The sequence below is a fragment of the Vicugna pacos genome, chromosome 15, assembly GCF_048564905.1.
Source record: "Vicugna pacos chromosome 15, VicPac4, whole genome shotgun sequence".
Classification (NCBI taxonomy): Eukaryota; Metazoa; Chordata; class Mammalia; order Artiodactyla; family Camelidae; genus Vicugna; species Vicugna pacos.
The window spans coordinates 39235531-39296478 of record NC_133001.1 but is presented as its reverse complement, the minus strand read 5'-3'; the positions used below and the strand labels follow the sequence as shown (position 1 = coordinate 39296478).

General features: G+C 37.4%; 1 protein-coding gene across 1 annotated transcript; it reads right to left on the bottom strand.

Annotated features, from left to right (window-relative positions):
- Positions 1-976: 976 nt before the first annotated feature.
- SRD5A2 (steroid 5 alpha-reductase 2) lies at positions 977-38397 on the bottom strand. The gene is made up of 5 exons (XM_006197250.4): positions 38117-38397; positions 11625-11788; positions 7712-7813; positions 5170-5320; positions 977-2669 (listed from the first exon to the last, which is right to left on the bottom strand). Exons 1-5 carry the CDS (start codon positions 38395-38397, stop codon positions 2603-2605), a joined length of 765 nt encoding a protein of 254 aa, XP_006197312.1. The 3' UTR covers positions 977-2602.
- Between the last annotated feature and the right edge of the window lie 22551 nt (positions 38398-60948).

The following is a 60948-nucleotide window of genomic DNA, read 5'->3' as shown; positions in this document are numbered from 1 at the left end:
TTCTGAAAACAAACAAAGCATTACAAAACCTCCTACAAGGGCAGCGGGAAAACATTTCCTCCATGAAAGTTTTGGCAGGAGTCAGGCATAGTATCTAGTTAGCTAAGCCAGTCAAATTTCAGCACCTCGTTTCAAAAACCACTCCACAGAAACCTAAATTAACCATATTTTTGTTGCACTCTAGCTTTAGGAGAAGAGAGAAGTATGTCTGGGAACAAGCAAGACTTCAGACCTTTATTGTATTCCATCTGCAAACGCATTGTAGCCCTAAAAGAGAAACTGGGTTGAAAACTGTACACTGCAGTCATCGAGAGAATATTTAAGATTACGTGAAGCTTATTCTACACTATATTAAATTAAGAAGGTTCATGATCATGATAACTTGAAAGGACGATAAAGTTCCTTACATTTCCAAACGTGTAAGTTACCTTAGTAAATCAGGGTTGGTCTAAATAAAATTCTGGAGAGAACCCTCTAGTGGCAAAAACATGCAATTGCTGAAGAGCAGTTTCGTTGAGATTTCACACACCAGGCAAATAAATAGTTGCTACCCTTTATTGAGCACTTACTACATTTCAAGGACCAACCCAATGTTTCATATGGAAATAAGATAAAGGATTTCATAAAGGCAGTTTTCAATGTCATGGAGAGAATGGGAAATCTTTTATTTCACAGAACCCACGCTACCCCTTAAACTTTATTTCACTGAATGTGTTTTCCCCACTCTCCTGTGTGCTCCTGAACACTGGGGGTGGCATCCAGTCTTAGCATGTTCTCCTGCATCTTTACTGCACCTGCCTGGAGATCTGAGCTGTGGCTGACAAGCTCTATAAGTTATATTTCTCTTTTATTTTCAGCTCAGAGTCTTGAATGTCAAATTGGCAAAATGAAAAGAAGAGAAAAAGGAAGCAACACAAGCAAAAAAAACAGAAAAAAGGGTGAACAAACACAGATTAACACCTTATGAAAATCTTCATGAGTTTCGGGATCTTTTAATTAAAAAAGGTTACTTAACATACATGATTCGAGAGGCATTTAATAAACAGTAAAACACGTATTTATATGATGACAATTTGTATTCTTCAGTAATCTACATACTCTTCAGATCTTCTGAGTGCCTTGTGTGTTTTATCTAGTAAATTTCAGTTCTTAGCACTGCATCTGACAAAACTGGTTCTCACTTCTCCAAGGGGTCTGCTACATATTACCAACACTTGCCACAAACCTAGACCTGAGGAGGCAAATATCACCATTATGTTCTGAAGACGAATGTTCAGCCCCTTCCTTAGAGAGCCCAGCCTCAGCACCCACGTGATGGTGACCCCTCCACAGAGGTCACAAATTCTAATGTGTACCAGCTGATCATCCCAGTTCTTAGCAGGCTCTTCTGGCCAAGATCCTGTGACGTTTTAAAGGAAGCTAAAAAAATGTAGAAATCTAATTTTTAAAGTTTGGAAATTTTGAATATATAAAAAAAAAAGAAAAGAAAACCAAACTATGAGTGAAACACTGCTGGAGCCAAAAGACAGGTTTTCTTCCCAGAGATGTCCCTCCGGTTACAGTTTTCAGGCTCTGTCCCCAGGACTTTCGAGGAATGATGTTCAAGGTACCCCCAAGACATGCCTTCTTGATTAGATCCGGAGGACTGTGATGCAGAAAGTCCAGAAGAGAAGAGTTGCTGGGTGCTTCTGTGATGCTTCATTTTCACTGTACATGTCTCCGCAAGGCAAGTGGCATATGCTCTTACTCGGTAATTTTCCTCATCTAACACTTTCATTATTTGGATATTTCCACCAGTTTCCAACAATATGAGAGCTTACAGTGTGTTGTGAAACACTAATCCTCTCTGCAGTCAACCAGAGTCACGTACTCTTCTTTGTGTTCACTAAAACCTTACCTTCAAAAAAACCCACCCGAGTTCTCTGGGTTAGGCTATGATATCTCTAAAAGAAACCACGGACTCTTCAGGAAGACAGAGGTACTGGGACAATGCACAACTTTGAAATCGGGTCAATGCCTCGTTGCATTTCAGCACTGCGAAGAGAGAGCTCCTCTATTAAAAGTCTACAATCATTTCACATCTTTCATAATTAACTAAGGAAAAGGAAGATGTGACTGGGTTTTCATTTGGGATAAGATTTGCTCTGGGTCTGTGCAGCTTCAGAATTTCAATCTCTGCTGATTTGTACAGGGCTCAAATGCACCCGTTTAACAAATTCTACAGGCACTATCCTCAACTCAAAACCTTCTCGACGACAGGGGTACTTTACATTGACACAGAAAAGATACAAAGCCACATGTACTCGGGTCATTCAAAGAAAAAGACATACAGGGAAGTTCGCACTTTCTAGGAGGAATAGCTAAGCAGCAGGTGTCTGTACGTGGTAAAGGGTCTTGCTGAAGCTTCAGTAGGAGATTAGGATAGAGATCCCCAGGAAGGGAGGAAGGAAACTCTAAAGGGACCAAGGCAGACCTTTAGGCTGGCTGCCAGAACACGAGAGACCTACTATTACATATACACAGCGGGAAGTTACATGTTCAGCAGCTTGATGGTTTTTGACAGGATTGTTGAACAGCCTGATCCCTTTTCCATTTGGTTTCTTTAAAAGATGAATGGAATGAGAGCTTTCCGAGACTTGGGGTAGTCCTCAAACATCTTGAGGTAGAACCTAAAAGACAAGAAAGGAATAATTATAAATATAACCAAACTGTGGTCAACAACTGAGGTTTCATCTGTCTGAAATCCCTGACATAAATCAGCCCCCAGTTATTCAGAGCCTGACTTTTCCAGATGGCCATCTGTCATCTTCCTCTGTCCTGTCTCCAATCTGTTTTAAGTGCTGAAGTGTCTTGTGTTGAGAAATAAAAAGTAACAGCCAGAGGACAGCAGTGATGGCTGTACAACATGGTGCATGTACTTGATGCCAATGAATGGTAAATTTATTGTCTTAAAATGGTAAATTTTATGTCGTGTATATTTCGCCCAGTAAAACAAATGTCACGGCCAGAAAGAAGTACCCAATGGATTCAGTTGAGAAATACAAGGAACCAGAGACCCAAAAGAGCATGGGCAAGGTTAACCCTAGACAACTAGTCATGTTCCCAGGAAAATAGCCCTTCATGAGGCCTGAGAATGCCAGGAAAATGTTACCTTCTTATGGGTTAAATTGTATCCCCCTAAAAATATATGCTGAAGTCCTAACCCCTCAGTATATGAGAACGTGACCTTATTTTGGAAATAGGGTCATTGCAGATATAATTTATCAAGTTAAGATGAGGTCATACTGGAGCAATGTGGGCCTTTAAGCCACTATGACTGGCCTTCTCATGAGAAGGGGAGGAAACGACACAGAGACAGACACACGGGGAGAAGACAGAGGCAGGGATTAGAGTGATGCAGCTATAAACCGTGAACACCAAGGATTACTGCCACTGCCAGAAGCTAGGAAGAGGCAAGGGAGGATTCCTCCCTCGAGCCTTCAGAGAGGATGGCTCTGCCCACATCCTGATTTCAGACTTCTGCCTCCAGAACTATGAAAGAATAAATTTCTGTTCTTTTAAGCCACTCATTTTGTGGTCATCTGTTTCAGCAGCCCCAGGAGACTAATACATCTCATAAAAAGGCTTTCTCTTTAAGTGACCAGGTTTTTCTCTGAACTAACACTCTGCACAAGTACCTTAGTTTGAAATGGGGTACAAATAGTAATAATACATCACAGGAGGTGGCTGGCTTTCCATGCTGTGATTTGAGGTCTGCAGAGCTGCCTCTCACAAACCCCAGTTAGCCCTATAAAAAAAAGAGGCCCTCTGATCTTCCCTCTGAAGCTGCCTGACATAACAGGACAGGACCTCAGTTTGGATTTTGCTGTTGCACCAGCTGGAATCCTCTGGTGAAAATGCTGTCCCTCCCCTGACCAGGGCCCCTCCAAATGCTGGCAATGCCCTGTCCTCTCCCTCACCACTCTGAGTCTGGTGGGCCACAGGCCCTACCTGAAAGGGAGACAACTGTTACGCTGACTCTCCTACAGGCTGGGGACCCTCTGGCCCCCTTCCCCACCAAGCCCAGGAGAGCTGCTGTTTCATTCACTTCCGACAGCTCCCTGCATAAACTGCACTCAAGGAAAAGAATTCATTCTCAGCTTAACCTTCAAAACTATGAAATTAATCATTAGTTGAACATTAGTCGAACATAACAGCAACTTAGTATGTAACCTTCTTAGTTAACTTTTAGTTAGCTCTTCTGTCCCCACCCCATCCCAGGTGCAGGGGATGGGAGGGAAGTAGGAGTTAGTAAAGCTTCAGGCTATACCTGCAGGGGAGTCTAAACCCCTGCAATTTCCAGAATTCATCAGTAGACGGCATAGTCCTGAGACTGCACAACACAAGTACACAACTGTTGATCCTACCTTCCCAGAAAGCCAGCAATGCCCCTGATTAGAATTTATGGAGGATCTGGATAGGGGAAGGAGGAGAGTTCCAAAATAAGCCCTGGTATTATACAGATCCTGGGAAGATAATCCTGGAGTTTCCAGGGCTCTGTGATGACCTGAACTGTTAGCATCAAACTTAGAATCAAAACAGCAGCCACACTAGACACAGGGCTAGTGCTTTTTCCTGGTGGTTCTCAACCCTGGCTGCACCTGAGAATTACCTCTGAAGTTCTGGAAAGTGCCACCCATGGTCCCACCCATGGAACACACTTGGACAGGTGTGGTGGAGGTGAACTGAACTGAAGCATGGGAATGGAAGCTATGTCTTGTACCTCCTGACTCTTACCTACAGCCCACTGCCAAACAGTAGCCACTGCCAGGTAAGCCTGACAGGAGCACACAGAGCACAGGTGAACTAACTCACGTGGACACAAAGTGCTTCTCTCCGGGAAGCCTTCTTCAACAAGGTGGCACATGGCTTCCCAAGTCACCTTGAGTGCCCTGTGTATGTAGGTTTGATTTTGCTCATAGAAAAAAAAGTTACCGCTACTGCCACCCAGCTAAATTGAAAATTCAGTGAAAACCTAAGAAGTCAGAGTTTACTAGTCTGGACTATTGTATCAACCTTACCTTGTAAAAAATAAATCTCTTAGGTTTCTAAATCTGACTCTTGTGTTAATAAAAGCCTGTTCAGAGAAGAAAGCCGCGTGGATGCTGCCACCTTGATTGAAAAGTTTACCTATGGTGGTGAAAAGCTCGCTGCCCAAGGAAACAAAGTGAGAAGAATGCAAACGCAAGTCCTGGGAGGGACCAAGTGGCCAGGGCGTAGCCGATCCATTCAATGATCTCACCAAGGAAATTGGCTCCAGAAACATACGTGAACAAGCCACCTGCGTGCAGAAGAATGAACAAGTCAATCACCAGAACTGGATCACTGCCCTGTTAAAACCCCTCTGCTTTGTTCCAAAATACATGAGGGCATCCAGACCTGATGCGGGGCTGGAGACTGCCTTCACAGCCATGGGAGTTTGGTGGAATCCTCCCGGGGAGAAAGGAAAACAAAGCCTTGGCAGCCAGTAGCCCTCAGAACAGCCTAGAGTCATGAGGAGTGGCCCCAACTGCCGAATGGGCTCCATCCACTCTCTAACAACTGCTGGACCACTGGCTCCGAACAGGTCTGCGGTTTGTTCCGTTCTATCAAGTAACATTTCCAACCGCCTTTCACCTTCTCACTCCTTCCCTGGACACCCGCACTGCCCGTCAGACCACATCACTGTTCACAGTCACAAAAGTGAAACAACACACGCCGTGAAAATAATAAAAATCTGAACTGATGTGGGAAGTAACCAGACTCCCCTCTGGCCATTGCCCTCCCCTCGCGCAAAGCAGTTCCCTCTGTTTAAGCTTCAGGTGCGGAGTGGGAGCTGCACGGGTTTGCCCTCCTCGAGGCTCGGGCATCTGTACTGATTTTAAAGGTTTCCTTTTCTCTCCAACCACTATTTCTGATCTCAAAACTATGTCTAGAAACCAACACATTCTAATGACAGTAAATATTTCTACACTTAGAATTTCTGTCCCACACTAGACTGGGAAAGTTTTAACCAGAACAATTCTTTTTCTTTCCATGTTATATAAAGAATATCTTGTTTTTAAACCATTCTCTAACCTAACTTAATAGCTGGAAACTAAGCTTGGCAATCGAGCTTTTAAGAAGTTCCTCTGCTCTTCTCTATTTGTCTAGTTACTGAGTGAAGACTTAAAAAAATCAAAGCCCCTTAAAGTTATCTTCCTTAAGGGTGGCATTGCATCAGCAGTTCTTGACCTGCAATTCCCCAGATCCCAGAAGGAACCACTGGCCTATTGCGAAGGGTCTATAAACAGTCTATGAATATAGCAAACAGTATAGATCTCAACCTACAGTTATTTTTGCTTGTTATAGATACTGTTAGGGTGTTAGCAACATGCAAATTTATTTAAATGTGTTATTGAATCCAAAGTAGCTTTGTCATTGTTTTTGTAATCAGTAGATACTAATCTGTGTTAACCCCATGTCATAATTCATTTATTTTTAATGTAAATAAAGGATTATATTTACATCAAAAAAGGTGAGGAGTCACTGACCTACACTAAAACCCCCTAAAAATATTGAAGGATGACTTAGACTAATTCACTCCCACCTGCTTGTATTTGTCAACTTCACATCCTGGTTACTTAGGAATCATTAGGATTTCAAATATTCTGCACCTTTACCTCTGAAAATGCATTTGTGAGATTTCCCATGCTAATTTTTGACTAGAAAACTATGGCTCCTCTGAAGCTTTAAGAACATACAAGTGGCAGGAAATGCACAAACACTACCCCTGGCGACGCACTAGAAAGTCTAATGAGACTTGCTGAAGAGGACAGATCTGTCGGTCGTGCATGATTTACCTTTATTTGCTAACCCAGGAAGGATCGACACTCTGTACGTAGGATGGTTAATTTTTTGTATCAGCTTGACTGGGCCATTAGTGTGCCCAGACATTTGGTTAATCATTATTTCTGGGTGTGTCTGTGAAGCTTTTTCTGGGGAGATGATTCCTGAATCCAGACTGAGTAAAGCAGATTGTCCTCCCCAGTGCTGATGGGCATCCAGGCCGCCAGAGGCCTGAACAGAACAACAGGCAGGGTAAGGGAGAGTCTGCTCTGTTTCTGAGCTGGGATATCAGTCCCCTGCACTCAGACTGGAACTTGCATGGTGAGCTCTCCTAGTTCTCAGGCTTTGGGACTCAAGCTAGAAATTACACCACCTACTCTCCGGGGTCTCCACCTTGCAGACGGCTGATCATGGGATTTCTCAGCCTCCATAACCATGTGAGCCAATCCCTTATAATAAATAACTTCATCAATATCTACATCGATAGCTATGCTACATCTATTCCTACTGGTTCTATGTTTCTGGAGAACCCTAATGCGGCACAGTAATCTCAGCTACTCCAACGAAGTGGCAGCCTTCCTCCATCCTATTCCAAACCTCACACTCCCCTCCCCTCAAGGGTCCTGTGGTCATGAACCTTCCTGAGGTTCTTGTACTACTTGTACTACTCTTGATCTTTAAAAGTTCAGATCAGAAATGCAAATGTATGGTGGAGTAGAATAGGATATGGAGGAGAGGTCGGGGGGAATTGGGATACAGGGTTGTTTGTGCCCTGTCTGTCCCCTCTCCACTTGTCACTCACAGCATAATTCCTGGTGCAGTCTCCCAAGGAAGAGTGGGAACCTGGAGGGCAGGGGGACATTACCTTGTGGGATCCTATAGGTGGTTTCTCCAGGCTTCCTGAGCCGGCGCAGGATATAGTCACTATGAATGTTGATTCCCATTCCCAAAATAAATAAGAAGACACCTTGGCAAAGAAGAGAGGGAAGACGTTAAAAAGTTGTTCTGATTTTGGCGTTTTTCTCCCAAGCTAAGTTTTTTTTCCCTAAAAATAAAGGGAAAGGCACTTAACTTTGAATTCTAAGAATCATACAGAGATGGGGGGAAAAAAAGAGGGAGTAGGCAATTAACCCTGGCCCCAGGTTTGAATGGAGGGGCTGTGCTGTTTCATAGACCAAGACTAAAAATGCACAGCGGCACGTGATGACGGCAAGTGGGAGAGGGGCGAGGGAGGCACCACCATCACCCAATACTTACATAAATAAGTAAATAAAATAAATAAATGAATAGACAGCAAGCCTTCAGCTCATTCACAAATAACCAAACCATGGTCAGCAAACTCAACAGCCAATTCCAACCCCTTCTTCTTTGCCACCTTCCACTATAGAGGCCGGAGGGCTGGAAGCTAGTCTTGTGACCTAGTTCTGCAAAGAGGATGTAAAGAGAAGTCTTCTGGGGGCTTCCTTGGAAATATTTTGCTTTTCCAATAAAGGGGGCAGATGGAATCTGCTTCTACAGCCTCCCTCTTCCTTTGTTGCCAGATGCAATGTCTTGAGCCACAGGAACTGTCTTGCAAAACCATGAAGTGGCTATCATGAGGACTAGACGTAAATATGCTGAGAACAGTGGAATGGAAAGAAAGTTCCTGGGACCTTAATGACACCAATAAACAACTGAAGGAATGCAGACACCACCTACCTTTGGACATTCTTGTTATGTAAAAAATGTAAAATCGTAGTTATTTAAGTCACTTAGAGCTGGTTTTCTGTCACTTATTGCTGAGAGCATTACTGATTGACATATCCATTCTCATGGAATTAACTGGAGAGCCTGGCACCTAGCAAACTGGTTTCCACTGCTGCTGGTTCATACATACACTCCCCTTCTCCATTTGCTGGTACAGAAAGGACCCTGGTCTGAGGTGAGGAGAGCTAGGATCAGGCATGCTTGGTCTTATATCCCAATAGGCCCAGAAACACTCACTGTTCCACAAGGATGCCCAACCCCATCTCTCAGCCAAGTGTATTTGTGCTGATCAAAATACTTCAGGCAAAAAGCAAGAACAACTGAATTAGAAACAGATCTACTCTCACCACATTTGCTGTTATATGAAACAACAATTTTCAATCTTGTCTAATCAAAAGATCATTAGCCTGGAAGAAAGGGAACCTGGGAGGGGACGTCAGTGGAGGGAGGGAAAGGGGTGGAGAGATAGCACATATAGCAGTGGAAAAGCAAGCACCTTAGCTTCAATGTCTGTGTGTTCTTGGACAGTTCATTTAACCTCTCTCAGCCTCAGTTTTCTCCTCTGTAAAATACAGATTTTAACAGTACCTGCCTTACAAGGATGGTATGAGACTTCATTCACGTGTTGATTCTTTCATTCATTTATTCAAATAGTATTTATTGAGGTCTTACTATGTATACCAAGCACTGTACTAAACACCAAGGATACAGTAGTGAGAAAAACAGCCAAGGTGTCTGTTCTCACAGAGCTGACATTTCAGTGGAGAAACACAGAAATGAATTAAAATAACAAAAAAATTAAAAATCACATAATATCACTACAAAGCAGAAAATCAAAATAGGATAATGAGAGAGTGGATTGGGGTGGGAAGGAAATACCTCTACTGTAGATGAGGTCAATAAGGAAAGCTTTTCTGAAGATTTGGCATCTTTCCTATGATTTGAATAATGAGAATACAAAGGTCTGAGGGAGAGCGTTCTGGTAGCAGGACTAACAGGTGCAAAGGTCCTGAGGCTAGTATAGGTTTAGAATGTCTAAAAAAACAAAAGTGTCACAGCTAATGCTTTAACTAGATGGGGGAAATTAAGGAGATGTGAACAGGATGATAACTTTAAAAAATCACATCAAACTTTATGGGCCATTGTGAGGAGTTTGGATTTTTAAGTGCAATAGTAAACGATCGGCAGGTTTTAAGCAGAGAAGAAGTAGGATCTGATGTCAGTTTATTATTACTACAAAAGAAGTATGTATGTTTTGTGTGAGACGAAACACTAATTAGCAAAAGTAAGAAAACCTGGACACTTTATTCCTACCACCCAAGAACTGCCACCATCAAACACCTAGGGCATTTCCTTCCAGATCTTCATCTTACATGATATCTAGGCATATTCCAATTTCCCAGAATTCCTCTTCTAGATGGTTCATGTAAACCGAAGTCTAATACAGGACCATACCTGACACCTGGTGATTATATCCTTTAAGGCCATTTTAATCTAAACTAGACTCCTTACTTTTTTTTTTTCCAGGACACTGACTTCTTGAAAAGACCAGACAGTGGTCCTTCAGAATGCCCTCCCCTTTTTATATAAGACTGGCTTACTTCCACATGGTGGCATTTGACTTATTTTTTTATTCTCTATAATTCCTATAAACTGACAAAAATCATTTTCCTGTATGGCTATGTTACCAGTTTACTGTGAAGTTAGGTACATTTTTCGTTTGTTCTCAATGTTAAGGGACTTTCTTCCATTTAGATCTTTTTAAAGTGCATTGTAAAGTTCCATGATTCAAAGGACAAAACTATACTTAAAAAACAGTTCTGCCTACCATTCTTTTTATCCCAAACCCTAGAGATAACCTTTTTTACATTAGTTTCTTTTCTATCAATCCAATATTTCCTTTTCCAATTTTATACACACATACAGCCATTGTCCTTCTATCCCATTTTTACATAAAAAGCAGCATACTATATACACCATGCACACTTTATTTTTATTTAACCACATGTTCTGGAGATGTCTCCACAGGAGCACAGAGATGTTCCTTGCTTTTGTTTTTCATTATCTGGTTGTTTCTGTGGCTCCAGAATACTCCATTGTGTGCCTGTATTAGCATTCGCACAACTAGTCTTCTGGCTGTTCTTGTTTTCAAATGTTCACTCTGACTGTTGTGTGGAGAAGGGGCTACTGAAGGCCAGGACCAGAGGTAGGAAGGTTAGTCTGAAGGTCACTGTGGCAGTCCAGGCAAGAGGTCATCGTGGCTCAGACCAGGATACAGTTAGTGCGGTCAGGGAGAACTGAGCCCCGTTGGCACCTATTTTGGAGCTAGAGGCAGCTGTATTAAGCTTTTGTAGAGAATGAGGTGTGTGATGTAAAGAAAATTAAGGATAATCTCTGTCTTTTTAGTTTGAGCCAAAATAATGTACAAACACTTGAACCTTTACTTTAGTAAAGAACTTTAGTTCCTCCTGCAGATAATGAAAAAAACTCAATGATCAGTGTTTTCTACTTACTATTTTAGGTAAGTGGTCAGGAAAAATCTTTCTGAGACAGTATGAATTAACAGAGACTTAAATAAAGTGAAGGACCAAGCTCCATCAAAACACAGGGCTAGGAATTCTAGGCAACAGGTGTAGACTGTACAAAAGCTCTGGGCAGGACAGGCTTTGACCGCTGCAGGTCCAGAAAGGCCAATGAGGCTACAGCACAGAAGATGAGGTGAATGGACACAGGAGATTAAGTCAGGAAAGGGGGCAGGACCAAGAGCATTTGGGTTTCAAAGGCAGTTGTAAGGAATTTGTGTTTTATCCTGAGATTAACAGAAATGTGTTGGAAGGTTTTGAGATGGGGAATGAAATGATGTTTTGCAAAGATCTCTGAGGCTGTATACAGAGAAAAGACAAAGGTGAGAGGAGGGCAGGATGGAATCCTTGGGAGGTTACTGCAGTAGGACAGGGAGAGGTGATGGTGATTTAGCCTGTGGGAAGGGATGTTTACTGGGGCGTGGGTGAGACGTGGTCAGATTTACTTACCCAGGCTAAACCGTATGTCTGTGTACCACTCAGCAGGGTATTCAGCACAGTAAACCAGATAGTAGCTTTGGAGGAGTCCATTTCCCACGCAGAAGACAAAGCCTCTGAAAAGGAAGACAACTGGAAAAGGCCTCCCTCTAGTGAGCAGTGAGTAAACAAATGTCCTGGGATATATACAGGAGAAAGGTCAGGATCCATTGTTTAAAAAAAAAAAAATCAAACAACAAGATGAAACAACAGGAAATCGCATCAAATCCATTTTTAAAAACTATTTCCCTTAAATGTATGCAGAGAAAAAACATTATTCCCTGGTCCTAGAACAATCATTTATGCTATTATTTGTCTTGTTTCATTAAAATGCATAGTAGCCACTATTACCACAGCCTTGAAAAGTAAATTTCATCCTTATAAATAAATTCAATCCTATAAACAGAGGATTGGATCAGCTTTATATAGATCTAGAAGTGAAATCCAGATTACAGTAGAAGAAAAGTAAAGCCTGGTTACCCCCACGCAGCACTGGAATGGCATTTGACAGCAGCCACTCAATCGTATGGCTTTCCATATGTCTCTCTAATACGATTTAATTATGGACACTAACATTCCCTAGAAAGTGGAATGCAGAACTCTTTGAGAAAAGAGAGAGACTCCTCTAAACGTTAGGAACTATGAATCTAGAGGAATCTAGGAAGATGTTAAAAAATATAAATAACCTCAAAACAAAAATACACCCATGATATAATGCCAAATACTAGACATCGAACTACATCCTATTTATAATTTTTCTTCTTTTTTGGAGCAATGTAACCATCATACAGGAAAGTTCATAAACCTATGTGAATAGTTTAATGAATTACCATCAAATAAACACCTATAAAGTCACTAACCAAGTCAAGAAATGGAACATTGCCATCACCCCAGAAGTAACCACCATCCTGATTTTTGTAATAATCATTTCCTTTTGCCTCTTTACAACTTTCCCACATTTGTATGCATCCCTAAAATATAGTTTATTTTGCTCATTTTTAATTCCATATAGAAGGAAACTCACCATTATGCTTCTGAAACTCAAGCGTGTTGTGAATAGCTACAGTTCATTTACTTTCATTGTTGTATATTATTGTCATGTATGAATATACCACATGTGTTTATCTATTTTACTTTGATGGATATTTGGGTTGCTTCCATAATGTACCTACTCAAAGATTATTTTCTCATTATTTTAATGATTTTTTCATTTTATGTTTATATCTTTGATATATCTGGAACTTACTTTGCGGTAAGAAGTTAGATAATAATCCAAGTTAATCTTTTTCCTAATGCTAGTAAAGTTACTAAACCTCTCTTTCTAATTGACATGCATTGCCATTGGTATTACACACTAAATTATCATTTATATTGGTTCCTCTTCTGGACTTCCGTTTCTGTTTCATTGATCTAACTACTGCCAGTACTACACTATTTTAATAATTGTATTTTTAAAAGCTGTCTTAATACTAGGTGGAGCTATTTTTATATCATTACTATTTTTAAGGATTTTCAAGGATTTATTTCTTCATGTGAACTTTAAAAGCAACTTGTGAAACACTCCCTCCCAAAAGTTAGAAATACAGTTGACCCTTAAACAATACAAGTTTGAACTGCTTAAGTCCCCTTATACGTGGATTTTTAAAAATACTACAATACTACACTATACAGGGTTGGTTGAATTCACACATGCAGAACCTTGAATATGGAGGAATGGAGGTTGCTGAGGAACCACGATCCGGAGGGCTGACTGTGAGTTATGTGTGGATTTTCAGCTGCTCGAAGGACCAGTGCCCCTAACACGCACGTTGTTCAAGGGTCAAGTGTACTTTTAAATTAAAAAATTTATTAAAAGTGTGAAGTGGTAGAAGGAGGACCTCCAAGAGCACCACTCCATAAAAGCTAAAAAAAAAAAAAAAAAAAAGTCAGAAATCTGGATATTAACCAAAGGCTTGCAGCAACCTGGGGAGCATTTAGGCGAGACAATGGCTGGCTCTCAGGAAGAGCAACAAGCTTTGTGGCATTTTAACTCACCCTAGTCTCATCTCCCACTTTCCATCTCTGCACAGGTTTGAAAAGTAATAACCTCCATTTCTGGGATTAGGGGGGAGCAAAACAGGATTGGAGCTCTTTCAAAATCTCATTCCCAAAGAAGTCACCTGTCTGGGTGGTTCCTGGAAGACTCCACTCAAAAGGCTTGTCTTTATTTCACCTCACTGAAACCCACCCAGTGGTAAAAGTTTCTGGAGATGGGAATGTGTTTTTGGATACTTTAGCAACACATTAACCAGAGGCAACGGATAACAGGTGGGGCAAATACTGGACTAATCAAAATTTCAAAAGGAAAGACTGAGGAATGAGATGCCCAGAAGGGCTTTGAAAATCTCACATATATTTCTGGGAATCTAGACAGCCATCCACATGCTCAAAAGATGACCTGGAAATGTCCTAAGCCCTCACCTCTCACTGACCTTGAAGTCTGGGCAAGGAGCAAGTAAAGCTAAAGCAGAGCTGTTAACTGCGTGGGTGGTTGTAAAGGACTTCTCTAACACGCACACCGAGGCCTTGAAAGCAGCATGTGTTACTCCCACCTTCATTGCTTTGGTGCCAGCCAACCACAAGGGTGACTGGGAAATTGGGAAATGCAACCTAGCTGTACAGGCAAAAGGCTTTGGAAAACCAAGTGTCTTGGAGAACAAATAAAATGATTCTAATTTGAAGGACTTTGCTGACTTTGCTACTGGAAAGTTGGAAGTAGTTTAAAACAAACGTTTCAGTGTAGAAAGCAATTTTAAAAAAAAAAATGAAAAGGAAGGGGAGGAGGGTCGGCCAAGAGGCTAACCATCAGTCCTGTGGAGGGTTGCATGTGAATGTCACCTTCAGGTCCCAGTATGGCCCAAGACTCAGTTACCCTGGGGTTTGGGACCACTTTACTTTCATTCCTTTCTATACCTCTAATGTACATTCTCATTCTTTTGTGTTTATTCTGATAGAGCCTGATAAGTACTCTGTAAAGATAAAGTTTTCTATCACTGCTAGGTAAATATTCATTTGGGGGGACTCTTACTGGAAAGGGTTAACTGAAATTGCAAATCCAAATTAAACTAAAGAAACAACCTTTAAAATTATACATCTTGCATAGACCATCTCATATTTAACTAAATCTTCTTCAAATATAAATGCTATTGCTAAGATTATCAAGCCTATTGAAGACTTCTCACTATATGAAATTTTAGACCTCACTGTCAATCAAAATAAATTCAGATTCTCTATCTAAATACAAGGCTTCCATATATATATTTACTTGTTACATACAGTTGTAACTCCTTGCTCAACCTCATCTCCCCCTTTATCCACTACCCCATTTTTCTGCTTTCCTTTACACTAAAACTCCTCCAAATAGTTGTCTATGCTTGCCATCATTGTCTTCTCTTCCTTTTTTCCTCCCTCCTCCCCTTCCAACAAACTGATCTTAGCGAGATCACCAGAAACCTCCACGTTTCCAAATCCAAGAGCCAATTTTCAGCTCTATTCTTACTTGACAAGTTAATCACTCCATCCTTCTGGAAACACTGTCTCACTCAGCTTTCAGCCAGCACACCACTTTCTCTTGGTTCTCCTGCTTCACTGATTCTTCTAATTTTCCTTTGCTGGTTTCTCTTCAACCCCTTGACCTCTAAATATTGGTGTGCCCCAGGGCTCAGGACTCTTTTCTTCTTTATTTATACCCACTGTAGATGTAATCGCATCTAGTCCTGTATCTTTTAATATCATCTATAGAATGACAACTCCCAAATTTTATGCCTCCAGGCAGGACGCCTGCAGCTCTTGAACTCAGGCTTATATAGCCAACTTCCTACTAGACATCTAGTTTAAAGGGTGTCTCAAATTTAATACATCCAAACCCAAAGCCCTGATTCCCCACACTTCCCCAAACCTGCACTTCCCTGAACCTGTGCCATCTCAATAAATGGCAAATTCATTCTTCCACTTGCTTGGACTGAGGACATTAAACTACCACTGACTTCTCCTATTCTCTCTCTCCCTTTTCTGCCTTTCTTTCTCTCTCTTTCTCTCTCTCCCATACAGTACACAAAATCTATTAGTAAATCCTGTCAGCTCTACCTTCAAAAATGTTTCCAGAATCTGGTCACACACATCTCACCATCTCTATAAAACAGGAAAATGACAAGAAAATCTCCAAAACCTGGCAACTTAGCAACACAATTCCACATAATTTATGGTTCACAGATGAAGCCTCAAGGGAAATAAAAAACTATACTGAACTCAATGAAAATGAAAAATATAATGTATCAAAATTTGCAGGACGTAGCTAAATCAGTGCTCTGGGAAAAATGTGTAGCACTAAACACATACAACAGAAAATAGAAAAGGTCTCAAAACCTCCACCTTAAGACTCTAAGGGAAAAAAGAGGATAATAAACCCAAAGGTTGCAGAAGGCAATAAAAAAGAGCAAAAATCAACAAAATTCAAAATAGTAAAACAGTAAGAAAATGAATAAAACAAAAAACTATTCTTTGAAAAGATGAATAAAATATACCTTTAATAAGAATAATTAAGAAAAAGAGAAAATATAATTGGGAAAGAAACAGGATTACATTACAGAACCTACAAACATCAAAAAGATACTAAAGAAATACTATGAACAACTCTACATACATAAATTTGAAAGTTTAGATGAAATGGACTAAATCCTTGAAAAACACAAGCTATCACAACTCAACCTAATGAAATAAATCATTTGATTAGCCCTACAACTATTAAGGAGACTTAACTCATAATTTTAAAACTTCTCGAAAAAGAAATCTCCAGGCCCAAATAGCTTTACTGGAGAATTCTACCAGTTTAAGGAAAAATTAACACTAATTCTTCAAAATCTCTTTATTTTATAAAGCTAATTATTACTCTGATACAGAAACCAGCAAAACGCAGTACAAAGATTAAAAAAAAAAACAAGCCACTAAAGCCCATGAATATAGATACAAAAATCTTTAACAAACTATTAACAAACATGGTTCAGCAATAGGTAAAAAGAATCACACAGCATGACCGGGTATAGGTTTATTCCAGGGATGCAAGATTGGTTCTATACTTTAAAAACAATCAATGCAATTCAACATTTTAACAGAATAAAAAGACAAATATTCTGATCATATCAATCATTGTAAAAAAATTTGATGAAATCCAATATCTTTTAATGATTTTTTAAAAACCCAGAGAAAGCAGGAATAAAAAAAAAAACTTTCTGAACTTGATAAAGCATACCTACAGCTAACATACTTAATGGTCAATGACTGAATGTTTTCACTCAAAGATCATGAACGAAACAAGATGTCTGTTCTCACCTCTCTGATTTAACAGTGTTGGAAATTGTAGTCACTGCAATAAGGTGAGAAAAAAATTAAAAGCATACAGATCAGAAAGGAAGAAATAAAACTGTTCCTGTTTGAAAATAACATGATCGTCTCTAGAAAATCCCAAAGAATATACAAAAAACAAAAACTAAAACTCCTAAAAAGTGAATTCAGCGAGTTTTCAGGATACAATATATACAATTACATGTCCAAATGCTATTAATAAACATAAGGATACTGAAATTAAAAATACAAAGTAACATTTCCTATAGTTCAAAACATAAAATACTTAGGTGTAAATCTAACAAAATACATACAGGATTTGTATGTAAAAACTACAAAGCATTAATGAGAGAAATTAAAGATGATTTAAATAAATAAGGATATATTATGTTCATGGATTAAAAGTCTCGACATAGTAATGATGCCAATTATCCCCAAATTGATAATAAAACTCCTATTAAATTCTAGATTTAATAAGGTTTTTAGGATTTTTTATAAACATAGACAACATAATTATAAAATTTATATGGAAAGGTAAAGGAACTTTGACAGCTAAAATACTCTAAAAAGAATAAAGTGGGAGGAATTAGCACACCAAATTTCAAGACTTACTGTACAGTACAGTGATTGAGACTGTGTGGTGTAAGTGGAGGACAGACACATCCATCAATGGAACAGAAAACCCGGAAAAAGACCCACACAAGTAGGCCCCCCTGGTTTTTAACATAAAAATGGAAAAGCAATTAAATAGAGGAAAATAGCCTTTCAACCAGGACATAATTCTCAGGATCTAGGGCTAAGCAAAGAGGTCTTAAACTTGATACCAAAAGCACCATCAATAAAAGAAAAAATTGAAAAAAAAAAGAAATTCATAAACTGTATTTTACCAAAATTTCTTTTCATAAGACTCCATTAAGAGAATTAAAGTATAAGCTATACATTGGAGAAAATATCTGCAAACCACATCTTTTCAAAGAACTAGAATTCAGAATAAAGAACTCTCAAAACTCAACATAAAAAACAAAAAATTAAATCAGAAAGTGGGCAAAGACATAAACAGACACATTACCTATGATTTATTATATACACATGGCAAATATGCACATGAAAAGATGTTCAACACCATTAACCTTTGGGAAATCTACATTAAAGCGACAATGAGGTTTATTGCACACCTGTAAGAATGACTAAAATAAAAACTGACAACACCAAATAGTGGAAAATACATGAAGAAATTGCATCACATACAATGCTGTTGGGAATGTACAGGTGAGAATGAATTGAATGCATATACTTTTCATGACATGCCAAAGCACTTTATTTAAATCCAATACTTTTTAAAATTACAAAATATTGAGAAATCATTCATTTCCTTAAGATATCTCTGGGAAATAGCATTGGATTATGCTCATTTTGTTTTGTTTTAAATTAGAGCTGTTATTTTTTTGTTGTTGTAGTTTCTGTTACTTAGCTTAGTTTAGATGACTTGTCAGTAAATTACTTTGGCTTAACAATCACTATGTTTTAAAGCTTGTAAGGAAAAACACTGAAGATGAATATATCTGCATATCTATCCCATATCTATCTATCCATCAATCATCTCTCCACCCATAGACATAAATAAGATAATTTTTACTCTCATGTGATAATTTTACTGTGTTTATTCAGTTTACTTAACAGCTATAATTTCTGACATATAATTGGAGAACATACTTCAAAAAGCTAATGTTTTTTGCTTCATAAAAACGTTTGCTTCACAATTTCAAAAAAAAAAAGCCACTCTGGAAAACAGTAGGGCAGTTTTTCTTCAAAATCTAAACATGAACCTGCCATATTACCTAGCAATTGCATTCCTGGGCATTTAACCCAGAGAAGTAAAAATTTATGTTTTTCAAAAACATGGATATGAATGTTTTAGCAACTTTATTCATAATAGTCAAAGACTGGAAACAACTCAGATGTCCTTCAATGGGTGATTAAATACTCTGAGGTATATTCATACCATAGAATACTATTCAGCAAGAAAAAGAGATGAACTAGCGATACATGTAACAAGATGCATGAATCTCCAGATAATTACGCTGAATGAAAAAAACTAATTCCAAAAGGTTACATACTGTATGCTGCCATTTATATAACATTTTTGAAATCACAAAGGTAAAGAAATGAAGAAGAGATTAGCCATTGCCAGGGATTAAGGTGGGGCTGAGAACAGGAGGAGCTTGAGTGTGACAATGTTAAGGATCTCCTGGTAGATGGAAATGTTCTATCTCTTGCCTTTACCAAGTATCAATATCCTGGTTGTGATACTGTAGTATAAAATTGCGAGATGTTACCTTTGGATAAAACTGGGTAAAGATTATACAGAATCTCTATGTGTTGTTTCTAATAATTACATGTGAATCTATAATTATCTCAAAATAAAAGTTTAATTAACAATTACACATTGTCCACATGTATATATGTCCTGAACAATGGTGGCTGACTTGGAGAATCTATTTTAGCTGTAACAACTATGTTTGTGTACATGTGCAGAAAGATTCTTTCTGTCTGGCTTAGGAGAGAGTGCCTGAATTCTCTAGGTCAGTAGTAGATATGGCTCAGTATCAAAATCACTACGCCTACTAAATTAAACTCTCTTGAGGATTTATGAAAGCTCTTCAGATGATTCTGACACCACCAGTCTGGCATACATACACAGATCTAAGTGGTAGATACAAGAGATGCTCAGTTGTGTGAATGCTAACCCAGAAGCTGACATAATTCTTGGGGTAAAAATACTCAATAAATAAATGAGAAAGTTAAAAAGCACACAATAAATAAGTAGTGGATTACTCTAAATTTTATTCATCATCTTTCTACTTCATTGTTTCTATTTAATTAACTGTGGCAAAGTTAAAATGGTTGATATGCTACTTCCTAAATATATAACTATATTAGTTAGTTATTGCTGCATAATAAACAATTCCAAAACTTAGTGGTTAAAAACACCAACAAACATATTTTTACTCATAGTTTCTATGTGTCAGAAATTCAAGAGTGGCTTGGCTGGGCAGTTCTGGAACAGGGTCCCTTATGAAACTGCACTAAAGGTATTGACCAGGACTTCAATTATCTGAAGTCTTCCAAGATGGCTCACTCATATGGTTGAAGAGTTGGTACTAGCTGTGGGCAAGAGACCTCATCTCCTCATGTGAGCCTTCTCCACACTGACTTCAACCAAGGGTGGCTTAGGTATCCTCATGACATAGTGGCAGTTTCCCCCAGGACAAATGATCCAAGAGGAAGTACCAACAGAAGTTATCTTTTTTGTGACTTAGTCTCAAAAGTCACACACCATCACTTTGCCACATTGTATTTGCTAGAAGCGAGTCACAAATTCTGGGCCCCACTGAAGGAGAGAGGAACTGGGTACCATCTTTTCAAGAGGAAGTCAAGTCAAAAAATTTGTGGACATATTTTTTAACTACCACAATGACCTTGGAAACTTAACTCCTCTGAACTTCAGTTCCCCACTGATAAAAGGAGTATAATAATGGTACCAACTTCAGAAGGTTGTTGAAAGAATTAAATAGCATAATTGAATGCAGAACTTATTAGAACTTAATGACAAAGTGTTCCTTTCTTTCCCCAAGCAAGGAAGTATATCATTAGAATTTCTTTGTATAAAGCTGAGGGCTTGCCTAAGACCAATGGTGAAAATGGTCTTTGTGCCCTATGGTCTGCTCATATCATATCCTCTGTGGGACCTACTTCCACTTCTTCTCTCTTTCCCCTAGGTTCTCAGGATCCCAGACATGCATGACACAGACATGCATGGTCACGTCCCAAAAGGTTTATTTTTCTTAGAAATTTTCCAGCCTTCAAATCATTTCTTTTCAGTTCTTTTATTAAAACTGACAACTCCCTTGGTCCAGTTCCTCAGGATGCTCTACTCCTATTATCTTCTAAGTGATACCTAAAACCAATGGGCAATGATCTTTCAGAAATGGAGTTATCACCTGTTGTGAGTACATCTGCAACTGACTTGAGAGGACTAGGAAAGAGATTCAAGTTACACCAAAATATAAGACTGAAGATAAGCACTATCCCCTGAAAAAATGCTGGGCCTGTCCCTAATTCATGCTTCACATAAATACTTTAACCAAGTAGTAATCGGATGGCACTCAAACCACCTAACATTAGCTCCACGTGAAAATGAGAATTGTGAATATGAAGAGAGAACATTTCATAACTAGAGAAACCTGGAAAGACGAGAACTCTAAATAGTTTTTTCAATGTGAAGTCCCCTGTGGCAATGGGTATCCCCATGGAGCATGAAGGCCCTGCATGAATGACAGGAGAAGTACGGAGAAAAGCATCCTAAAGTAGATGTGCAAGGGCATAGAGATCGTTTTTCTCAAGGTCTTAATGGTTGTCTTGCATGTAGCAACAAAAGTCATCATACAAGGGACTTCTTTGGCTCATCCCCTGCAAGACAGTCAATGAAGAGTAGTCAGTGATGCAAGATTCCATGTTACATTTCCGTGGGATTTATTTGCATTTTTTACCTGGCTCTCTGTAGACATATTGCTTTAAACCAAAGAAAACACTTGAATGGTAGGAATTTCAGATATGTTTAAGGGCCACAGAAAACAGTTGCAGGGGCAAATGGTTCTTTGGTACCAATCAGATTGTGTTGGGTAGGCTTATTCTGTTCATTGACCCTGGTGCTCTGTGGTCCTGATAAGAAGACATCTACTGTGTGTGTGTGTGTGTGTGTGTGTGAGACAGAGAGAGACTTCTGGGCCAGTGAAGAACATAAAGCTCACAGAAGTGTGGTAATTTTCCTAATGCCACACAGCTAAAAGGGGGCAGCAGAGATGGTATTTAAATGAGGATCTTCTGCTACAAAACAACTGACTCATTTCCAATTAGAAAGGATAACAGAGATCAAAATATACAATTGGAAAAAAAATCCCACATGCCCTTCCAAAGAATCCATGTTTGAATTTCATTATTTTAGTCTGAGGATCTTGCTGCATCTCTGGTAGTCATTTGTTGTATTTGCCACCCAGTATTACTCTCCCTTCTTATGGTAACTACCTGGTTCTCCACCAGTAACCCTCCCCCTTCCTATCTTAGTCCATGAAAAGGTTCAACCTCTCCAAGCTTCTCAATCAGAACAAGGATAACTCTATCACACTGATTGTTTCAGAGATGGGCGTATGACCCAACAAACCCTAGTAAGGTTTTGCTTATGTTTTTTCTAGAACTGTTCTCTTCCACATGCCTTGGACCTGAGAGGATATATGCTCTTAGATGCTACAGTTGTCTTGCTACCACTAAAATATACCCTTTCTGAAAACAGAGCCAGTAAAAGAAGCACAGCCAAGAGCTGGAGAGAGATACCAGGTCCTGATGGTATCTTTGGAACCACTACATCAAACTTGACCTGAAGTCAGAATTTTCCAGCCATGAGAGTTAATAAATTCAGGTTTTATTTAAATCTGCTTCAGTTGATTTTTCTGTCACTTGGAAATGAAAAGAGTCCTGATTAATGCACCATCATACTGTTCTCTTTTGAAATAAGCATCAAATTTTTCCAAGTTTAAAGCCAGAATTGGTGAAGGTTTTGAGTTGCATTTAATCATAAAATAGAGTTTTCCCAAAATTATTTTCTTGGAGCAGAACTCACCAAAAGGTCTTTCCTTGTTGGAGCCTCTCTGTATGCCAAAGGGCACTGAGCCAACCAGTCCTCTGAGCCCATGGCCCACTTCTCTGAGTTCTTCCCAAGAAATAACAAACACTGTCAATGAACAGTCACTTGTCTGTATACTTAGATGATACCTGTCATTGTAAATAATGGTTTTGGACATATTAGAGAGTGGAAAGTACAGGCCAAATGCAAAGGTGACTAAACACAGAGTAAGTGGTGCATCCCATCCAAGCTTACATTTTATTATGGATCTTGTATTGTGGTTTGAATGGTGCCCCCCTCCAAGATATGTTTATTCCCTAATCCCCAGAACTTTAAAATATTACTATATTATAGCAAAAGAGTGAATATTCTTGTAAGATAAAAGATGAGATTAAATTAAGGATCTTGAGAAGACGAGGTTATCCTGGATAATCTGGGTAGACCCTAAATGAAATCACATGTAACCTTATACAAGAAAGGAGCGGAAGAAGAAAAGACATACAGAGAAAAAGGTAAAATGAAGACACAGCACAGACATGCAACCACAAGCCAAGGAATGTAGACAGCTACCAGAAGCTGGACAAGGTGAGGAACAGATTTTCCTTTAGAGCTTCCAGAGGGAACAGAACCCTGTTACATCTTGATTTCAGACTTCTGGCCTCCAGAATGATGAGAGAAAAAAACGTCTGTTGTTTTAAGACACCCAGTTTGTGGTAATTTATTATAGCAGCTACAGGGAACTAAAACACCTTGTTAGAGTAGTATTAGGCCATTGAAATTAATTTCAGTTCAGTTATCCAGTAAAAGAACTGCCAGGAAAGGACCATATACAGTTAATATTTATATAGTGCTTACTATGCTCCAGGCAATGTTCTAAGTACTTTGCATATATTAACTTATTTAATCTTTATAGTAACCCTAGGAGACAGGTATTAGTATAATTATCCCCACTGTACAGATAAGGAAACTGAGGCACAGCAAGATTAAATTAGCCCAAATTGACACAGCTATGAAATATCACAGCTGGGACTCAAGCCCAGGTGGAGCTATTTCCAGAGTTTATGCTCTTGAGCACTTTGCTCCATTGTAGTCATTGTGAAAAATAACAATAAAAAGTCAGTTGCATGTGCATTGTCTACATCAGAGGCTCTCAATTCTGGATGCATATTCAAATCACCTTAGGGGCTTCAGGGATGCTAAAGGGGAAGAGGTATACTGAAGAAAAATTAATCAGAATGTTAGGCATAGGATCCTGAGCATCTGCAGCACTTAAGAGACACCCCGGATGACTCTAATGTGCAGCCAGGGTGAAAACCATTGAGATCATAACCTCCAATGGCAAACTGAACTAACTTTTTCAAGCTGGCATTGACCAGATGTTTTGGTTTCTCCAAAGGCTATGCCCACACAGAGAAATTAGACTGCCACATCAAGTATTTTTTAAAAGGGGGCTCAATTCAATAAAACCACATTTTTTTTCCGGAATAGAGTGGTTGATCATTTTCTACTAAGGGCTGTACCATGGGAAAAATTCAATGCAAAGTTTTCCCTGAAGCTCCCTGGGACTTCCTTCCATCTTTCTCTGATGCCCTGGAAGTGAGAACAGACAAGTCCCATTGACAACCCCTTGCAGATGTCGTCTGGTGCGAATTATCTGGTGGTCATAATCCAGTAGATATATTAAAATTGTGAAAAAACACTGACATGATTAGCTCATGAAGACCTAAAATACAGTATACTATTTTAAAGTTTCCTGTTTATATACATGTTTTTTATCTTCATTATTTGTTTCCTGCTAGTATTGGGAGACCCTGGAACTGCTCACTTACTCAATTTTCCTCTGTCTTCCTGCCTCTACATCAAAGTAGAAGTTCAGTCTGAGCACCCAATGAATTACCAAGGTTTTAAGAAATTTTGAGGATTCCTCTGAGTGACAGAGTAATCATCATTGAGGTACAACCTCCTACAAGAGACAGGCTACAGACCACTGACCTCATTTATTTGTGGGGTTTATTTGCTTATTTATTTATTTACTTATATCCTAGAAGATCAAAATCTTAGTAAACAAATAGAGCCAGATCAACCTATTTGCCTGACTAATAAGATAAGTTTGAGTAACTAGTTTACCTTTTCTTTTTTGTTAAGTTGATTGATTTGGGGTGGGTTTTGGCCTTGCATAGATACACTTGCTCAGCCACTCATATTAAATGGTCATGACCAAATTTATAAGTTGTAAGTGGCAACAAACGGTGGTTTTCAGCTTGAAGTACAAAGTTGAGCAAGGTGACCAAGGTAAGCTAAGGACAAGGCATGTTCAACTGTTGGATACAAATGTGTCATTTCTCTAAGCTGCAGTTTTGTCTCTTCTATTTCTCATTGTTTGCAAAAACAAAGTTGTGATTTTCTAATTCTAGCTGTTTGGCTTTATACTGCAGCCCCATTTCACAGGGTTCTGATGTCATTTGGAAACAAGCAACTCTTCACAGCTATCTAAGGCCTAGATATTGGCATCAAACTGAAGACTTCTAAGGAGTTTCCACTTTCATTTAAATATTGTCCTGGGACTCAGCAGCCCTGAACAAAGGTGCATCCACCTCAGCGCATCTCCCTCCCACATCTCCATTCCATTGTTCACTTTGACAAGAAAAGAAAAGGCATTTTCTGAGGTCTCTGTGGCAGAATTTACTACGTGAAAGTTTCAGGCCTGTCATTCGTAAGCATTGGCTGGTATTTCCCACACTCTATTCCCTATGCTGCAGCCTTAGGGCCACCTTGCCAGCCAAAGCTACATGGAGACAGAGGACACATGGAGAGAAAGCCACCATTCTCCCAACTTGCTTAACTCTCCACAAGTTTAGAAACGTGTAACACAGGACCCAAAGGTCACTGCACATTAAGCTTGAGAATGGAAAAAGCAATGAAACAAAGAAGATTCTTACACACAATGTATGTCTCCTCAAAATTCATATGTTGCGATCTAATTCCCATTATGATGGTTTTTGGAGATGTGGCCTTTTGAAGGTAATTAAGTCATGAGGATAGAACATTCATGAATGGGATTAGTGTCCTTATACGGAGAGGCCAGAGAGCTAGCTCATTCTCTCCTCACCATGTGAGGATACAACAAGAAGTCAGCCATCTGTAACCCAGAAGAGGGACATTACCAGAACTAGACCTTGCTGGCACCATGATCTCAGACTTCCAGACTCTAGAACTGTGAGAAGTAAAATTCTGTTGTTCATACACCATCCAATTTATGGTGTTTTGTTATAGACTGAGCTGCCTAAGAGACATTCCAGACAAACTGGTGGAAAGTTTAGAAACACAAACCAATGGACCGTCAGGCATAGCACTGAGTACAGAGAATACCAACGTCAAGTCAACCAGCATTGCAGATAATCAATCAGCAAAGATAAAAGCTAAAGCCCACTGGAGGATGTCTGCTTCCAGTCAAGATGGAGAAACAGGAACTGGATTTACCCTCCATGCTGGAAAATGAAAATATAAACAACAAGACAAATTACATGAAATATTGGACGTAAGCAATAAAAGGCAGGAATCACTTATAGACAAGAAAAAAATGATGTGAGCCTTATAAATAACCCAGTTTACTGCTTTGAGAAAATTTCTCTTTCCAGGAAAGGGGATTCCAGACAGAAGCTAGAGTTTCCTGAGTTAAGGAAACAGAACTGAAATTCCAGGAATCAAGACATCTAGAATTCTTAGGTCAGAGTACTGAAGTGGAGAGAGATGCACAGAGTCCTGCAGAGGGTCCTTCTCAAGTATTCAGTAGAATATTAATTAGTGCAGTTGTATGAGAAAAGGATCGCTCAAAAAGATTAAAAGGACCAGTGCCCAGTGCTCATACATGGTCAGGAACTGAGCCCTTTCCCACCAGCCAGATAAAAAAATTCATACTACATGGGACATTGAGTAGAGTACTCAGAAAGGCTTAGCTCAGGAAGGGATTAATTTGCCCCTGCACTAGCACTCTTCTATGAGCACCTAACAAATCAGATCAAGAGCTAAAAGGGTCAAATTATTTCCAAGTAACTTAACTGCACCCCAGAACAAAGCTCAAGAATATTTATAGAACAGAAAAATATCCAACAGCCAGCAAGGTACAATGTCTGACAATCCAATCAAAGATCACTAGTCATGCAAAGAAGCAGGAAAACACTGCTTATAATGAGAATAATAATCAATCAAAACTGACACAGAAATTATATAAATGTTAGAATTAGCAGACAATGACATTAAAACAGCTATTATGACTATATTTCATATGTACATAAAATTAAGTAGAGACATGGAAGATAGAAAAAAAAGACCAAAATCAAACTTCTAGAGATGAAAACTACAATGTCTGAGATGAAAATACCCCAGAATAGGATTAACATTAGATAAAACATCACAAAAGAAAAGATTATAAACTTGAAGACATAGCAATAGAAACTATCCAAAAGAAACACACTGAAAAAAAAAAGAATAAAAACAAGAAAGAAGTGTCAGTGATCTGCAAGACAATTTCACATACATGTGGGTCTCAAAGATATATAATTGAAGACCCTGAATAATAGGAGAGAGAAGAGGGGAAATTAAGAATAATGTACAAAAGTTGTCCAAATTTAATTAAAACTTTAAACCCACAGATCCAAGAAGTTTAAAGAACCCCAGCGTAAGAAACATGAAGAAAGTTGCACCAAGGAATATACTGATCAAATTGCTCAAAACCAGTCATAAGGAGAAAATATTAAAAGCAGCCAGATAAAAAGAGTTATGTACAGAGGAACAAAGACAAGGAGGGCAGCAGATTTCTTTATGAAAACAATGCAAGCGAGATGACAGTGGAGCAACATCTTTAAAGTACTAAAAGAAAATAGCTGTCAATCTAGAATGCTATATCTAGAATTCTATATCCTCAGAAACAAAGGAGACATGAAGACATTTTCAGATATTCAAAATATGAAAAAACTGTCCTAAAAACTGACATTTTTCAGGCAAAAGAAAAAATAATATCAATAGAAATAAAGATCAACCCCCATCCAAAGTAAAGAGCATCAGAAATGGCAAATACACAGGCAAATACACACTTTCTTATTATTTCAATCTCTTTAAAAGATAGTTGACTGTTCAAACAAAAATAACATCAATATGTTGAAGCTTCTTAGAGCATGTGTATAAATAAAACAAGTAACAATAGCATAAAGAAGAAATGGAAGTACATTATTTCATATCTGTACACTATACATGAAGTGGTGTATTATCACTTGAAAGTAAACAGTGATAAATTTAAGGTACATGCTTTAAAGTTTTAATCAAACTAACAAAAGTTATTGTTAATAAGCTAATAAAAAACATAAAATGGAATAAAATAGCACTATATCCAAAAGATGGAAGATAAAGAGGAAATGGGAACAAATAAGAGAGACAAATAGGAACAAATAGCAACTTGATAGATTTAAATCAAACTACATAAATAATACCATTAGATATAAGCATTCTGACACTCCCAGTTAAAAAGCAGAGATTGTCAGTATTGACAAAAAGCAAGACTCAACCATATGCTACATTCAAGAAACATACACTGAATTTAAACACAGAGATAGATGGAAAGTAAAATGGTGAAAAAATTATACCCTGTCAACCCTTATAAAAAGAAAGCCATAGCGACTATATTAATATTATACAAAAGTAGATTCCAGAGCAAAGAATATTACCAGGAATAAATGTAATGATAATAAAGGAATAATGATAAAAGAGTCGATTCATCAAGGACATAACAATTCTAAATGTTTACACATCAGAGTTCATGCATCTTTTTATCTGTTATGCAACAGAGCTTCAAAATACATGAAGCAAAAACTGACGAACTGTAAGGAAAAATAGGAAAGTCCACAATTTTAATCAGACATATTGATACTCCTCTCTCAAGAATTACAGAAAAAGCAGACAAAATCAGCAAGATACAGAAGATTTGAAAAGCACTATCAACCAAATTAACCTAAGGACATTTTCAGAACACCCCTTTCAGCAGAATATACATTCTTTTCAAGGTTACAGAGAACATTTACCAAGATAGACCAAATTCTGGGCCATAAAACAAGTTTTAATTCAACAAGTAAAAGGATTTAAATCATACAAAGCATGTTCTCTGTCCATAATGGAATTAAATTAGAAATTAATAACAAAATATCTGGAAAATTCCTAAACATTTGGAAACCAAACAGCACCCTTCCAAATAGCCCATGGATCAAAGAAGACATCACAAGAGAAATAGCAGTATTTTGAAACAAATTAAAAATAAAAACAACATATTAGAATTTGTGAGATACCATAAGCAATATTTTGTGTGAAATTTATAGCAATCAATGCCAAATCAGAAAAAGGAGGTCTACAACCTCAGTTTCTGCCTTAAGAAACTAGAAAAAGGAGAGTAAATTAAACCCAACCCAAAGAGGAAGAGGAAATAATAAATATCAAGTCAGAAAACAAATAGGAAACAGCAAAATCAACAGAGAAATCCAATGAAACTAAAATCTAGTTCCTTGAAAAGATCAATGAAGTTCATAAAACTCTAGCTAGACAGATTAGGGGAAGAAAGAAGAAGACATAAATTAACCATTATCAAAAGTAAGAGAGGAACATCCCCATGGATTCTACAGATGTCAAAAAGATGTTTGCATATTGATAATTTACCAGGTAACATGGTTGCATTTTCAGGGGTCTTCAACATCATAACTCAAAGGATCAATATGAAAGACAATTTCAGAAGTTAGTGATGTCATAGTGGATTAGTGGGGGAAATCTTACACATTAATGGTGACTTTTCCTTTAAAGCAACCCCTACTTGTAGAAATGTCTTGAGCTCTGTTGACATTTAATTGCATGGTCAGTTTGCAAGGTAACTTTTTAAATCTTGTAACATCAGTATTATTTGTTCTATTATTGGGAGTTACACCATTAAACACTTTATAAATATACCACATAAAATCTGCAACCCCAAAGTATTAGCTATTCATATCACTTTATATTCTAATCATTATCAGTATTAATTCATACATGTTGATGTGGACTTTTTGAGAACAATTTATTGTGTACTATTTTTCACTAAATGACTTTATATATTTATTTCTGTCACAGATATAGTCCAAAAGACTAATACTTTTGAAGTATATATAATATTCAATTATATTTATTACAATCAGCCCTTAGTAATGGAGCATTTAAGTAACTTCCAGTGTTCTATAGTTGCAAATAGTAACACTATAAATTTGTGTTAATCAATTTTTTTCTTTTGGACTATTTCCCTTGGGTGTTTCCCCCAAATTAAATTCCTGGGGGGAAAAAGTGAATAGTTTTTCAGCTATTGTTAAACATTGTCAGATTAGCTTCACAGAAAGTTTGAATAATTCTCAGTGACACAGGGCCACACATACATACAATTTTTTCATAGGCCTACTTATAGTTTTTTTTAGCTTTATTGAGGTATAATTAACAATCAACTGTGCATATTTAAAGTGTGCAATTTGACAAATTTTATGATATCAAAATAGTGAACATGTAAATCTCCTCCTAAAGTTTGCTCATATCCTCCATAATCCCATCCTGTCCCTCCCTTTGTCCCCAGAAAAGAACTGATGTACTTCATGTACCATATGTTAGTTTGAATTTCATAGAATTTTATATAAATGGAATCATAAAGTACGTACTCTTTTTTGCTTGGCTCCTTTACCCAGAATAATTATTTTAAGTTTTATCCACTGTTGGTAGCTCACATCAATAGTTCATTCATTTTTCTTGCCAAGTAGTATTCTACTATGTTTATACCACAGTTTGTTTACACATTCACTTGCTGATGAACATTGGAGTTGTTTCTAGTTTTTGGCTACCACAAATTAAGCTGCTAAAACCATTTGTATACAAATCTTTGTATGGACATGTGCTTTTATTTTGCTTAGAAAAATAGCTAGCAATGGAATGGGTAGGTCACATGGTAGATTTATGTTTAACTTTTTAAGAGACTGTCAAAACGTTTTCCAAAGTGGTTGCCATTTTACATTCCCTTCAACAATGTATAAGAGTGCGAGTTCTTCCACATCCTCACCAGAACTTAGTCTGGTCAGTCTTTGTAATTTTAGCCACTCTATTGGATGCACACTGGTATCCCATTGTGGTTTAATCAGCATTTCCCTAATGTCTAATGGTGTTGAGCATGTTTTCACATTCTATTTTCTTTAGCAAAGTATCTGTTTATATCATGAGGTACAGGAGCAATTTCATTAGAGAAAGAAAAGTACTTTCAACAAATGATATTGGAACAACTGGATACCCATATGCAAAAAAAAAAAAGAACTTTGATTCACATTTCTAACCCTATGTAAAAATTAACTCAAAATGGATCATAAACATAAATGTTAAACCCCAAACTATAAATTTTCTATAAGAAAATATAAGAAAAACCCCATGTGACCTAAGATTAGGCAAAGATTTTTTAGATCTATTTGAATGAAAACAAATAGAAAAATTAGACTTCATCAAAATTTAAAAACCTCTGCTTTTCAAAAGACACAGTTAAGAGAATGAAAAAGACAAGCCACACAGACTGGGAAAAATACTTGCAAATCATGTATCTGGTAAAGAACTTGAATTCAGAATATTTACAGAACTTTCAAAATTCAATAATAAGAAAACAAAAAACCCAATACCCTAGTATTTAGATCTATTTATCAGATAGGTAACTTGAGCAAGTAAAGAACATTCACTGAGAAACTGATGTGAGACCAAGTACTGCTGTTAAAAGAGAACAGAGAGGCAAGAGAGAAAGTCTATACACAGAAAAGGATCTGGTGATTTTTCATGGTCAAGTAGGAAAAATGTCAAAGGAAAATTGCCTTATTTTCTTCACGGTAACTTTTAGGATTAGCCTTGACAATATGAAGCAAGTATAATGGAAGAATTTTGAAAATGGCCCAGACCTGATTTAAAGTTTGGATGGTAGGACCAGATATTATGTTACAGAGACAAAAGATATTTGGTATTAAAAAGAGGAAAGGTATTCTAAGACAGAGTACATATGTTGCACAGGGCAATTTTAAGTCATAGATCACCAAACAGGCCTTCTTCCCTGACTGAACACCTCATTCCCACCCACAAATCTGGGAATAGACCATCCTTTGAGGACCAGCTCAAGCGCTTGCCCATCACTCCCACTTGCTCCCTCCAATCACTGAAATCAGACAGAGTGCAATCACTTGTGAAATTGCATTAATAATAACAGCAATTGTCTCCAGGACAAAATGAGATAGCTGATGTAAAATACATAACATAATTTCTGGAACACCCGGAGCCCAATAAATATTGGTCTCCCCTTCCCTTATTCTCCTTCCATAACCAAATGGAAGGCAAATTGCACTATTGGCCCCAGTTCAGAGGGTTTTAAAATATAGAGCTCCTAGGATGAACTGAGCCTCCTTAAAGGCTGCTGGGTTGAGCGCAGCAACTTTTTAAATAACTTGAGTCCAGACTTTGATATCCCCTTTGCCATTTGTGGCAAGGAGTCAAAAGCAGAATGGGAAGTGTCCCAGGTTCAGAACCAAGTTGCCAGGCTCTGGCAAAAATCAACAGGTAAACAACTTTCACAGTCTTATCTAATAACAGAAAACATTTATGTTCCCCCTCCCGCTTGCTGAAGGCCCTTCATTTGAGCCTTTCCACTCTCCTTCACTCATCCCTCCTCAGGAAAGGAGACGTGAACTACCTGATTGGTAAATTTGAAAGCAGGACCTCTCAAGGGGTGTGTGCAGCTCAGCCCTTCTCTCCTTCTGCTGTCTTTTCCGAACAGGCACCAGAGGGAAAGGCCTGCAGTATTCAGCCATCACTGTTGCTGAGTACTCTTTGAGGGACAGCGTTAGGATCCAAAATGTCAGTCCTGTGCTCCAAACTAGCTTTACCACTAATAAGGGTGGTAATTTTTCTCTAGTGGCCTAATTCCTGGGTCTGTGTCTCAGCTGGTTATGAATCTGGATGGGGAAGAAGGGTGCCATTTTTGGGCTCCCTCAAAACCCACCCACTCATCTGCTCAAACACAGACAGGCACCAGAGGCCTTAGCATGTTCAGCGTCATGACCATGGCCCCTCTTAGGTCCACATGTCCCTTAATTAGCATTTTCCCGCCTGTCCTGGGCCTCACACTGACATTGCCACCACCAAACTTTCACACCAGAGAGAGTGTCAAGCACACTATGGTGGGTTTTTCTGCCTGCCTCCTGGAGGGCAAGCACCAGCTAGTGAACTGCTTTTGTGTGCTCCCAAGGGACCCAGCGCAGTTCTGAGCATGTGGAACTCTGATAAAGAGTCAAGAGACCTAGGTTCAGGGACTCTGCCCCTTCCTCCCATGTGACCTCATACACATCACTTCACCAATTTGGATTACTGTTTCCTTATCTTGTTTGTGCTTTTTAAGTGACATTAAGTTAGATTTAAAATGAGAAAGAAGTTAGTCCTTTCTTCAATGTGGTAAAAGTGGTCAAGATCTCTAATGCTTGTTTACATTGTTGGCAAACATGGCTGTGTAATTTTCAGATGTGTTCATGATGTCATTCTATCTAGAATGTAAACTCCAAGACTCCTACTATTTCCTATAAAGTTTCAAATAAAAGGACTTGGAACTCAGGAATTCTTAGAAAATTAGGTTTACTACTGAATTCCTATTTAAATGTAGCAGAATTCTTCTAGAATATGCTCACTGCTTTGCTATAGGATTTAACAAAATTTTATAATAGAATTACCAGGGTGCTGAATTGAAAGATAATGCAGTTCATGGTTTTCTTAAGGAGGGGGTTAGCAAACTATGACACAGGCAAATACACCCAATGGCCTATTTTTATAAATAAAGTTTTATTGGAACATTACCACACTCATTGTGTACATATTGTCTGTGGCTGTTTTCATGCTGTTAAGTATAGTTAAGTAACTATGCAGAGACTGTATGACTACAGAGTCTAAAATAGTTACTATCTTGCTTTTTTTACTGTTTGCTGACCCCCATTTTAAAAAATCCTTCAGTTAATCTTGATTGACCCAAATTATGCCTCATGAATGTCCTTAACACATGATTAAGTGACCACAAGAATTCAGTTTATTCTGCCTGGGCCTTTCTTCTCAATGTATAAGAGGAGAGTTTTGTCTAGATGGTTTCCAATGTCTGCATTAATCATCATTCTGATTCTCAGCCAATGAGCAATTTCCTTCATGAGGTTTATTTATTTCTGATTATTTGAGACATCTACATTTCTTAAGAGATTGGGGAAGCCTTGGCAGGACACATCAGGAGACACAAGTTCCAGTCCTGTCTTTGCCCCTAACTAACTAAACCTTCTGGTGCTTTGCTTCTATAAAATGAGGAGTCTGGACAGATGAGGATGAAATTTCCTTAAAACAGAGAATTATGATCCAGTGTGTGAAGTGCCTCGTGGAAGGCCACAATGGCTGCTATGAAAGCCCAAGGTATGATACCACACCTAGATTTACAAAGGAGAAAGGACTCAGAGAAGGCTTCTTGGAGGAAGTGATGCCTGATCTGAGTCTTGAAGAATGGGGAAGACTTTATGCTGCTGGAGAACAAACTGAGCATCAAGCAAAAAGGCCCCTTATTGAAACCATCATTTTATTTGGTTGAATAGGAAATGTCACCATTTTCAATATCTAAATGCCAGAAGAATTCTCTCTAAATTCAGACTCTAATGTGTGCATTACACTCTGCTTATGGATGTGCATCATGGAAGTTCACACTGTCAGCAACTTGTTACAATATAGTCACCTTTTTTGAAAAGAGATTTTTATTTTTATTTTTCATCCAAATATGAAGGTCACACACCCAGGTTTTGGAAAAAAAAATCAGTTGCCATAGGAATAGGCGGTGTGATGACCGTTGCATAAGAAAGACACTAAGGCTTCTTGAGAAAATGATCAATCAGAGAGTGTTGGCAAAGGATGATTCCAGAGCTAGTCAAAGTCAATGAGAGGCGAGATAACTGACTTCAAACAACTTTAGCTGTGGGATTAAGCAGCATGCTTACACAGCATTCATCTCTATGTAGCTAAACCATCCAAATATCCACAACAATAGATTCTAAAAGGAAGAGAATGATCTGAGTTGACCTAACCATGCAATCTCAGCAATGATTCCTAAGTAATGGCAAGTTCTCTGATAATTCTGACTGCCTATACTGATGTCAGAAGTAGAGTTTATTCATGCATTCAACAAATACCAACTATGTACCAGAACTTTTCTAGACACCAAGGACACAGCCATGAACAAATGAGACAAAAATCCTTGTGAAACTCACATTCTAGCATATCACCCTCATATGCAGAAAATTGCAGAGTTTTCCCTTCTATCCAATGGGATATCTTGCTTTTCTGAACAGTTCCCAAAGGACATTGTTCAAAAGAGTCTTGGTCACAGCTGAGCCAGCGTTCTCCAGAACACTTGTCCCTCCATCTTATACTCTGTGTCATGGCTATGCACATGAATACAGCCAAGGCAGCCTGATGCTTTTTCCTTGTCGAGCCCTCACTGTCAAGCCAAATGACTCATAAAACCTCAAAGCAAAATTGCTCATAACCTTTGTACTACTTGTGGGAATACTGATAAGAGCATAGTCCTGACTTCTGAAAAGAATTTAGGTGCAAAATGTGCCCTAAAAAGAGGCAAATTTAAATGTCCAATTTAATATAAATTATATTAAAAATTAATTTAAATTATTATAAAATTATAAATTAATGGATAGGTAAATTACTGTCTTCACATGAAATGAAATAACAAGCAGCCATTAAGATGATACTTACAAAGATTCTATGCTAATGTGGGAAAATATTTATTATAAAAGGTAATCAAGCAGAACTATAAATATTCAGTAGAGCAAGCATGTATAAAAATGTACTAAGAAAAATGAAAGCCTTAATGAAAATGTTCTAAAACATTAGCAATCAATATACTTAGATGTTGAAATTATGAGAATTTTTCTAATTTGTATTTTCCATTTTTTATTTAGTAAACATTTGCTATTTTTATAATTTAAAAAAATTAATTTAAGCCTAAATACAGTTTTTAAAAGGCAAGAATGAGGCAACAAGAAGAAATACAAAACAGCTTATCATGGTAGCTAAGAGCCTGAGATCCGGATTCAAACTCCCTGAGTCTGAACCCTGGCTCCTTGTCACTGTGTGACCTTGGGCAAGTTATTTAACCTTTTCTTGCACCAGTTTCCCACCTGCAAAATTGGAATGATAAATAATGGTGCCTACCTAAATGGACTGGCATGAGGATTAGTAAATAACTCACATAGTGTTTAGCAAAGAGTGCAATCCCTTGTAAGCACTCAAAATGAAAACAAATTCAATAGTCCAATGGCCTCAAAGAAAGAGTTTACACAAGAGGAATGATGGACAAACATCACATCTTTATGCCTCAGGAACAATGCACTCACCCAGAGTTGTGTTCTCAATGGGGAATTTTCCCTCATGAAGAATCAATTCCTAAATCCTTTACTCATATTTTAAATTTTCCCCTGAAGAAGATGGACAGTATGTTGATATTCATTTTATGAGTAATTACTTTCTCGGTTTTTTAATGTACTGATCATAATTTATTGAGGCAAAGTACCTTTTGGCTTTAAAAACAAGTCTAAAACTTATGTTAATAGGCTTGTTAGAAAACACTTACATTACTGTAAGATGAAATGAACTCATAAAATATTGTTTATGGTGCTATCAGACAATAGTTAACTAGAAGATAAAAGTAATTGTCAGATAAAATCACATTTTTCTGTCAAATGTCTTTTCCAAAAATAGTGAAAACAAAAGCTGGCCTCATCTCCTGTATCCAACATCTTTCTTTCTGTGCAAACTGAACCACCTAAATCTGGGTAAAATGGTTAGTAAATACCTGCAGAAAGGACATTTATTTATGAAATTTTAGTTCTTATTGCTTGCCAATAATTCTCTTATTAAAAGAGTGGTAATTCAGTTAAAATTGCATAAATATTAAATCTTGACTGATAAAAAAGATCCAGAGGATAAGAAAGGATTATAAGGAAAGACAGTTTAAAACTTGTTTCTTTACACTTCCTTTTCCCAAAATGAGGCAACACTTTTCCCTTACCAGAGAGGATCATGCCTTTCAGCTTCCAGATGAATTCTTCATCCTAATTTCTAATCTAGATTTCCTTGATTGTTTTTGGCCTTATAAATTCCCTACTCAAAATTAGGCTGTGATTCTGTTCCAGTTCTTGATTTGGTTTGGCAACTTTTCTCTCTCCATGGATTCAGAGTATCTGCCTGCTTAACAAAGTGAAAAGGTCTTGAACCATGGAGTTTCACAGGCTTAGATTTGAATCTGGCTGGGTACTAGCTGTATCATCTTCACTGAGTCACTTAACCTTACACAGCCTCAGTTTCTTTGCCTATAAAGTGGGCACAATAAATACGCATCTCACAAGTTACAATGGGGCTACATGGGACAACAGATACTAAATGACTGGGTATGATAGGCAACTGAATCATGTGCTCTTTCCTTCCTCTATGAGTCTTTTTGAGCATTCTCCAAATCCTGAAAGCCCTTTGTTTTTTTTCTCAGAACTGAAGGCAAAGTTTTCCTAAACTTGGGGGTTTTATTCAACACATCTGGGCTCTGGGTTAACTTCAACCCATTCACACCTATGTGCCACGGAAACTTGAAAGGAGTTGGTGGTGAGCGCAGTCCCTTTCCGGTGGGCCTTGAGAAATGAGGCTTTTGCTCAGGCCAGTGGGTTCCCCTTACGTCCTCTTTCCCACCTTGAAGCCTGCGATCTGGCTCTGCCCATCTCCCTGCCAAAATAAATTGATCCAATCCCTCTGTGCCGAGTTCCCTTTGGGACATGCCAATACTTAAGACTCCCTCAAGATCCCAGAACCAGCCCGCCCACAACCCTGGGAGAGTAAAAAACGTGAAGGAAGAAAGAGAAAGGGTGATGAGCGAGACACCAAGTGACGCTGGACCGAGCAGAGTTGGAGAGGGAACCGTCTGGGCCAACAGCTCTGCCTCAACCGTCTGAGCTTTCCAGCTCGTCTACCACCCGGCTCTACCTCTTTCACCTTGAGCCGTCAGAGGATTTAAAGTGGACCCAAGACGCGCACCTGCTGTGGAGAGTGAAGGCGGTGTCTGCCCACGATCGCCTCTCCACTTGCCCGCGTTCCTCCCGCAGTCCCCGCCCCGCCAGGTGCTTCCCGCGCGGCACTCTGCGCTCCTTGCAGCAGCCCGTGCAAGCCACTCTGCGAGCCTCTGTGCGCGCTGGAGCTGCGCTCTTGGATACCGGGAGCCTGGCAGTGCGCCTCCCTTGGCACCCGCAGGGGAAAACGCTACCTGTGGAAGTAATGTGCGCAGAAGAGGCCCAGAAGCACAGTCGCAGGCGGGCCGAAAACAGAGCGAGGCTGCCCAGCGAGGATCCCCGCGGGTACCACGAAGGAGGGCAGCTCCTGCAGGAACCAGGCGGCGCGGGCCGGCAGCCGGATAGCCGCGGGCATCAGGGTCTCCGAGTGCTTCCCGTAACCAGAGGGCTCTGCGAGGTACAGGACCAGCAACCCCAGGGCAGCCAAAGCGGCGCTGCCTGCCAGCACTGGGCTCTGCTGGCATAGAACAGGCATCGCGCCGTGTTCCCCGCCTGAGGCCACCGCCCGCGCAGAGAAGAGCGCGGCCCCCACGGCCCCTTTATGGAAAGCTAGACGCCACCCCGTGTCCGCCCCTTCGGCCTTGGCTCCCGCCCCTCCATCTTGCCTCCTATCTCAGCACAGCCAGCCCGCCCTGGCTCGACCCAGCACCGATGCCCCTTTCGCAGGGCTGGCACTTAGCAAAAACAGCCAGGGAGGAGAGTGGACGAAGGCTTTCGTGAAGCCCTTCCATTAGCCCATATTCGTGCCTTCGCCTGCACTCCCGCCCTCTCCGTCACCTGCCACTGTTCTCCTCCTTTAACTGCCCTTCGCAGATATATTTTTTTTCAGCCATCAACCTCTGATGCTGCAACTTCTGAGACTAGGAAATAGAAAACCACAGGGACGATTTAGCCAGGGTTGTTATCCTGCCCTAACACACACTCTGTGTGGTCGCCACGCAGCCCCCACCCTCAGACCATCCCAAGCCAGGATTTCCCCACCCCATCTGGTTCCCTACACTCCTGCACTCCCTGCTGGCTTCCACCCAGCCCTGCAACCTTCCTTTGATCCTGGGCTCAGCATCCAGGCACTTCTCACTTCCGCCAGGCCTTCTGATTTGGGGCGCCCTGCTTCTTGGCCACTTTTAGCTTCAGTGCCCTCTCCACACTATCTCGCTCCCAAGCAGGTACCAGCCTCTCCCGGGCCCTAGTTCCTCCGGGACCCCTCTGCATCCCTGGGTCGCCCCTGCGTCTGTTAAAGAGGCGCATAGTGATCCTGTCGATCCACCCTGGCCTCTCCTCTTTTCTGGGAGCCCTGGAGCTGACCCAGACTCAGGCTAACGTCTAGGACTTTTGCTGCAGGATGCCCTTTCCCATCTCCCGGAGCAGGTGAGTGTTCCATGAGGGCGCCACTGGAAGTGCAGTTGCACTCAGAACACCTAGATGCGGTTCTTTCTCTCTCCCCTTCTACTTGCCGCCTTTCTCTCATTCTTCACTCCCTGGTTCATTATCTATTTCCTCTTCCCTTCTCTGATTCAGTATTCAGACTTCCTTGACTGCCTTCTTCTTTTGTTTTGTACCCCTCTTTTTTTTTCTCTTCCTTCTTTCTCTGACCTGGCTTCCTCCTCTCAGATTGGCCTCTTGCCGCCTACTGTTTACTTCACTCTTCATCTTTTTGTACCAACTCTCTCAATTGCTTTATCCCTATTAATTTTCTCCTCTTGTCCCTACTTCAGGCTCCACCCTAGTCTTTCCCTTTCTCCCTCTTCTTCCTTTCAAAGGCACTTTCTACAACCTTCACCCTTAGCTCCTACTCACTGCCTTTCAGGAGACTCACTCAGTATGCCTCTGTCTACCCCTGCCCTGTCCTACCAGCTGTTCCAATGAAAGGTACGCACTGTTTTCATCTGTCCACTTTGCAGGGTGTTTCCTGATTCCTAGAACACGGTGATGTATGGTGATACATTAGTGTGACAGTGCACCCTATGCTTGCTGAAGAGGTATTTATCACCTCCCTGTTAGGTTAAAAATTAAATTGTAATCATGCTTCAGTTTTCAACTGATCACCATGCAGGGACCACCCATACCACTGAAGCACTCTCCATGGTAACCAGGGTAAGCTCTCAGCTCCCTAGAGCTGTGTTTGCACTGGCTTTACAAATCCAGTCTGAGATTCTTCACTTACTACCCGCTAGTTGAGGACACCCAAATCTAGATCTCCAGCAAAGACAGGAACTTCCGATCTGCATTTCCTCCCTGCTGGACAACTCTACCTGGATGTCATGCTTTAGTGGTAGGAATCATTTGTTTTTAGAGTGAAGACCACCTTCCTAACAAAATGCTAAATCAATCCCCCCAAAAGATCAAGATGATTCACAAGTAAGTTAACAAACCTCAACCCTCTTTAAAGGAAGGCAATTACATACAGACAAGTAACAATGTAGCCTTCACAATATTCAGCATCCCTCAAGTTATTAGAAATGTTGCACTGACTTCTAACACCAACTACTCAAGTTGAGCCAAACTTCACAGGTTTAGGACACAATCCTCCAAAAGACTGCCCTCACTTCAGACACAATTTCAGGGATCTCCAAGCACACACACTTCTGAACAGCTCACTACAAATCTGGGGGTTCCCACTAACTCTTCAGGTTTAATAATTCAGTAGAACAACTCACAGAACTCAGGAAAGCACTATATTTATGATGACAGCTTTACCATATTTAAAAAAAAAAGATATAAATCAGAACCAGCCAAAAGAAGACATGAGTAAGATTGGGTCAAGGCGGGGAGGGTCCCAAATATGAAGTTTTCTTGTCCTCTCCCCATGAAATCAGGATCTACCACCTTCTCAGCACATCAGTGTGTGACAATATGCAGTGTCTTGCCTACCAGAAAAGCTCATCCAAGCTTCAGAGTCCATATTTTTTTAAAGGTTTCATTATGTAAGTGCAATTGATTGAATCATTGGCCATGTGACTGAACTCAGTATCTGGCTCCCCTCTGCTTCCCAGAGGTCAAGTTAATATCACATGGCTCAAAAACATAACCCTCTAATCACATGGCTGGTCATTCTGACATAGCTAGCCCTCATCCTGAGTCATCAACTTAGTATAAACTAAGAATATAACAACACTGTTTTATGAAGTTTTAATATAATGATGTATCATGTATGACAATTATAAAGGATTAAGAGAAATGAGTTTATAAGGTTACAAAATTTCTATCTTTTAAGTGAAACATTATAACTAGAGCTATAGAACTATATAACCACATAGTCGTACAACTATATGACTATATAGTTATAGAAGGATAACCACACTGTGAAAGTTATAAATGTAATTATGGTCTATAGGGCAACCCTATACAAAATGTAATAACTACTATGTATAGGGATGGATGTTACTGTTGTCATCATTTCACAGTATATACAAGTATCAAATCACTATGTTGTACACCTGAAAATAATACAGTATTTCAATTACACCTCAATTTTAAAAAAACTATAAATTCAACAGGAGAATTAAAATAAAATCTAAAAAAAACAAATAATCCAAGAGGAAGGGGGCAGAAAGGAATAACAAGAACAAAACACAAAACAGTTAAATGGTAAGAACAGCTTGGAAAGAAAGAAGTAAAACTATATTCACAAAGGACATGATCTTATATATAAAAATGATACAGAATTTTAAAAAAACAAAAACAAACAAACAAAACATAAATACAAAACAGAAACAGACTCACAGACATAGAATACAAACTTGTAGTTGCCAAGGGGGCAGGGGGTGGGAAGGGATAGACTCGGATTTTAAATTGTAGAATAGATAAACAGGATTATACTGTATAGCACAGGGAAATATATACAAAATCGTATGTTAGCTCACAGAGAAAAAAATGTGACAATGAATATATATATGTTCATGTATAACTGAAAAATTCAGCTCTACTGGAACTTGACACAACATTGTAAAATTATTATAAATCAATAAAAAATGTTAAAAAAAATGCTAAGGAATCTTCTAAAACTATTAGAACAAATAAGTGAGTTCAGTAAGGTTGCAGGATACGTGATCAGTATACGAAAGTCACTTTTATTTCTATAAACTAGCATGAAAATCTGAAATGAAATTACAAAAACAATCCAGTTGTAATCAAAAAGAGCAAAATACTAGGGAAAAATTTAACAAATGAAGAACAAGGCTTGTACACTGAAAACTATGAACAATGTTGAAAGAAATTAAAGAATTTTTAAATAAATGGAAAGATATCCCATATTCATGGATTGGAAGACTTAATATTATTTAGATGTTATGTTCCCTGCTATAAATTGAATTGTGTTCCCACAAAATTCACATGTTGAAACTCGAACCCCAGTGTGACTATATCTGAAGCTAGGGTCTTTAGAAGGTAGTAAGGTTAAATGAAGTCATGTCTAATCAGGTATAGAACTGTGGCCTTTTGAAAGGAGGAAGATCTCTCAATCTCTCTTCCTCCCTCTGTCTCTCTCCTCTCCCTCTCCCCACTGACCCCCCAACCCCCACCACGTTCAGACACTGTGAGAAGGCAGCCATCTACAACCCAAGGAGAGATTTCTTGCCAGATACCAATCCTGCTAGTACCTTGATCTTTAGCTTGTCTCCATAATTGTGAAAATAAATTCCTATTGTTTAAGACACCAAATCAATGGTATTTTGTTATGGCAGCCAGAGCAGAATAAGACACCTTCAAAATGATCTGTGTATTCAACTCAAAATCTTAATTGGCTTTTCAGAAATGGAAAAGTTAAGCCTAAAATTCACATGGAAATGCAAGGCATCCAGAAGAGACAAAACAATCTCTAAAATAAAGAAAAAGAAATTTAAGGACTGGTATTTCTCAATTTCAAAGAAATGATACTGCAAAGAAACAACAATCAAGACAGTGTAGAACTAGCATAAGAATAACATATAGATCAATGGAATAGAATTGAGAGTCCAAATATAAATTCATACACATATGGTCAGTTGATTTTCAAGAAGAGCACCAAGATCATTCAACAGGGAAAGAGTAGCCTGTTCAACTAGTCTTGGTACAAATGGATATCCACATGCAAAAGAATGAAACTGGACCTTTACTTCACAACATACACAAAAATTAACTCAAAATTGATCAAACACATAAATATGAGAGTTAAAACTACAAACCTCAAGAAGTGTAAATCTTCATGATCTTAAATTAGGGAATGGTTTCTTAGATATGACACAAAGCACAAGTGATGAAAGAAAAATAGATAAATTGACTTCATTAAGATTAAAAACTTCTCTGTAAGTAATACCATCAAGAAAGAGAAAAGATAAGTCACTATGCTGTGCATTAGATTTCCAGAACTTAGTTATCTACTAGTAGCACATTTGTACCCTCTAACACTATCTACACAATTCCCCCACACCCCAGCCCCTGGTAACCACTATTCTACTCTCCTTTTCTATGAATTCAGCTTATTACATTTCACATATAAGTAATATCATAAAATATTTTTCTTTCTCTATGTGGGTTATCTTACTCAGCTTAATATTCTCAGGGTCCATCCATGTTGTCGCAGTTGGTAGCACTTTCTTTTTTCTTGCGGCAGGATGATATCCCATTGTATATGTATACCACATCTTCTTAACCATTCATTCATTGATGGATGCTTAGGTTGTTTTCCTATCTTGGCTATTGTGAAGTAATGCTGCAGTCAACATAAGAGTGCAGACATCTTTTGGATACCCAGTTTTCACATTCTTTGGATATATATACCCAAAAGTGGGATTGCTGGATCTCATGGTAGTTCTACTTTTAATTTTTTGTGGAACCTCCATACTGTTTTCCATGGTGACTGAACTAATTTACATTCCCATCAACAGTGTAAAGGGGTTCCCTTATCTCTACATCTTTGCCAACACTTATTACCTCTTCTCTTCTTGATGACAGCCATTCTAACAGTTGTGAGGTAGTATCTCATTGTGGTTTTGATTTCCATTTCTCTGATAATTAGTGATGTTGAGCATCTTTTCATGTACCTATTAGCCATTTGAATTTCTTCTTTAGAAAAATGTCTGCTCAGTTCCTCTGCCCATTCTTTAACTGGGTTTTTTGTTTTTGTTGTTGTTGTTAAGTTGTATGAGTTCTTTATATATTTTGGATATTAACCTCTTATCTAATATATATATGGTTTGCAAATATTTTCTCTGTTCCATATGTTGCCTTCATTTTGTTGATTATTTCTTTTGCTGTGTGGAAGCTTTTTTGTCTGATGTAATCCAACTTGTTTATATTTGCTTTTGTTGCTTGTGCTTTTGGTGACATGTCAAAAAATAATAATAATAACTGCCAAGACTGATGTCAAGAAGCTTCTTCCCCATGTTTTCTTTTAGGAATTTTATGGTATCAGGCTTTATGTTAAAGTCTTCAATCCACTGCAAGTTAATTTTTGTGAGTAGTATAAGATAGGGGTTCAATTTTATTTTTCTGAATATCCTGTTTTTTCCAACACCATTTATTAAAGAGACTATCCTTTCCTCATTGAGTGCTCTGGCTCCCTTGGCAAATATTAGTTGATTGTATATGCAGGGTATTATTTCTGGGCTCTTTCTTCAGTTCCATTGGTCTACTTGTCTATTTTAATGCCAGTAACATACTGTTTGAATTACTGCAGATTTGTAGTATAGTTTGATTTTCAACAAAAGTTACCAATGCTATCCAATGGAGGTAAAAAATGGTGCTGGAACAACTGGATTTCTCTTTGGAAAAAATGTACTTCAATTCTTCCTTTACATCATATACAAAATCAACTTAAAATAGGTCATAGATCTTAATGTATGAATTAAAACTTTTAAATTCCAGAAGAAAACACTGCATAGAATCTTTGTGACATTGGGTTAGGTACAGATTTCTTAAGACACTCCAAAGAACAAAGTATAAAAGAAAAATAATAAATATCAACTTCATAAAGATTAAAAACTTTGCTTTTTCCAAAGACACAGAGAGACTAAATGGTAAGCCATATATTTGGAAAACATTTTTGCCACACATATATTCAATAAAGGAATTGTATCCAGAATATGTAAATAAGTTTCACAATTCAATAATTAAATGACATAAAACCCAATTAACATGGGCAAAATATTTTAATAGACATTTCACAAAGAAGATCTGCAAATAACGAATAAGCACATGAAAATATGTTCACCACACTGGCCATCAGAAAAATATAAGTTAAAGCACAATATGGTAATACTACATACCCACAAAAGTGTTAAAAATTTAAGAGTGAAAATTTTCAGTGTTGACAAGGATGTGTAACAACTTGAAATCTCATACACTGAGATGTAAAATGGTACAGCCACTTTGGAAAACAGTACACTGTACCTTATAGCGTTAAATACACATTTACCATCTGTCCCAGTAATTCCTCTCACTTAAGTATTTACCCAAGAAGAAAGGAAACTTATGTCCATACAAAACATGTATCTGAAAGTTCAAAGCAACATTATTCATAAAGGCCCAAAACTGGAAGCAATCCAAAAGTTCACCAACAGATGAATGTGCAAAAAAAAAAAAAAGTAGTATAATTATACCATGGACCATTACTCAGCAATAGAAAGGAAAAGAAATACATGCAATAACATGGATGACTCTCAAAAACATTATGCTAATTAAGTCAAACACAAAATATTAGGTAATATATATCAGTAGCATACACACATCCAGTTGTGACAACCAAAAACATACCCAGTCATTGCCAAATGTTCCCTGGGGAGGCAAAATTGCCACCAGTGAGAATCTCTAGTTTAGACACAGTTGAGTGTCTTGTACTTAATATATATATAAATAATACTGTTATTATAAGCTTGCTCTATTTAATTAAGGAAATATTATAATCTGATTATTCTATTCTCTTTGGTAAAAGGTAAGTTATACCAATTTATTTGCTGATGGATGAATGAATGGATAGATGATTGATACATAGATTCATAGATACATAGATAGATTTTATCAACTCTTGTGCAAACCAGAAAAGCAAGCTGTGATAAAGCAGCAGTGTATAAATTATAAATAGAGGGGCAGAATTTACTAAGAATACTGGTAAGTTAGAGAAATAAAAAACATACTGTCAAGCAAAATTAGGTCCCTCAAAGGAGAATCGTTATAAAATCTGAGTTTTAAATTTTTTTCTTCTGAATTTAGCAGGAAATCAGTTTTCTTTTTTCAGTGCCCAAGTCCCTTACAATAATAACAACTGTCTCTTTTTTAATCAAATTAGAAATTCCTAAAAAAAAGTAATCTGTTATTATTCATGTTAGTAGCTTCACCAATGAAAGTTCTAGAGTTAGTTTCTGTTGTATGTATCCAAAGGTGCCTAAATAACAGTGTATTATTATATTGAAAGCAACTGTTCATGAGTTTGCCTCAAAACCACATCTTATTCACCTTTCAAACCTCCAAATTTAGAATTATTTCTGGCCCATAGACATACTGTATAGACACTTCCTGGACACAGAACTGTAGCATGGATTCAACTTTGTTCTCCCCGGGTCTTCCCTGCTACTTCCTTTCTCACCAATCTTTAGAAACATTACCCGTGCCATTCATTAATTAATTTCCATTTTTGAATACTCCAGGCTAGGAAAAACAATTTTTTCTCTCCCTAAATTTTTATTTCAATCCATAAAATAGGACCTTTGAGGAAGAGAGCTTCTTTCCTCTCCCTTCACTCATTCTCCCTACAGAGGAGGTGCATAAAGTGGCCGACGTGGGGGATAATATATCTGATGGGCGGATTTGGAGAAGGATAAATGCATATGCAGCAGTCTCCCTTCTCTTGCTGTCAGAACAGCCCTCCCTGTGATGCAAGCAGTCTTCTCTCTTCTAAATGTTGCTTATAGAAACAAGCTCTGGCACTGTAGTTGAAAGAGGAGAAGCCCTGAGTTATTTGAGCTCCTCCATCTCAGTGTGGGTAAGCCAATTCAATTCAAGAGAAAAGTATTAGGAAGCATAATAGGGACTACAGGTCAAAGTTGTGTTCTCCAAAGTAACTTTATCAATGAAACTGATATGGGGGGGCTGTTATTGTTGCTATTGGATTTTTATGAGAGAGGGATTTATTAAAAAGTGGGCTCCACCAATAGACAAATGATACAAATATCAAAATTTTTAGATTCAGGGGCTCTTATTCATATAACACCAAAACTCATCTCATCTGCTTGGAAATTCATTCTCCAAAACTCAGCTCAAATTTACCTCTCCTTTGAAGCTTTCCGGGAAAGAATTAACTTTTCCCTGTTCCACATGTTCATAGTACTTTCTATACATCTGTACTGTATCACTTGCCGTAACTGTCACAAGTTTCTGTTCATGTGATCACTTCCTCTATTAGAATGTGAAATCCTTAAGAGCAGCATAGCGTAACTATTAAGATAATAGGCTTGCAGTCAGACATTGGCTCTTTCCCTTACTATTAATAGTTTTATTACCATAAGCATCTGAGAACCTTTCTGAGACTGACTTTCTATGTCAGTAAAATGGGTATGTTAATACTACAATGGGCAGTAGTTTTAAAGATATAAGTCACAGAAACCTACCTGAAACTAGATTAAGAATATATATATAATTACACATGTACATATGCATTCATAGTGGGAAACACTATGGTGGCTTCAAGGCAAGGCTGGATCTAGGGGTTCAGCAATTATCATTACTCTCCCACTCATCATCTATTAATCCTACTGTCTTCTTCTTTGTTCTCAGAGAGAGCATTCTAGCAGCTCCAGATTTAAACAGACCTTAGTTCTTGCAATCTAAGAAGTAGATTCCTCCATGAAGAGATCATTCTCCTAAAAGAACTCTACCCCTGATTGGGTCATACTCCCGGAAGAAGCACTGTCCAAAGGTACATCATGTTCCCTTAATGAGGCTCATTATATGCCCATCCTATGGCCAGGAAGCTTTCACTGACAATCCCACAAGACCTAAAATTCACATGGGGTGTGTGTATGTGCATGCATATGCAGGGGTGGAAGTTAGTCACAGTACAGTGCAAAAATAGCAAATACTCAAACTATTTCAAGAAGAAAGGTCTATTATGCAGGGAATTACAAAATCATTGGAAGGGGCTGGAATAGTTAAGGTCAAGACACTGCTGCTGGGCTTCAAAATCACCTTCACAGTCATACCACTGCAATTGAGATGTAGAGGTCTAGAAACTGCTGTCAGTATCTTAAAGTGTCCCGTGGAGCTGGTGAACATACTGTGGAAAGGAGGTTCTCGCAGCTGTGAAGGCTCATTTTTGCAGAACCGTCCCATACCCATCACCAGGACAGGTAGGGCGGCCTCTATCTCCCTTTCACATTCTAAGCATCATGGGAGTGCCTCTCACTGGCAGGACCTAAATCATGTCCAGAACACTAACTGCAAGGGAGTGTTACTCAGGGTAGTCCCAGGACTACAAGGAGGTTATAAGAGGGAAAGATTTGGATGCTGACTACCAACAAACAGTACTGAACACTGGCAACCAAAACTAACAGATCAGATAACTGGTTTTAAGTATCTATTTTAATAAACACTTTGCAGTTTTACACTTGACCAACAGACATATATGAATTATAACCGCCAGTTTTTTTCCAGGTGGAGTTCTAACTTTTAAATGTATTTGCAGGTTGGGGAAAGAGTTCACTTTTTAGTTCCCATGATTATTGTTATATAATAGCTAAATTGTTACAAACAAAAATATCAGAACATCTGTCACCTAACAACTGTAATTCATTTCTCAAAAACCTGCTAAGTGAAAAGAAGTTAAATGAGCAAACATTCCACTAATTTTAATGAAAAGGAAAACAATATGAATTTCAAAACAAAATACCCAATCAATTTCACAAAAAAGTGTCAAGTAATACTGAAATAATTTCATATATATAATTTATAGCAATTTTAATGAATAAAATTTATATTTAAAATGTAATTTAAAGGAGGTTTATTGTACTCACTAAAGAAAAGAAAGAAAGACTGATAATAGGTGGCAGTGGTGTAGGAGGGCTCCAAGGAACAAATTCTTCAGAAGGCACAGTTTTCTTTCTGCACCATTTTGTTTATGAATATTTCAACATTTGGTGGATTGTGGCTATCTTACATTCATAATGCACTTAACAATAAAAAGAAATACATAATTGGAACAAAATAAAAGCTAAATGTAAGAACATTTTTAAACATATGGAATCATGCACATATACATCAGACTAAATAACCATGCTACTTCTTCACCCCACTTACTTAGCATATGTACATAAAGCAAAATGTTTGGGGCTTATCCAAACAAATTGTGCAGTTCAATTCTGTTCTATGTGCTATTTTCTGATTAGAAACTGGTCTGTCAAGTAAACTGATGAATCTTTGCCTAAAATCATAATGCTGAAATATTACTTCTTTATGAAATTTACTTAATGTGTTTCATGGTAAAAATATACATCAAAAAAAGTCCAAAAAGTGACATAATTTTTCAACTGTTGTGTCCCAAAGGTCCTTAACTGAACAGTTCTTATGTAAGGTAAGTCTACACTTGAAAAAAGCATATAATTTCAGTAAATTTACCTGCACTGAGAGGACTGTAGGCTCCCAGAAACACATTAAGAATTAAATGAATTAAAGTATGCAAAGCATTTAGAACTAGGCTTGACACAGAAGAGATTTATTAGTATTAAGTAACAGTCTCAAATTTTAAATGAAACACTGTTCTTAAATGTGTGATATTCCACCTCCAGTTTAAAATCAAATTAAAAACAGTATTGGTGAAATTTATTTAAGCTAGACTGATGCTGGACCAGGACAATAGAAAACAACACTGCAGCCAACACCAATCTAGCAAATACTGAATAATAAGCAATAGCAGTTTACTAACGGGTAAAGGGCAAGAGTGTGTACAAAGAGATACTCTCTGTGATACAGTCATATGGGAAAGTCCAAAAGCTGAGATTGGACCAGGAATATTGAAATAAATTTCCTTACATTCTAACCTTGTTCAAAACAGGATAATACAGAGAAAGCTGAAAATAGTGATGCACTAAAGAAAGCCAAATCTCAATTTCTGATTAGATGAACTCAACACCACACACACCAACAGTCAAGCAGAGGATGATACAGTCTCATTTTCAGACAAAAATACTATTTACCTCAGTTTCCACTGTTCTATACATAATGTCAAACATTGATTCAAAAGTATGAGACATAAAAAACCAATATACAAACAACCCATCACAAGAGAAAGAGCAATCAATGAAACAGACCCAGAGATGATTCAGATATTGGAAGGAATAGGCAAGGAATTTAACAACTATAGTTGATATATTACAGTCTGTAGTAGAAAAGGTGAACAAAATGCATGAATAGGGAAAGTTCAGAAGAAAGTTGGAAATTACAGGAAAGAGTTAAATGAATTGTGATAGCTCACAGCGAAAAAAAATGTGACAATGAATATGTTTGTTCATGTATAACTGAAAAATTGTGCTCTACACTGGAATTTGACACAACATTGTAAAATGACTATAACTCAATAAAAAATGTAAAAAAAAACAATAGTTACATGGAAATGCTAGAAATAAAATATATGAAAATAGAAATGAAGAATTGTTTTGATGGGCTTGTTAAGACTGGATAGTTCCAAGAAAAGAATCATGGAGGGGAGGGCTCAAGATAGCAACATAGGAAGATTATAAACTCACTGACTCCCATGGACAAAACTAACTTACAACTACACATGGAATAATTCCCTTGGAAAGGGACCTGAAAACTGAATGAACAGAACCTCCACAACAAAATATAAAAGGACAGAACTGAGACAGGTAGGAGAGGCAGAGGGATGGTCTCACCAAGGAAAGATCTTACCCAGCTGTGGTGATTCATAATCAAAAGGGAACACGCAGGTATGGATATTTTCCTTGAGGACCAAGGGATTCAAGCTCCACATCAAGCACCCAAACATCTAGATCATGCATAGGAGAGACAAGCCCCCAAAACACCTGGCTTTGAAAACCAAGATGGAATACACCTAGGAAAATTAGAAAACTTTTAGGAAATGGTAAAATATCACTCTTAAAGGGCTCATATGCAAACTCACTCAACCCCAAAACCAGCACAAAAATAACAGATTAAAAAGCACATGGTAGGAGGGTATACCTCAGTGGTAAAACGCATGCTTAGCACACATGAAGTCCTGGGTACAATTCCCAGTATCACCATTATAAACAAAATAAATAAATAAACCTAATTACTTCCCTGGTCTCCCCCGCCAAAATTTTTTTAAGTACATGGACTATAGATGAAGAACACCCACTTACTAATCCTGAAGCATCAGCTGGAGAAGTAGAAACCAGCTGAAATGATCCTTCCACCACTAAGACACTGGTGGAAACCATTTTTGCTATCTCAGGCTACCTTGCTAACCATAGAACAGTCATGTGCCATTTTGAATTTCTCCCTAAAATGTGTTGGTACAAGTGCATGCACCTTGGTGAGAGCCCTGCCCACTTCTGTGCCTTGGCTGGATGTTACAGTATTTCAATTGACAGGCTCACCAGCACACACAGCAGTCATGGGAAGTCAGTCTGGGGGCCAGCCCCACCCACCAACATAATGCAGCAGCCAAAACAGAACTCTGCAGCTGGTCCAGGGGAGAGCTCCACCCACCAGTATACCACAGCAGCTGTGACTAGATTCCCATAGCCATCTTGGGATCAGCCCCACCCACCAATGCACCACACCAGCAGCCCCAATACAACAGTACATGTAGGGTATACTCCTTGAGCACCTGGCTCTGGATTGCACCTCTGAGTCCCACAATACATCTCTTAAATAAGAACACTCCTTTAAGACTAAGAGAGAAATTAATATACCTAATATATAGAAACAAACACAAAGAATAGGGGAAAGTGAGAATACAGAGACATATGTTCCAATAAAAAGAATAAGCCAAAACCTCAGAAAAAGATCTGAATGAAATGGAAATAAACAATCTATGTGATAAAAAGTTCAAAGTAACAATCATAAAAATATTTACTGCACTCAAAAGAAAAACTGATGAGCACAGTGAAAATTTCAATAAAGAAATAGAGAACACTAAACAGAAGTTACAACTGAACTGAAATACACTAGAAGGGCTCAACAGCAGATGAGATGAGGTAGATAAATGAATCAATGATCTGGAAAACAAAACAAGACAAAAAAGGAACTCATCCAGACTGAGTAGCAAAATAAACAAAGAATTTTAAAAGTGAAGATACTTTAAGGGACTTTTTGGAACAACATCAAATGGAATAACATTCACATTACAGGAGTTCCAAAAGGAGATGATAGAGAAAAAGTACCAGAAAAATTATTTAGAGAAGTAGTGGTTGAAAATTTCCCTAATCTAGGGAAAGAAACAAACATCCAGGTCCAGGAAGCCCAGAGAGTTCAGAAAGAGGTGAACCCAAAAAGACTCTCGCCAAGACACACTGTATTTAAAATGGTAAAAGTTAAGGATAAAGAGGTAATTCTAAAAGCAGTAAGAGAAAAACAATTGGTTACATACAAGAGAAACCTCACAAGGTTATTAGAAGATTTTTTTGAGGGAAAAATTATAGGACAGAAGGGAGTGGCATGACATAACTCAAAGTGCTGAAAGGAAAAAACTTCCAACCGAGAATTCTCTACCCAGCAAGGTTATCATTCAGAAATGAAGGAAAGATCAAGAGTTCACCAGGTAAGTAAAAGCTAAAGGAGTTCACCACCACTAAACCAGCCCTACAAGGACTGTTAAAGAAACTTCATTAAGTTGAAAAGAAATGGCACTAATTAATAATAAGGAAACACACAAAACTAAACATTTTACTGGAAAAAGTAAATATGTAATAAAGATAATCAATCACTTATAAAACAAAAATAAAGATAAAAGACAAAAGTAGTACAAATAACTAAAATTACAATAATTAGCTAGAGGATGCATAAAATAAAGATACAAAATGTGCCATCAAAAGCATAAAATGTGGGGGTTGTATAGAAAGATAAAGCTTTGGAATATGTTCAAATATAAGTTTCTGCCAACTTAAAACAGACTGCTACTTACATAGGATGTCATAAGTGAATCTCATGGTAACCACAAGGAAAAGCTTACAGTAAATACATAAAAGAAAGTGAGAAGAATCTGAACATAACACTAAAGAAAACCACCATAACACAAGGGAAGAGAAAAAGAGAAGAAAGGAACAGATAAGAACTATAAAAACAGCCAGAAAACAGTGAAACAATGGCAGTAAGCACATGCCTATCAATAAATACTATAAATGTAAATAACTAAATTCACCACTCAGAAGATATAAAATCAGGAGGCAGAGTAGGAAGACCCTGAGTTCACCTTCTCCCACAGGTACACCAAAATGAGAACTATTTACAAAACAACTATCAATGAGAACAACCTGAAGACTAGCAGAAAAGATCTCCGACAACTAAAGATATAGAGTGAATAACAACAGGTAGGAGGAGTGGAGAAACAGTACTGTCAAGATCTGTACTCCCAGACAACCCACAAACGGGAGGATAATCACAACTGCAGAGGTTCTCCCCAAGAAGTGGGGGACTTTAATTCCACATCAGTCTCCAGAGCCTAGTGGCATAATAAACATATCAAAATGTGTAGATGCAGTAAAACATTATTTAGAGGAAATTGTGTAGTATTAAAATGCTTATCTTAGACAATAGAAGATTTTATAATAATTTGAATTTTCATCTGTAAGAAATTAGAGAATGAAGAGCAAATTAAACAGCCCCAAAATGCAGAAGGAAAAAATAATAAAAAATAAGAGTGAAAGAAATAAATTGAAAACACAAAAGCAATACAGAAAAATCAATGGAAGTAAACCTTGATTCTCTAATAAGATTTTTTTAATATTATAAACTTCTAGCTCAAATGATTGAGAGACTGAGAGAGAGAGGGAAAGAGGACACAAATTCCCAATATCAGGAATGAAAGAGACAACACACAGATTCTACATATATTAAAAAGATAGTAAGAGAATATTTTGAATGACTATATGCTCATAAATTCAACAACTTAGATAAAATGAGTGAGTTCCTTGAAAGGCATAAACTACCAAAGCTCAGTTTAAAAAACTGATAACCTAAATAATTCCTTTCTCTATTAAAGAAATCTAATTTGCAATAAAAAATATTCTCACAAAGAAACCTCCAGGCCCTGATGGCTTTATTGGCCAAACATTTAAGGAAGAAACAATACCAGTTATATGCAAACTCTTCCTGAAAATAGAAGAGGAGAGAACATGTTCAAATTAATTTTATTAAGTTAACATTTCCCTAATACCAAAACCAGAGGCAAAGACATTATAAGAAAGAAAATCAGACCAATATTCCTTGTGAACATATATGAATAACATACTAGCAAATTGAATATGACAATATATTTTTTATAAAGGTCATTATACATCAAGAAAAAGTAGTGTTTTTCCCAAGACAGGAGGTGGGTTCTACATTTGAAAACCAATTAATGTAATTCACAGATTAAAGTAACAGTGTAAACAGAAAAGCTATACGTTCATCTCAATGAATACAGAAAAAGCTTTGAATAAAATTCAACACCCACTCCTGAAAAATAAAAGAATTCTTTGGAAGATTCAACATTGCTAAAATGTCTATTCTCTCCCACTTAATCCATAGATTCAATGTACTCACAATCAAAATTACAGGACGAATTTCAGCAGTAATGTCAAGTTTATTCTAAACTTATATGGAAAAGCAAAAGAACTAAAACAGTCAAAATAATTTGGGGAAAAAGAACAAAGCTGGAAGACTTATATGAGCTGATTTCAAGACATACTAAAAAACAATAGTGATCAAGATAATGCAGTATTGGTGAAAGGTAAGAAATACAGTTAAATATAACACAATCCAGAAATAGATCCATAAATATGGTCAGTTGAGTTAGACAAAGGTTCAAAGACAATTCAATTGAGAAAGGAAAAACTGTTCAACAAGCAGTGCTGAGAAAATTGGATATTCATATACCAAAAATATGGGCTTGGCCCATAAAGCATACCATTTATAAAAATAACCCAAAATAGAGCTAAATGTAAAACCTAAAGTTATAAAACTTACAGCAGAAAACATAGGAGATAATCTTTTTTACCTTTCTGACCAAGTACTTTTGGATCAGTACTCATACCTAGAATATATGTTATGCGGCTCAATAATGAAAAGACAAAATGAAAAAAATAAAAAGACAAACCAACTAAAATATGGGCAAAATACTTGAGCATGCACTTCACAAAAGAAGATAAACAAATAGCACATAACCACATGAAAAAGTTCTCAATATCATTAGTCATTAGATAAATTCAAATTAAAGCCATTATGAAATATCATTACATAGCAACCAGAATGGCTGAAAATAAAAATATTGGCACCACTAAATGTTGGCCAAAATATAGACACTGTCTTACAGAGTTAAACATAAATTTGTTCTATGATCCAGCAACTCCACTCCTTGATGTTTACCAAAAGAAATAAAAATGTAAATACACAAACATGAAGCTGTAGTTCTAACAGCCAAATGTGCTAGTTACCACAAAATACATACTAAAGTATTAAAAACAAAGGACTGTGATGTCTCCATCTTTCTCTAAAATGGTTTAAAAAAATATTCATAAATACTATTTCCACATCTATACCTAAGGCAGGATTATTAATTTTTCCCAAGGTTGCTAGTAGTGCTGTATTTACTCTCAAGCAAAATATTCTTTTCTAAAGATAAAAGTGGCATGTCTACAAAGATCACAAAGTCAGAAACAGGTATAACTTTAAAGTGGCAGCTATAGCCAGCACTATACTCTAATTTTGTCATTACCCTTTTTTTCTATTAATACATAGAAGAATACCTCAAGCTGCACGTCACAAGTTTTGAAGACAAAGCTGTCTGTTAAAAAAGTTATCCTTTTGTGGGGATAGATGTAAATTTGACTCTTTCTAGGTCAATTTATGTCAGGAGCTAAAACTACAAGCATAACAATCATTGTTATTCATGGATGGCAAAGAAAAATAAAAATGTATTTTTATGCTATCCTTTAAAAAGTTACAGATGTTCCTTACAAGTATCTTCCCCTAAGTGTTCTTTGGAGAATTTAACGAGCTACTCTAAAGCTCTCAACATAGTGCTTTAAAAATATAAACTTTCAATAAACACTAGTTTTTTTAATTTTGTATTAGCACCATTCATCTAGCACCTGAGATAAAATAGATGCTGAATGAAGAAGCAAATGCACAATTCATTAAGATGTGTATGTGTGTGTGTATGAGTAACATACAGAATTCATGTGCACATAGAACATACACACATGACTACACACATACATACATATATTCCTGCATAAGAAGATCCCATCTTCCATCCATTTAAATATTACCAACTTCATTAGTCTCCTTCCACTACACCTGCTAAAATTTCTTATTATCACTTGAAGTTTAGGTTTCAACTTTACCTCCTTCATCATTCTTATTCTAGGGAAATCTAATTAATTATAATTAGAATACTTTGTAATAATTCTTAATATCATACACATGACTTTTCACTTTATCATGGCTCATAAATCAGCTATATTGTTCCAATAATCCTGCCTGAAAACATACAATTAAAAGGCAGGTGCCAAACTCTTGCATTTATATTCAAAAGCCTCAGAATTTCATTTACATGAAAAAATCACCTTCAAGATGTGAGATTCATCATTAATTAGGTAATTAGTTGTCTTTGTTAGGTAATTAATCTATTCAGATTTTCTACTTCTTCATGATTCAATCTTAGTAGGTTGTAGTTTTTATAAATGTATTCATTTCTTCTAGATTATCCAATTTGTTGGCATATAATTGCTTATAGTAGTCTCTTAATACCTTTGTATTTCTGTCATATCAGCTTTAGTATCTCCTTTTTGATTTGTAGTTGTGTTTATTTGAGTCTTTTGGGGTTTTTCCTTGGTTAGTCTAGCCAAAGTATTTTTGGTTGTTGTTTATCTTTTTTAAAAGCCAGCTCTTAATTTCTTTGATTTTTTTCTATTGTCATTCTAGACTCTATCTCATTTACTTCAGCTCTAATCTTTATTATTTTCTCCCTTCTGCTAACTTTGGGCTTACTTTGTTCTTCTTTTTCTCAGTTCTTTGAGAAATTGTGGTCAAAAAAGATGGTAGATAGTTCAATCTTCTTTAATTTGTTAAGGTTTGTTCTGTAACCCAATATATGATCTATCCTCCATAATGTTCCATGTGTGCTTAAGAAGATTAATGTTTCTGATGCTATTTGGATGGAATACTCTGTAAAAGTCTGTTAGGTCCAATTGGTCTGTAGTGTTATTCAGGTCCACTGTTTCCTTATTAATTTTCTGCTTGATGACCTATCTCCACTGTTGAAAGTGGAGTACTGAAGCCCCTTACTATTATTATAGTTCTGTCTGTATCTCCTTTCAGGCCTGTTAAAATTTGCTTTTTATGTTTAGATGCTCACATGTTTGGTGCATATATATTTATAATTTTTATATCCTCTTTATGAATTGACACATTATTATATAACAATTTTCTTTGTCTCAAATTGACTTGAAGTCTACTTCATGTGATATAATTATAGCTACCTCTGTTCTCTTTGGGTTAGCATACGCTTGCAATATTTTTTTATCCCTTCACTTTCAATGTATGTGGGTCCTTAGAGCTAAAATGAGTCTCTTGTAGGGAGCATAATGTTAGATCTTGGTTTTTTTACTCCACTCAGTCACTTTGTATCTTTTGATTATAAAATTTAGTCCACTTACTTATAAAGTAATTATTGATTGCACTAACATGGATGGACCTAGAGACTGTCAAACTAAATGAAGTCAAAGACAAATATCATATGATATCACTTATATGTGGAATCTAAAAAATGACACAAATGAACTTAGAACAGAAACAGACTCACAGACATAGGAAACAAGCTTACGGTTACCAAAAGGGGAAGGGAGAGAGGAGGGATAAATTAGGAGAATGGGATTAACAGATATACACCACTATATATAAAGTAGATGAACAGCAAGGATTTACTGTACAACACAGGAAACTATATTCAATATCTTGTAATAAACTATAATAGAAAAGAATCTTCCTAAAAGAATAGATCTACACATACACACGCACACATATATAGGAACCACTTTGCTGTACACTAGAAACTAACACATTGTAAATCAACTATAATTCAATTTTTTAAATTTAAAAAATAATTATTGATAGATAAGGACTTGCTATTGTGATTTTGTTGTTTTTTTACTTTTTGTAGTTCTTTTTTCTTCCTCTCTTGCTGTCTTTGTGATTTATTTTTGTAATGGTTTACCTTAATTTCTTTCTCTATCTTTTGCATACCAGTGATAGGTTTTTTCCCTTGTGTTTACCATGAGGCTTACATAAATATCTTATAGATGTAATAATCTATTTTAAACTGATAACAGTTTACCTTCAAAGATACAAACATAGAAAAACTCTACACTTTTAATTCTCTTCCCTCTACATTTTATGCTATTGATGTCACACATTAAGACTATTATGAATAATTATACACTAACAAATTTGTCAACCTAGAAATGGATAAATTCCAAGAAACATACAACCTACCAAGGCTGAATCATGAGAAACAGAAAATCTGAACAGACCAATTACTAACAAGGAGATTGAATCAATAATCAAAAACCTCCCAACAAACAAAACTTCAAGGCCAGGTGCCTTCACTGGTGAATTCTATCAAACATTTAAAGACGATTTAATGCCAACTCTTCTCCAACTCTTACCAAAAAATAGAAGAGGAGGAGACACTCCCAAACTCATTTTACAAGGCCAGCTTTACTTTGATACCAAAACCCAACAACAGTGTCACAAGAAAAGAAAATTACAAGTCAATATCCCTGATTAACATAGATGCAAAAATCCTCAAAAAAACCCAGCAAACCAAACTCAACAATACATTAAAAGGATCATACATCATGATCAAGTGGGATTTATTCCAGTGATGCAAGGATGGTTCAACATCCACAAATCAATCAATGTGATACACCGTATTAATAAAATAAAAGATAATATCATATTATCACCTCAATAGATGTAGAAAAAGCACTGAACAAGATTCAACATCCATTTATGATAAAAACTTTCAACAAGTGGATATAGAAGGAATGTAACACAACATAATAAAGGCTATATATTGCAAGCCCACAGATAACATCACACTCAGTGGTGAAAAAATAAAAGCTTTTCTTCCAAGATCAGGAACAAGATAAGGATGCCCACTCCTGCCACTTTTATTCAACATAAGTACTGGAAGTCCTAGCCACAGTAATCAGGAAATAAAAAGAAATAAAAGGCATCCAAAAAGGAAAGGAAAAGATAAAATGGTCTCTGTTCACAGATGACATGATCTTATATACACAAAACAATAAAGATTCTACCAAAAAAAAAAACTGTTAGAGCTAATAAATAAATTTAGTAAAGTTTCAGAATACAAAATCAATATACAGAAATCTGCTGCATTTCTATACACTACTAACAAACTATCAGAAAGAAAAATTTAAGAATATCCCATTTACAATTGCATCCAAAAGAAAAAAATACCTTGGAATAAATCTGACCAAAGAGGTGAAAGACCTGCACACTGAAAACTATAAAACACTGATGAAGGAAACTGAGTAAGACACAAATAAATGGAAAGATATTCCATGTTCATAGTTTGGAAGAATTGATATCATTAAAATGGCCATATTAATCACAGCAATTGTGAAAAAAAAAACTAATAAATAGACTCTTCAATTAAATAGAGTCAGAGGACCAGAAGTGGGACCTCTCATACCCTTGGATGACAGCAGAGCTCAACAGGAAGTAGAAAGACTCCACTTATTTCCTGGCAACAATTCAGCAAATGAAAAGCCATGGATTTTTTGTTTATGGTAGCCCTCCCAACTTCCTTTATTCTCTATAAAAGAGTGCTCCTTTCTTTCCTCTGTGGGAACTTGCACATGGAACACCATGGTTGCAGATCCTGAATTGCAATTCTCCGCTGATTCTGACTAAAATTTTTTTTTTTCTGGAGAAAAAGCTGGCAGTCTATTTATTTTAAGTCAACACAATATACAGATTCAATGCTATACCTATTGAAATTCCAAGAGCATTTTTCACAGAAATAGAAAAACAATCCTGAAATTTGTATGGACCTATAAAAGACTCCACATGACCAAGGAAACCTTGAGATAAAAGAACAAAACTTGAGGCATTACACTTCCTGATTTCAAACTTTATTACAAAGCTATAGCATTTAAAAGAGTACGGTATTATCATAAAAAACAGACACATAGATCAATGGAGCAGAATAGAAAGCCCAGAAGTAAACCTATGCATATGGTCAATATAATTTTTGCAAAGGTGTAAAGAATATACAGTGGGGTAAAGGACAGTTTCTTCAACAAATGATGTTGGGAAAACTGGACAGCCACAAGCAAAAGAATGAAACTGGACCACTCTCTCACACCATACACAAAAACTAACTCAAAATAAAGACCTGAATGTAAGGTATGAAAACATAAAACTCCTGGAATGAAATATAGCCAGTAAGCTCCTTAACAGTGGTCTTGGTGACGACTTCTCGGGTTTGACGCCAAAAACAAAGATAACAAGCAAAAATAAACAAGTTGAACTATATCAAACTAAAAACTTCTGCACAGCAAGGAAAACCATCATTAAAATGAAAAGGTAACCAATCAAGTGAGAGGAAATATGTGAAAATCATCTGACAAGTGGTTAATATCTGAAATATATGAAGAACTCATTCAACTTCAGAGCAAAAACAAACAAAAAAAATGGGCAGAGGATCTGAGAAGACATTTTCCAAAGAAGACATACAGATGGTCAATAGATAATATGAAAAGATTTTCAACATCAGTACTCACCAAGAAAATGCAAATTAAAACCATAATGAAATATCACCTCACACCAG

What these genes read in the sequence shown, in the direction of transcription:
- SRD5A2 (XM_006197250.4), bottom strand. Translation starts at nt 38,397, where the DNA reads ATGCCTGTTCTATGCCAGCAGAGCCCAGTGCTGGCAGGCAGCGCCGCT. An exon ending in AGACATACGGTTTAGCCTGG is followed by an intron (nt 7,814 to 11,624) that starts GTAAGTAAATCT and finishes TTCTTTGCCAAG; the next exon opens with GTGTCTTCTTATTTATTTTG. An exon ending in CGAGCTTTTCACCACCATAG is followed by an intron (nt 2,670 to 5,169) that starts GTAAACTTTTCA and finishes CTTGTCTTTTAG; the next exon opens with GTTCTACCTCAAGATGTTTG.